General features: G+C 31.7%; 3 protein-coding genes across 4 annotated transcripts; 2 read left to right on the forward strand and 1 right to left on the reverse strand.

The window, feature by feature from the left end:
* The first annotated feature begins 35,786 nt into the window (after positions 1 to 35,786).
* Positions 35,787 to 40,066, forward strand: LOC120086971 (uncharacterized). 2 transcript variants are annotated; one of them, XM_039043802.2, is made up of 7 exons: positions 35,787 to 36,602; positions 36,801 to 37,108; positions 37,212 to 37,937; positions 38,694 to 38,825; positions 38,922 to 39,125; positions 39,349 to 39,549; positions 39,639 to 40,066. In XM_039043802.2, exons 1-7 carry the CDS (start codon positions 36,338 to 36,340, stop codon positions 39,765 to 39,767), a joined length of 1,965 nt encoding a protein of 654 aa, XP_038899730.1. In that variant the 5' UTR covers positions 35,787 to 36,337; the 3' UTR covers positions 39,768 to 40,066. The 2 variants fall into 2 exon arrangements, with proteins under 2 accessions (XP_038899730.1, XP_038899731.1); XM_039043803.2 differs by having other exon boundaries at positions 35,827 to 36,177.
* Positions 40,067 to 40,152: 86 nt separating this feature from the next.
* Positions 40,153 to 45,167, reverse strand: HTA9 (histone H2A protein 9). Its single transcript, XM_039043804.2, has 2 exons — positions 44,769 to 45,167; positions 40,153 to 40,710 (listed from the first exon to the last, which is right to left on the reverse strand). Exons 1-2 carry the CDS (start codon positions 44,874 to 44,876, stop codon positions 40,414 to 40,416), a joined length of 405 nt encoding a protein of 134 aa, XP_038899732.1. The 5' UTR covers positions 44,877 to 45,167; the 3' UTR covers positions 40,153 to 40,413.
* Positions 45,168 to 61,831: 16,664 nt separating this feature from the next.
* On the forward strand, positions 61,832 to 62,456 carry LOC120086132 (uncharacterized). Its single transcript, XM_039042596.2, has one exon. It carries the CDS (start codon positions 61,945 to 61,947, stop codon positions 62,299 to 62,301), a length of 357 nt encoding a protein of 118 aa, XP_038898524.1. The 5' UTR covers positions 61,832 to 61,944; the 3' UTR covers positions 62,302 to 62,456.
* Positions 62,457 to 72,089: the final 9,633 nt, after the last annotated feature.

Here is a 72,089-nt window from a genome sequence, read left to right on the forward strand (position 1 = left end):
AAAATTGCCACCATCACAAGATATTCCAACTAAACACAAATGGGAAAAAAATATATTTAATTTAAAGAATTTTTTTAGGAAGACAAACGATTAATAATTCTTCCGTGATATTATTATTCTCAATAAACCATCGTGAGTTAACCTAGTGGTAAGTAGGGGCATGACCTTGATAAAGGATTAAGAGTAAGAGATTATAGGTTCAATCCATCATGAGTCAGACGGGTTGTCTTGTGAAATTAGTTGAGGTGTGTGTAAATTGACTTGGACGCTCACAAATATTTAAAAATATATATTATTAACATCGATAACAAACAACGAAACAAAAAAAAAAAAAAACCCTTTTTTTGTTCAAAAATCTGCAAGGTGAGATGTTTAAATATCTAATCTTTAGATGAGGATAAATGTTTTATGGTACAAAGTTATGTTGATGCCAAATACAAATATTTAACATATAAAATGCACCATTTGTTATTTAACACCAAATACAAATATTTACCTTACACCATTAGAAGTAAAGATAAATTGAACTCCCTCTTTAAAAGAAGGGGAAAAAAATTGATATCATATGTAAATATAGGGTGATTCCAACTTCTGTTTCTTTTTCAATAATATAATATCTTAAATGGTTCAATTATAATAAAATAAAATACTTAAAATACTATTTTATTCTCTGATTTGTTCAATTTGAATATAGATATTTTTAATGGTTCAACTTTAGTCTCCATACCTTTAATAAATTTTAAATTTAGTTCCCGTTCTTAGTTTATTATTGATTTTTTTTAAAAAAATTGTTATATATTAACATTTTTACTGTAAACTTTAAGAGACTAAAATTAAGATTTATTGATAATACATAAATTAAAATTGAACAATAGTACGAGTGATTAAAATGGAACAAACTTCAAATATAGGAATGAAAATGATATTTTAACCAAATAAAAAAAAATACTTAATTGAACACCATTGTATTCATAGTATTAAATTTCTATTGAAATGTCGATATTTTCATGTATCTATTGATTCGATATCAACATGAGAGGTGAATCAATATTTCCATTTTATCGTAGAAAAATACATAAAATATAATAATTAAGCAGTAAAATATCACTAATGTAAATATAATATAAATAATAGATATGTTAACTTGTTTAAAAATCATAAAATATTTATTTATTAATTTAAATAATATAAATTTTTTGTTTTTATCATTTTTTTGAAATATCCATCGAAATCAAAATTTTATCAATATTTCTATTGAAATTTTGTGAAAGTAAGACTTCGATCTTCTTATCGATATCAATATTTTAAATATTAATTGTATTAGAGTAGGATAATAGTTGGTGATGCATGTCATGTGAAATCAATGAGAATTTATTTATTTTCTTTTAGAAACCATAATATATACGAAGTACTAAAAAGGTAAAAGGTAATTCCTTTATTGGGAATTAAAAAGTAATGATGAGTAATGTAGCGCATGCCATTGCAAAGGACAGAAAGTGAAAAAAAAAAAAATTAAAAAATTTATATAAAAAAATAAACTAAAATATTTACAAATAATAGTAAAATATTAGATAATTCGTGATAGACTACTATCTAAATGGTAGATGGATATAGATAGTAATATATCGTTGTCTATAACGGTCTATCACATATAGATTGTGATATTTTGTTATTATTTATAAATATTTTTAATAATTTTGACGTTTAAATTAATTTTTTTAATTAAAAATTAAAAAAAATATATAAGCTGAGGATTTACAGACTATGGTATATATATATATATAGTATACAAACAGTACATTACATGTTTTAATCTGACAATAGCAAATACCGTACCTGCCCCCATCCCATTTCTTTTCCTTTTCTCTTTTAAATTACCAATTTTGTCCATTTAAATATATTCCAATTTCACTATACCGTTATACTTACTAAAATTAAACATAATTTAGTCAAAATTGATATATATTTCTTTCTATTAACATCACCACTTGTTGTATTAAAAAAATTCATCACTTACCAATTTGAACAAGCAACATGGTAGACATACATCATCTTGTATATTTAATCAATCTCATGACGACAAGTCAAATAGAATATTAAAGACATCAATTACTATTTTAAAGGTCAATGGTTTGATCTCATACTCATGCAAATGTTAAGTTCAAAAGAAAATAAAAATCTCGTAATAATATATTTTTTTTAAAACACATTATATGGAATGAGAGTACGTGTCTTAATCGATTTAGATATGGTTTGGCACAGTTGCAATTTGGTTTTTTATAATTTTAGTTTTGTTTCTATGTGTCAAAGTTTTAATTAAATGTAGTTCACAAATTACATATAAATGAACTTTTACTCATTAAAAAAAAATCGCCTATTTTTGTTTCTGTTTTTACTCAACCATAAACATTAATATGGCCAAATAGAGAAAATACCATCTCTTTGTCAAGTAATGAAAATGTCATTATAGTAATGAAAAGATATTTAATTATTCATTTAAAGCATAAAAATTCAAATATTCATCTTCACATTTGTATATAGTAAAAGAATACGATTTATGAAATTTGATTTAACTGTACAGATCAAATTACGATTTTCTAAATAAACATAAAATTTGAATAAATGGTAAAAATCAAAATTATACCCCATATATGTGTATTTCTTTCTTTGAGGTCAGACATCCAAATCTTCACATTCTCATTTGTACTAAAAAAATCATCGCTTACCAACTTGAACACTTATACTATATATATATAGTAGAGAAATACATCATCTTGCATATTCAATCAATCTCATGATGACAAATCGGTTAGAGTATGATAGACATCAATTATCATTTTAAAGGTCGATGGTTTGATCTTCCATGTGTATAATTGTTGAATTCAAAAGAAAATAAAAATCTTGAAATAATATATTTTTTTAAAACACAATATATTGAATGAGAATATGAAGGTAAAAATAAATATTGTGATGCTAATCAAACTGGAATTTTAAAACCAAAAGGATCAAATTGGTAGTTTACATATTTTTATATATTCTAAACAGTTTGATTAAGTTAAATGACATATTTGGTTATTTATATGGTTTTGGTATAGTTGCAATTTGGTATTTACAGTTTTGAAAAGTTTCAATTTAGTTATTATAATTTGAATTTTATTTTTACGTGGTCTTTTTTTTATTGACAATATGTGGAGTGAACGAATCGAATCTCTAACTTCGAGAGTGATAGTATTAACACTATGCTATTTGAGTTATGCTCATTTTGTTTCTAAATGGTCCTTTAAATTTTGGTTAAACTTCACAAATTACATATAGATGGTCTTTCCTCATTTAAAAAATGATTGCTTTTAAATATACAAAAATAAGCTAACTTATTCACAAATATAACAAAATGTTATTGTTTTTAGTGATAAGCACTGATAAATACCGTCTATCATTGATAGGCATTGACATTTTGTTATATTGAAAAATATTTCCAACCATTTGACCATTTAAAATAATTACCCTTTGAAAAATTTGCCTAATTTCTTTTTATTTTGACTCAACCATAAATATTAATATAACCAAATAGAGAAAATATCATCTTTTTGTCAAGTAATGAAAATGTCACTATGGTAATGTTAGAGATAGTTTGTGAGATTGTCAACAATTTTCATAGTTTTAGCAATTAAAGGCATTGAATTGTTGATTCGAAATTAAAGATTCAAATATTCATCGTGACATTTTTTTATACTAAAAAAGTATCATTTGTAAAATTTGACTTTAATGAGAAAAGGATCAAATATGGTTTTTAAAACTACAAGAGATAGATTAAAACACAAAATTTAAATTATAGGGATGAAACTATATCCAAAATATATTTATAAATGTGTTCGGTTGATGTTGAAAGGCTCCAATAATTAAGTTGATTAATTGACGTTCAACTTTGAAAAAGTTTGGGTCTTTTTATCTTCAAGTCCAATTATATGCAAAAGTATATATGTTTTTCTTTAATATTCTTTCTTCTATCTCTATCCTTCTTTTAGCAAGAAAAAGCCGTTGATGATAATGAAAAATGTGCTTGTTTGGGCTCTTATTTAAATTATAGGTTAAATTACAACAACTATCTTCGAATTTTGTCATTTATTTTTAAAATATATTTATTCTTTCAAAAGTTGTAATGTTGTTATAAAATGATCGTCCAATAAAAATCAATTAGAATGTTGGACGATAATTGGATGTAGAATGTTATGGCGGTTGATTAGAAAAATAAAGCTTATGTCACACCCTTCTCAAATTATCCTCTTATTCCGAGAAGAGATGTGAAGACAACAATTGTCAACTCTCTTATGACAACTACTGCCCAATATACTTCTAAAAACCTGTATACTTAACACCTGTTACACTTGATTAGCAGTTTATAATCCTCTAGAACTTAACACACAATTCAACAACTTTAAACATATAATTTACCTCTAATCAGAATTATCAACATCAACATACATAACATTTTTCATAAATCAAACCCATACACAACATTTGTTCAACACAACTCTACCATTTTCCTCTGACATGGACATAAAACTAAATAACAGAACATGATGAGCTACCTAAATTTTCGCTCCCTGGGGGTCTGAGAAGTGACTGACTGGCATAACTGCTACACCTCAGGACGTCAACCACTACCTGGGGAGGAAAACATTTTTAAAGAGTGAGCTGGAAAGCCCAGTGAGTGATTATCTTAAATAAAACATACTTTAAATCATAAATAACGTGAACTTGCTTATCAAGGAAAATGTTATAAAATCATAATCAGAGTTTTGGAAATAGAATTGAAATCTTAGAAATATATCATATAAAAGAAAACCCTGAAATAAACTCATTAACATCTTTCTGAAAAGCCCCACCACTCCACTGCCTGAACATGTTGGACAACCCTTTTGCTCGATCCCTAATAACCTTAGTTGAGAAAGAGCCATTTTGCTCAATCTCATCAACGTCAATAACATAGTCATACGTGCACGCAGAGCTGAATTGGGTCCTGATCACCTTACCATACTTTCAGTGTCAAGGATCCCTAATATCATTGAAATGTGGGTACCTTACCATACCTTCGGTACCAATATTGGAGTAGGGTTTGTACAAGGCACCAACATTTAAACATATAGAAACATATACATACTACATATTTGAAATAATCATATTTCATGGTTTCGTATCAATGCATAGTGCCTTGTAAACATTGAGTATACTATCATTTGATGATGTTGGGATGTCCTACAACTTGCAGTTCGTAAATATTGGAAACATATTCTATTTATCAATAAAAGTATTATTGAGTTGTTCATTCAATAAAATGTTATTGGTATTGCATTCTATTATAAAACTACAATAAACAAAATCCATGGCTATAATATGAATACTTTAACTTTATGTGGAGACATAAAAGTGGATCAAGTTTTAGTATATAACCAAACTGGTCTATAAGTATATAGATGAGATTTGGTACCTCGTCCTAGTGATACTATTGGATGCGGCCTACTTTGTATACTGATACAAATGATGTGATCCCAAAATCATTCATATAGAGATAAGTGAGCGGGGGTATCCTATGCAAAATAAGTTATACATAAGATCGGACCTCGAAATAGTTATTTTTCTTTATAACGATCGTTTACTGTTAAAACTGACTATTTCAAATTCGAGGACCTAGGGTAACTCGATCTTAATCCTGAGCTACCTATGAACTCCTGTTTATTCGGGATTATCCTTTGATATGCATACGTGAGAGTAGTTCAACAACACTGCTCAATAAGCCTCTCATTTTAGGGGTAAGACCAAATAGATAGCTGGGGACATAGTCCTGCAAGATAGAATTCACTCCTACTCGATTTAGGGTTAGCAGATAGGTTGTTCCCTAAAGTATTGACTCCTGGTTTTGAACAAAGGGGCCTCACCCTCTAATGGTTGAGAGGGATATGGTTTATTAGTTAGACTATGAACCAATTGTTTAATATAGGATCATAAGAGCTTAAGGAGCAAAATGTATTTATAGGGGTAAAGCGGTAATTTTGACCTAGCTGTAAATACAAACGACTTGTGAAGGTTTGACATACTGATTATGGTTAAAGTGGACAAAATATATCTATAGTGGGGAGAGTGCAACTATCGAGCTATAATGGTGTGTCTCGGTAGTTAATGAATATTGATTAATTCAGTCTAAAACATTTAGCCAATTAATATCAAATCGTAGGAGCTCATGATCTGTAGGTCCACAAAGTCCCTCTACTAGCTCATAAAATTATATCTTTAATTAATGAATAAGCAGTTTTGAAACGTTCAAAATCGAAATTAGGGTTTTGAATTTGAAGTGTTCAAATTCAATTTAGGGTTTGGTTAATTATATTTGATATAACTAAACGATTAAAATTATCAAATTTAAACGTTGGAGAATTTAAAATATTTAAATATTAATTACATGAATAGGATTCATATTTAAAGTAGGTGTTTTATTAATTTAATATTTGATATTAAATTAATATTTATTTAATTAAATTAAATTAATAAATCATTTTTCATTTGGAATTCAATTTTTGAATTCAATTCTTTTAAATTTAATTTTAGATGTAAAATTAAATAGATAAAATCCAAGAATTAAAATGGTTTTTTAATTTTGAGTGGAAATATCCAATTTTGTGGTTTTGAGTGGAATTATTCGTAAATTAACACCTAAGTTCACTTCGTTAATGGTTTATGAAGTGTCACCAAGCTGATTAACAAGGTGCTTACGTGAATTTGTTTTTTAAAAACTTCATTTTTCAGAATTTGAAGGATTCGTGCATTTTGAATTTCAAAATTTTGCACTCTCTCAAATCCTTTTCATTCCCTTCACCTAATTAAGCTAATTCAGAGATTCCACCTCTCAATCCAAGTTAGAGGATAGTAAAGAAGATCATTGTGGTGGTTTACTATCAATTTAGAGACCAGATTTGTAGAGAGAAGCAAGAATTGAAGAGTTTTCATCAAAAGTATTATTCATCTTGGAACTTTTTTTCGTAAATAATTTACTTGCTTGCTTTTCAACTCAAATTAAGTGTAATTAGAGTGCTTATTGGTTCTGATTTCTTCCATGTATAATCCATTAGGTAAAACATGGCACGGGTTTATTGGAAAACGCATGTTGAACTCATAAATAATTTCATTATTTAAAAGCATGGATCATGCAGTCAACGTTCATTTTAAGGCATGTGTGGAAGAAAATCATGGTATAAAAACCTCATATAAAATGCCTATGCGTTAAAACCATTCATAAAACTAACATTGGAAAAATATTTATTAAAACTTGTCACTCACTGTCTTAAGTTACTTATCCAAGGGGTTGTACGTCTCTCCTATTTGCATTTTCTCTGAAAATGAAAGCACTCTTGGTCAGTATACTTAGCTCCTTTTTTACCTTAATGCATAACTTAACTTCACCGCATATAATCATCGCATCACAACTAAGCTCGACGCATCAAACTATCTTCAACGCATCGACTATACTTAGCCATCTTACCTTATAACTTGGCTAATAATTGAAAATCCTTCTTCAAGGTTTTTTTTTTTTTTTTTTTTCAATAAGCACTAAAACATCTTCTTACTTTATAACTTGGCTAATAATTGAAAATCTTTAGATGGCAGTAGCACTCCTCACTTAGGCATAAAAAACATTTGGCAAAACAGTCTCCTTCGTTGCTAAGCATATTTATACTTGAGCATGCATGAAGAGTTTCTTAATTAATTGCCACCTGGCATGCTTATCCTTTCATTGACGTTTACAAGGCTACCACCTGGCTTACTTACTCGTTAATTAAGCTAAATTCCTTAGTTTAAACTTTATCACATAGCCTTGCGGTCATCCAAGCCTTCTCTCTTCAACGCATACTCTTCTACTGTATCACTTGTCAGCTTAGCCTCAACATTGATATACAAAGTTGGTTACATAAATCTTTCATACCACTCTGTTGTACTTAGACATTATGCCCCCTTTCTTGGACCTCTGATCGCATGGTGCCTCATAGCTCCAACGTATGAAGTCCTCTACTTCCTCTGAGCATTAACCTCCCTCTATTTCACCCGAGTCTCAATATTCCACACTACCCTTTTCAAACTTGCCATGGTTATTCTCAACTCCCTATGCATCGACTTTGTTCACAACCTAAACGCATATACCCATAACACTTAGAAAATTTTCCTTTTCTCACATTTCAGATATATCATTTAATTAAACATATTTAGTTTACTTTTTCTAATAATGTTAATACACATCTTAAACATTTAATTAAGATAACTTAAACTTAATTAACTAGTAAAACAAGTTCAGAGGTTTGCCTTATGAATACTACTTATGCTTATGAATTTATGTGTTTTGTTATTTTACTTTACAAGAATGTTCTCAACATCCAAGTCAAGGTTTTAAAAACTAAAAAAAAAAAATAGTTTTAGTGTTTTTTTTTTTTTTTGTAATATTATTAAGAATTTAAATGTTTCTTTAAGAGAGGTGAAAACTGAGAAGAAACATCCATCATTTTCAAAAGTAGAAAAAAATAATAATAAACCATTATCAACAAGAGCTTTAATTTTTTTTTTTCTCCACGTAAATTGCATTAACCATTTTTTTAGTTTTACCATTGCAAAGCGAGAGATCAAATCATTGATGTTTAAAATGGTAGTTAATCTGTTTATTCATTTAATTATGTTTGAATTAGCTGTGAAACTATTCTATGCCTATAAAAGGTTAAAAGAAAACAAACTACTAAAATTATTAATTGAAAATATGGAGATTGAATTGAAATTTATATTTTTAAATTTGGAAAGCAATTTTAAAGTTAAAAGTGCTATTTTTTTCTGTTCAATTTTAATCATTGTAATTTTAAATATTTAATTTTTACTTTTTATATTTTCTAATAAATCTTAATTCTATTTTCTATTGTTAGTTTATTTTTATTTTTTAAAAAAAGAAACTTTTTCAATCTATATCATCGATAGCCATGATATAACAGTTCCTCCATATGAGAACAACTAACATGTTTGAGATCTAGTTTTTTGTGGGTCAAATAAATATTCAGAATCTGCATAACCAACTAGATCAAAATTTGACTTATTTGAATAAAGCAAACTCATATTGATCTTTCTTAAGATATTTTATTGTCTTTGAAAACTCTTCAGAAGTTCCAGTTATATTTAAGTCATCAACATATACGGTTATAATAGCAAATCCTGATTGTGATTTCTTTATAACAATACACAGACATGTTGGATTATTTTGATATCTTTTTTCCAACAAATATCCATTCAGGCGATTGTACCACATTCGTCCTGATTGTTTCAATCTATATAGTGATCTCTGTAACTTTATTAAATACAATTCCAAAGAATTTGATCTATATATTTCAGGTATCTTAAATCCTTATGGTATTCTCATATAAATATCATTATCAAGAGATTCATATAAATATGTTGTGACTACATGCATAAGATGCATATCCATACTTTCATACACAGCCAGGCCAATTAAATATCTTAATGTAATTGCATCAACTATTGGAGAATATGTCTCCTCATAATCAATACCAAGTTTTTATGAAAAACCTTGTACAACTAGTCTTGCTTTATATACTTTGATACCTCATTGTTTTCATTTCTTTTTCTCACAAAGACCCATTTGTATCCCATACGTTTGATATGTTTTTGTGTTTGAACTACTGATCCAAAAACCTAACATTTTGAAAGTAAGTTTAATTCTGAATCGATTGTTTCTTTCCACTAAAACCAATATTTTCTATGTTGACAATCTTCAACTCATTTTCAAATATAATATCAAGAGCAACATTATACACAAAAATGTTGTCAATAACTGCACGAGTCCGATGAAGAGATTGGAATTTTTCGTAGCGAAAGCTATTGGATACATCGATCTCTAGATTTCGTTTTATAGAAGGTATGAAATTCAGATTGACAAAAAACGATAAACAATATTAACTTAAGCATGCTATCTACTGTGCAATTAGAGAGGAAGGGATTAAGAAATCACATACCCATTGAAGACTAATCTTCACTTTCCTCGAATTCACGTCATCTTCTCCCGATCTCATGAACACTGCAACCGGACACCACCACAGGGTATTCCCCGTTATTCTCAGGGACGAGAATCGTGTAGAGGTGTGGACTTGCACTTAATTTTGGCATGAGAGAAGGAGAATATTGGGAGAGTTTTCTGTTAGTACCATTCTACAGAAAATTTAGAGCGAAGGTGAATCAAAGAAGAGTTAAGAATCTTTCTCTCTCCTCCTATAATTTGTTATGTGGGAAAGGGAAAGAAATAAGGGGTGGGGGAGTTTTAATTCCCTCCTCTTTAATAATAATTAAATTAAATTAAAATTAAAAAAATTGTATATATATATATATTAACCACTTAATATATATATAAACTATATGTTAGATTTTTAATCCCTGTCCCTGCCCCATTCCCCATTTTTAGGAGTTGAGGTCGAGGTGGAGGAATCCCCATTTGGGGATCGAGTTCTCATGAGGAAAATTTTCCATCTATTATTTTTTATTTTTTAATTATTTTTATTTAAAATCAATAAAATTTTGTATTTATATTGAAATGATACACTTTTTAGGTAACAAAGTTGGTATTATTATTGTTTTATTTATTTAAATTAATAATAAAAAATAACTTAACATTTCTTTATTTTAAAATTTAATAACAAGTTCAATGAAGCTATTGTTTTATACATACATACATACATACACACACACACACACATATATATATATAATATAAAAATTATCTGGAGCAGGGGCCCATTTTGGATCCCCAGTTTGACCCCATCCCCGGTCAAATCGATGGGTACCCACGGGATCCTGACTCCGTAGGGATTTTTGCCAACCCTATATAACATATATAACCTATGGTTAATGTTATATCACATATAACATAAACCATAGTTTATTATTCTCGAAAAATAACATAAACTATTGATATGAATCACATTTATATTAGTTTTAACCTACATTCATATAAATTAATATTTGAATATTAATTTATATTAAGAACCATTCTCAACAAACTATATAAAATTAATATGGATCATATTCATATTAATTATAACATATAGTTTCTATGTGAATCATCTTCACATAATTAATATTTGAATCATATTCAAATATTTATTTCTCTCATAAAACTATATAAATTTAATATGAATCATATTCACATTAAATTTTAACATATTGTTTTTATATGAATCATATTCATATAATTAATATTTGAATCATATTCAAATATTTATTTCTCTCATAAAATTATATAATGTATCAATATACATTATATTATATAATGTATCAATATACAGTATTTACATGCATCTTATACAATTAATTCCTTTTAATTAATTTGAACAATTCAAATTAAACCAAAATTAATTTGATTATCACCAGTCCTTATTGAGCTAACGAGGGGACCTTATGGACCTATAGATTGAAGCTCCAATGATACGAGATTAATTGATTAAACTCTTTTAATCAAATTAATCAACATTCATTAACTGCTGGTTACTCCAATAAAGATCGACAATCGAACTCTTCGCACTATAGATATATTTATGTGTCCATTGGATATAACCGATCAACAGTATGTTGACCCCCTATATTGCTCGTGAGTATAGCTGGGTTAAATTATCGTTTTACCCCTGTAGTTACATCTAACTTCTTAAGTACCACTGATCCCTCTAATGAACAATTAGTCATAGTCCAACTATGACTGAACCTCTCTGGGGCCAGGAGAGGGTGAGATGTCTCATTGTTCAAGCTCCAAAATCAGCCTTTAAAGGAGTAATTTATCTTCTTGCCCTAACTATAGGGAAGGAGTAAATTCCTTCTTGCTTATTTGTATTCTCAACTTCTAAATCAGATGAATCCCCAAAATCGTACGCTTATTGAGTCGAAAAATATGACCACTCTCACTCATACAAATAATAGGATCACCCTCATAGGTAGGAGTTCACGACTCTCATAGGAATAAGGTCAAGTCACTTATGGTCATCCTGATGAAATGCAAGTCTCTTCTAGCAATGACGTTATAAAGAGAGACTTAACATTTCATGGTCCGGTTTTTATACAAACTCTTTTATATAATATACCATTGCTTACATGTCTTTACTATTGGGATTGGTGGATTGGTGTCCTAATTCTCCTGGAGTCTCGTAATTTATAAACTGAACACATTGTTATGAATAAAATAAGAGTTATTTTATTTTACATTTACTCATATCCAATAAGAAAAGCTCCATGGTTATTGTATGTAAACTTAAGCATGTATATGAGATATACAAGTGGACCATGCCTTAAGTGATAACCTAAAAACATCTGTAGTATAAGGATTAAGAAGGGATACCCGATCTTGGTGACACTACGGATACAACCCGCTTTGTAGAGGTTTACAAGTGTTGTGAACTACTACAGATGGTTAATCCTGACCATTCATGTGGAGACATGTGAGCGGAGGTGTCATATACAAAGAGTTTGTATAAGATCGGACCACGAGATGATTCGTCTCTTTATATAACTCCGTTGATACTTGAGACTTACATCTCACCTAAATAACCATAGGTGACATGACCTCAATCCTGAGTGTTTTGGGAACTCCTGTCTTTGAGGGCGGTCCTTTGATTAGTATGAGTGAGAGTGAGCAGATTGCCAACTCAACAAGCCCACCCTTTTGGAGATTTGTCTTATTTGGAAGCTGGGAACTCAATTACACAAGATGGAATTCATTCCTTCCCCGAAGTAGGGGTAAGTAGATAGATTGTTTCCTTAAGGGTTGATTCCGGGTCTTGAACATAGTGGCCATAACTTCTCTTTGGAAGAGAGGACTCGGTCATAGTAGGACTATGACTTATGTTTCTTAAAGGGATCAGTGGTACTTAAAGAGTTAAATGTAACTACAGGAGCATAATGATTAATTGGCCCAGTTGTACTTACGAGTGATCTATGAAGGGTTATCGCACTGTTGATTTGTTGATATGGACAAAAAATATATCTTAGTAAAAAGAGTGCAGCTGTCGGTCTTCAGTGGAGTGTCTGGCAATTAACGGATGGTAGATCTTGTGGCTAAGGAGTTTAGTCAGTTATTCACGTAACGTTGGAGTTTCAAGCTACAGGTCCATAAGGTCCCCTTGGTAGCTCAATGGATTCAAGTTGAGAATCAGTTCGTGGTGTTGATTTGAAATGTTCAAATTGACAAGAGAAAATTCGATTATATATGATATAATCGATATGATGTATGAGATACATCAAGTGGAGGATTAATGTAAATATGATTTACATTAAGTACCATAAAATAGAAAAAGAACTACGGTTTATATGTTTCATGAGATGAAATATTAAAACTATAGGTTATAAATATAATATGGTAAGTTGGTTATCATATATATTTATAATAATATTAATTATCAGATCATTATCTTTTTTCTCTAATAACCAATTGAGTGGGAGGTTATTGGTGGTTTTATGGTAATCGTGAGATAAAAGGAAAAATGTTTCTCCAAATTTAAAAGAGTTGCTAATTTTGGAAAGGAACTCGCGGATTGCTATCAAGTGAGTTTCATTAAACGATAGTTGAAAGAGAGATAAACTAGCGTGGAGTGATACTATACGATAGTTCACTCAGCTGGTCGTAGCTAAATGACGCAGGGCATTGTTATACGATAGGCTGTCTTCTTCTATACGATCGAGTATTCGTCTATATGATAGACACTTTTCATCTCCCACTTGCTTAATCGTTTACACGATTGTTGTTCTTCTAGTCTCGTCCTCTAACCAAGTCCATACAAAGCCCACACTTCTAGATTCTCACACCGAGAATACCAAGGAAACCATTATAGTGGTGTCCTCACTCAACTCGACTGCGTTCGAGGTTTTGAAGGTTATACGTTGTGTGCTTGCATTGTTTGTGTGGTAGTTGTTATTGTTGATCGTGTTGTGTTGTAGTCGTTATGTTCGAGCGTTCGTGTATTGCTGTCTTGGAGACTGAACGAGTGTTCGTGATCAAGGAAGTTTGAAGCATGAGTCTTCAAAGGTATGTATACTTTATCGATTTCATTGTAAAACATACTGTAACTTCGTATTGTGCATGACCTGTAAGTTTCCGTTTCTTAACTGTAATGGTTAGTGTTCATTTTCGAATGGAATTTGGAATGATCATTCCGCTGCTCATTGAAATCCTCATGTTTGATTTCCTTCAATTACAAGAATGATCATGATCAAATCAATTGTAGTATTTTACAACAATTGTAACAACTACAAACTAGGTCGTATCAGTAGTGATACCAAGATAAAACACCCAACTTTATCTATATACTACAGACCATTTAGATTATCACTTAAACATGATTAACCTGTATGTCTCCACATACATGTTTAAGTTACATTAGATAACTTTAGATCTTAGGTTAGTGGATTATTGCACAAGTAATATAAAATTAATCAACCATTGATTCAATTAACATAAAACTATGAGGTTTTAGGGCATACGCCCCAACAATCTCCCACTTGCACTGAAGTCAGGGAAATATGAATCGGTAAGACATGTATTCTAGGGTATACACTATACCCTACATTCGGTTCCATCTTTTTCCTGTCATGACATAGTTTATTGAAATCTCATTATTATCTTTAGGTATCTCACCTTCCTCACTAGTCATGTCAATGATTTCTTTCTGGGTATTTACATCTTCAACCAAGTCTTTTTTACTATTAATTATTTTTCATTTTCAAGGACTTTTATCTTTAGAACTCATTGGTCTACCACGCTTCTGATATGTTCCAAATTCATTAATGACAACTTGCTGTGTTGGGTTAGCAATTTTCGATGGAACATTGGTAGCTAGTATGTGTGATTTAGTTACTTTCTTAGCATCTATAAATGCATATGGTAACTGATTTGCTATATTTTGCAAATGAATTATTTTTTAACTTTAAGTTCACATTGATCTATACGAGGATCTAAATGAGACAATAATGATGCATTCCATGTAATTTCTTTTTTCAACTTCTTAATTCCTCCACTTAATGTTGAAAATTTTGTCTCATTAAAATGACAATTAGCAAATCTAGTAGTAAATACATCACTCGTCAAGTGTTCAAGATATTTAATAATTGATGCGAAATCATATCCAATATATATTCCTAACCTCCTTCGAGGACCACATGCATTGTGGTGGAGCAATTGGAACATATATTGCACATTCAAAAAATCTCATATAAGAAATATTTGGCTCATGACCATAGACTAATTATAATGGTGAGTACTTATGATAAGCCACTGGTCTAATGCGTACAAGTGACACTGCATGCAAAATAGCATGTCCTCATGCAAATGTAAGAAACTTAGCTCTCATAAGTAATGGTCTTGCATTAATTGCAAACGTTTTAAATGATTTTGTTAAACGATTTTGTATTTAAACATGAGCTATATGATGTTCAACGCTCATCCCAATTGACATACAATAATTATCAAAAGCTTGGGATGAAAATTCACTAGCATTATAAAAAAGAATGGTCTAAATTGTATAATCAAGAAATTGTGCTCTTAACTTAATTATTTGAGCAAGTAATCTTGAAAATGTAAGATTTTGACTTGACAATAACCACACGTGTGACCATCTACTGGATGCATCTATTAATATCATAAATATCTAAATGGTCCACTTGGTGGATTAATAGGTCCACATATATCACCATGAATTCGTTCTAAAAACGCAGGTGATTCAGTTCTCACTTTAACTGGTGATGGTCTAATAATTAATTTGCCTTGAGAGCAAGCATCACATGATAATTCATTACATTGAAGAAGTTTTTAGCTCTTCAATGGATGTTCATTTGAATTCTCAATAATTCTCTTCATCATTATAGACTTTGAATGACCCAATCTATTAATGCCAAATAGAAAATATATCTGGATTTATAAACTTCGAGTTCTTTGTTGCATATGTTTGAGTATTATACAATTCAGATGATAGAGCAAACAACTTTTCCAGTATACATTTTTTATTTGAGATAGTAGACTTAATGTATAGATATTTCACATTCTTCTTACTATCAGTCTCAGTATGTGATGCTTTATTTTATGATGTGGAATTATGAATGAAATGCGATGATGGAATTGCATTGAGCAATCAAGTTTTCTCAGTGGAATCCAAGTGTAAACCCCATTGAGTTTCCGGGTAAGTCTAGGGTCGAACTTAGGGACTTGAAAAATAATATGCGGTGGTAATTTTTAGGAAAATCTTGCAGTAACCGGTAACTCAAATAGTTGTTAGTTTTGTTTGATTGCGGTAATAAAAAATAAACAAATGCGGCGGATTTGAGAAAAGTTTGATTGTGTGATAGATGCATTGAGTATGCGGATGAACGGGTTGAGAAGGCCTTTAGTTAGCGTTACTAGGAAATGTATCAGACCATGCGATCATGCTACATCCATGCACAGAAAGTCATTTTCCAATGCAAATGTTGTGCTCCTAAGTCTAGGACGCATGTGTTGAATGCAAAAATGTCCATAGAGCTTGTCCCTAAGTCTCTACTCTTTTCCTATGCGATGATGCAAGATGCACGAAGGCAAGGTGACCGCACACAATCATATCCTATCTCTATGATGCATGTGATGCATTAATAACAAACAGTGTTTATTCCTAAGCTCCTATATCTTGATTATGCGTTCTAATCTGACTCTCCCGAGCCTAGATTCTAACCTGACTTTTTCAAGCCTAGATCCTGTCCTTAGACTACCCTCCCGAGTATCTCTAATGGATGAATGAAGTGTACATAATACAAGATAATCGCATAGAATGAAGATCCCCAATTGTGCTAGCTAATTGCTTTTTAACCCATTCAACATATTTAGCTACTCATGCGTAAATAACAGAGAGTGAACAGATATAGAGAAGTAAATTCCATTTCTATAAATGAGTTTGAATACAAAATAACAATGGAAGGTAAAGGTAGAGAGCCTGGTAGCAATCCATTGTTGATCGAGGCTTTTATACTGGCAATCTCTATTTGGTTCAAAAGATATTCCTGCTACCGCAGGAACTGGCCCTCTCTCTGATCTTGAAGCTTCTGACGCTCTCCCAAGCTTACCGGAACGATCTGTCAGCACAACCTTCTTCTCTCGCTTCCGCCTTAAAATAAAGGAAAATCTAAAAACAAGGCTAAACTATCTAAGGAAAAATTCTCTAACTCTGGACTGTTTTTCTGAAGGCTACCTTCGGTATTTATAGAGCTTCTCGGGTGAAAGGCGGCTTCCCTCTTATGATTGCACAAATGGGATGGCTTTAATTCTCTGACTGATGCGCCAAATATTTGTCATCGAAAAGCTGAGTGTACTTGTTATCGTTAGCGGCTGTCAACTTAATTTGGATTCGACCATCATCAGCTTTCTGTCCCATCGTGATTAATTATGCCTTTCACCCAAATGCGCCCACCAAGTTACGCCGCTCTATGCGAAAATCCTTATTGAGCAGATGTTTGCGAACATAAATCACCGCAAAGCCTTGTGATAATGCTACGTTCGTCCATTGATTTCTTGTGATCGCTCTTTCCGCCTTGCGTCAATGTATATTCTACATAAAAATACAAAAATCAACTATTTCTATGCGATAAATGCATGCGACCACAATGTTATAAACTTAATGCTTTTTGGACGCAATCTAACATATTTCATCAACGCAAACCCTCATTGTTTAATAACTTAGTAATGTAATAACGTGCATTTCTGCCCGTTATTAATATGATAACCATTGCAACATATATCTTTAAAACTTAGAAGAGTTCTATTTGATTGACTAGAGAATAATGCATTGTCAATGGTGAATTTTGTTCCTCTAGGCAAAATAATATTTACTTTTCCAAATCTTTCAATTAGGTTTGCAGAACCTGATATTGTTATTGACTTTTGCTTCCAGCATTGTCAATTTAAAAAATTATTTTTTATTTGTAAGTATTGTGTGTGTAGTTGCACTATCTGCCAGACATATATCTTCTTTGTTCATTTTTTAATCACCCCACGTATGAAAACGATCCATGTTTTTTCATTAAAAGAAAATAATTACAATGAGAAAAACAACCCTTGAAATATACAAAAGTTAACATTTACTTTTTTTATTAAAGAAAATGAAGATAGATAAAAGAAAACAACAACATTAAGTCTAGATATTCTCAAAGTCAAAAGAAATACTTGATGTTCCATCAACCGTGTCAATATTCTCTTCAGAAGATTCAAAAAAATATGCCACATCCAAATTTGTAATATGGGACGGGTCAAATATGTCATTATCCTGGTATGCAAAAATTGTTTCTACATTTTTCCTTTTTTCCTTTAGGGAGACTTGATAGAGGTCAACTGAGTGTTTTGACATACAACAGGTATGTGACTGATGCTCAATCATTCCACATTGAAAGCATTTATTTTCAACACTATTTGAACTCTTATATTATGGAGTTTTTTCTTTGTGATCATCATTTTGTGTGGTTATTTTGAAATTTGAATGATTAGAATGACCACCACAAAAATAATTATTATTTCTTCCTCTGCCATGGTCCCAACCTCGACCATGATTATTAACATTCAAAGCATTCATTTCAAGGAATGGTGTTGTTCCAGTTAGTCGAGATTTGTGGTTATTCATCAATAACTCGTTATTTTGTTCGGCCATGATAAAACATGAAATTAGTTTAAAATATTGTTTAAAACTTTTCTCTCGATATTGCTGCTGCGGGAGCATATTTAAGACACGAAATGTAGAAAATGTGTTTTCTAACATATCGGTATCAGTAATTTTCTCTCCGCATAACAACAATTTTAAGTTGATTTTAAATAATGTAGATTTGTAATCACTTACTGATTTAAAATCTTATAGCCTCAAATGCATCCACTTATAACGAGCTTTAGGAAGAATAACTGTTTTTTTTTTTTGTGATCATATCCTTCTTTCAAAATTTTCCACAAGGTACGGGGTTCTTTTATTGTAAAATACTTCATTTTCAATCCCTCGTGGAGATGATGACGAAGGAAAGTCATAGCTTTTATTTTGTCATAAATAGATGTTGTATTTCATTCTTTAATTGTTTCTCATCAATATGTTTGCTTTTTCAAGATCCACAAAATGTCACTATTTATAGGCAAAGTGACAAGTATGATGTAGTCTTACATGAACACCAACCATGAATAACTACAACACACGTAGATAACATGAAGAATGACACATAACTTTTAAGACGTTAAATATTAGACATCGGTTTTTGTAATAAAGATTTAAAGGGAAGGTTGAGAGATTTTATTTAAATATTTTTATTTATAATATTTGGTATTGTCTGTATATGAAAAAGAAAAAGAAGAAAAAGGGGGGGCTAGCTGGCAAAGAGGTTAATTGGGAGAATGGGAGGCGAGAATGAGATAGGGAAAATCCTTATGGCAGAAAGGGGGAAGAAAAAGGGGATAATAAGCATGACACGGTGGCCCCCACAAGTGACAGGCTGTACATGAATTTCCACGTGGTACCCAAATTACAAAAATTAACCCAACCACCATTTTCTGGGCCCCACCTCCTGACTCTCTGTCTCTGCCTTCTGTCCCTCACACTCTGATGTGACCATACTCACTACGGTATCTTTCTTTTTCTTTTTTCTTTTTTTTTTTTTTGAAAAAATGCGCAATGCAAATGCAATGACAGGTTCAATTTTTAAAAACTAAAAACTAAAATAATTATGAAATAATTAATGAAAATTGAATTTGTTTTTTAAATTAAAAAATTTTCCCGACAATAATCTCCGAATCAACCCTTCATCGTTTAACGGTCGTCTTCTCGGGGATCTCGCTCGCCTGCTTCCCCGCTTCCCTTTCTCCGCCCCCACCTTTTTTTTAAGCCTTTTAATTTATAATTAATATATCTTATTTTCATTCTCATATATTTCCCACACTTGTCTATTTATTATGTCCTTATATTTTTCTATTTTGTCTATTTTAATTATGTTTTTTTCCCTCCTTACTTATCGGTGGATATTATAGGAACTAAATTATGCTTCCATTTGAATTAACTAAAGAAAAAATATATATTTTTTAAAAAATTCATTTTTATTTAAACACTTTTTATAAAGTGGATTAAAATACATATAAAAAACTATTTTGAGTAATTGTCAACACTTCAATTTCTTCCAAAAATGATTTATTTTTTAAATTAAAACCTAAAAATATATTCCAAATACACCTCATACTTGTTAAAATTTATGTTATAAAAAAAATTTGATTGTTTTAGCCTAATATTTTCGATCATAATTTTCAAATATATTAATTAAAAACTCCTAAAATAAGAATTATATCAATTTAAACTTAAATTTTTTGTAAGTGTATCAGTTTGTGCCTCTCTCAAATTTTATTAAAAATATATAAAACTTATAACTATTTCAATTAAATTTTCTGATTTTCAAGAGTGAATTAAATTAGACCTTTTATTAGTATCGACTTTGAAAATCATCAATGCATCAATTATTATACGTGTGTTAACTTCTTCAAACATTGGATTAATAAAAAAATGAACAATTTTCAAAGGAAATTCTAACCCATAGTCTAAATTGATTTGCCTACGAAAATTTGAGGGATTTAATTGATAAAATTATAAGTCTCAAATAATTTTTATTCAAACAAAGATTGAAAGTGTAAATTGGATTCATTTACCAAAAAAGGTTTAAATTGATATTATTAATAGTTTAGAATTTTAACTTATGCAACTCCCAAGTTTAGGTATGCATTGATATTTTACCAAATTTTTAAATACATCATTATATCTAATAATTTTTATTTTTTTTTTTTTTTGTAGATTTGTATGAATGAAATTGAATTTTTATTATATTTAGAATTTTGTAAATATGACTAATTTGAGTGATCACAACTAAAATAGACCGTACGAAAAAAATATAAAAACTAAATTGATATTTGCACAACGGAAAAGATTGAATTGTCTCCCAAAAAAAAAGTGTAATTATGCATGGCTTGAATTGTCTTCCAGTTTTATATAATCTAATATTTAAATATAGATGTTCAAAGATATTTATTTTATTCAGAAAAAAAAATAATAAAAAGAAAATTGTTTTAAATGTCAAAATGCTATAAATATTTTTTAATATAGCAAAATATCACCTATCATTGTCTATATATGATAGATGATAATAGTCTATCAGTATCTATTATTGATAGACAATAATATCTTGATGTATTTATAAATATTTTGATTTATTTTTCTATATTTGAAAATAGTTCAAAGAAAAATTCTCAATACACTCTTTTTAATCGAAGACAAAGTATCTATTTTTTTTCCTACTGTGTCACTGATGTTGTGAATTGCTTTCAAAAATGAAAATTTTATTACATACGAAAAAATTATTCAGTATAACCACTTAATCTAAATTCAAATATCAATGCTCCTAACGACTAGATATAAAATAAGAGACTTGTACAAAAAAAAAAAATCAAGATACTCTTATTGTTTCTCTTTTATGAATCTAATGATTAGTATTATTAAGAGGCAACAAAATTAGCATGACCTTCTTTACTAGAAATCGAAGGTTTGATCGTTTATCCTCACAATTCTTATACTAAAAAAGACATTCTGGCAACCTCGTCCGATAATTTCTCTCAAATTTTATTCTTTCATTTGGATTTTATAAAATCTTTTACCCACATATGTTGTTGGAGCAAAAACTTTTTAAGCGACCAACATGGAATTGCTCGAAGACAAATGTGCTTCAACCATATATATGACATTGAAATAGAAAATGCATTTGAGTTGGCATTATATAATAGTCATCAATTCTTTTAAAATTCATTTCAATTTTTTTGTTTTTAAACTTTCCTTTTTTATGCTTGTATATTTTCAAAATTGGCCACTTGCAAATATGAAAATTTCGTCTAAATTAATTGCACATATATAAAAATATATATATATATATTAAAAATTTGCAAATGTGGAACCATTTGATTTCAGCCCACGGTAAAAGACTAAAAATCCCACTATTAGTGTTTTCTTGAAGCACAATCAGTCCCACTATTAGTTTTTTTTTATCAATGATCCTTTCTTAAAAACTTTTCTACTACTGACATTTTATCCATGCGAAATACTAAAATTATCTTCAGTTTTTAAAAATCCTCAAACCGCACCACATTTCTTCTTCCTTCAACAATTTCTTCAGCCCTTCGTTCAATGTGCATTCAATACAATACCAACATTCCACCAAAACATTTATTCCCAACTAGTATTCTACCAATAGCATTGAATAACATTGTTAGGAAGAGAATGGAAGGTCAGTCTCAGTATTCATTTTCTGTCGAACTCCCCATGAAATTCTCTCATTGTTCTCTCGTAGCTTTCTCTCAGAGTTTCAGTTCAACATCTTCGTTGATCGCTTTGATCGTCAGATTTAGAAAAGAAGAGAATGTAAGTGATATTCTATGATTTCTTGTCCCAGATCACTTTCATAATAAGTGTCATTTAACATTAAATAAATGATCGTGTAGTAATATATACATGATCGTTCATTACAATATAAATGATCGTTTATAAATTACTAGATGATTGTTTGTTACAATATAGACGATCGTTCATAAATTACAATACAATCGTATAGTACGTTATAAAAGATCATATAGTAAGTTATATAAACGATCATGTAGTAATTTATTAACAATCGTATAATAATTTATAAACGATTGTGTAAACATTTATAAATGATCGCATAGTAATGTATAAACGACCGTTCAGTAATCAATGATTTGTTTCTCCCATTATAGATCAACGATGCTACTTCGCATCTTTGTACGATTTGGTGGAGATCGGGATGAGTTCAGAAGAAATTATATTAGTGGTCATGTGAAAAGTCTAAAAGTCAGAAATGATATAATAGTCAGTGAATTAGAGAGTATGATGCACCAACAACTGAATATCGATCCGGATATGTTTGATATACACATCAAATGTTGTTACAATTTATTGGTCCCAACTCGATGATGAAGACCTTAGCTTTTTTTTTAGAAAGCAGTGATGCATCCCAGATGCCGTTATTTGTATCAGTTACACCTTGAGAAAGTCATGGAATACACACGGAAAATATGTACCAACATTGCAATCCAACCGATCAACCCATTTCAAACAGTCAAAATTGTGGGTTTGCAACCATTCTGACACGCAACAACCATTCTGACATGCAATATTCATACTTGTATAGAGTTTAATTGCAGCGAGATCTCGTGCTCCCATGCAATATCTATAGCGACCCTGAGAAATATTAATGTTCAAACATTATGTGCAAAATGGTTTATAGTTGAGTTTGTGCTTGCTGCTTATGCCAAACCAATCTTCCTAGCTGGAAACAAACAAGAATGGCGTCGAAGACCAAATTTTAAAGATTTTGAACCAATTCTACCACCGCGAAAGAGTTTGTATATTCTTAAATTTTATAGATTTTCTAGACGATCGTTTACATATTCTTAAACAATCTTGCAGATAATCTTAAATGACCCTTTACTTAGTTTTGGGTGATTGTTTAGTTATTTATTTGCTTAGTTAAATGTAAAACACCAATTATATTCTACAAATTTTGCACAAATTTATCACAAAAATATTACCATAAATATTTATTTGTCCACAACTGGGTAACATATTATTTCCTATACAATTCCATATTCACCTGGGTTAAATCAGCCCTATCAGCTCTAGTTACACACTTTTCTATAAATTTAGCACAAAATAATCCACAATCCAGAGACTTTGCCTCTTGGAGGATCGTATTCGATCCCCTAACTTCCTATTGCCTGTACTTAAACTTCTTATGTTGTTTGTCGAATCCGAGAGAAATCAATACGGACGGTATTGCTCTGGCCACAAGCATCAGATGACACTCAACTATGTCGCCACTAATGTAGTTCGTCATGGAATCAAATACAAAGATTGTGCACTCATGTAGATCGATGGCAAGCATGAGCCAGTGTTGTTTGATGTTGATTGGCTCAAATACGTAGTCAACGTTCGTCCATGCTGGTTTGTATTCTTCATATTATCCGAGTATACAGTCAAGGAAGAAGTGAAAGTCTGCCCAAAACCTTATGTGTGCTTCTTGATCCAACCAGCCTGCCACTTTGCCATCCTCTATTTCAACACCGTCTGGCCGGATCTTAGAAGCAACACCCTCTGACTCCATCAAGGCATCTTGGGAAAGGCAAGATATAAATACATGCTTAAGTCTGAAGGAAATCAAACACAAGGATTTTTATGAGCAGCAGAAAGATCATTCCAAATTACAATCATGTATGAACATTATAATTATAGTTATAAAATGAAACAAACGGTTATGCATTCATTATAGAAATTACAGCATGATAGAACAAGAAATCAAGCAGAAATCTTTGTACACATTTATAGACTCATCTCCACGCTCCTTGGTCACGAACACTCGACCACAGCAACCTCGAACGCTCGAACAACACGACCGCTACACAACACGAATACCGCGCACTCGAACTCAGCGATCGCCTTAGTCACGAACACCCCAACAGTATGAACGGCCTCCACTGAATCTCGACAGTATTGAGTTGAGTATGACACCACCAAGACGGCTACCTTAGTATTCTCGATGTGAGAATTCAGAGGGTGGGCTCTGTGTGGACTTGGTTTGAGGCAGAAAAAGAAGGAAACAACAATCGTGTAAACGATTGAGCAAGTGGGAAAAGACAGAACCTATCGTATAGGTCGATGCCTAATCGTTTAACAAAAGTTAAGCGATCGTCTAGCAAAAGTTAAGCGATCGTCTAGCAAAAGCTAAGCGATTGTTTAGCTCATCGCTTAATTACGTATCTGTCGCCTACAAACACTATACGATCGTTTAGCTTTGTCAAGCTGTCGCTTAGTAAATCTTATTTACTTGACAACTTCCGTGAGATTCTTTTTCTGAGAGAGAAATCTCAAAATCAATTTTTTCAACATTACTAAAATTAGGAAAATAATTTTCCTTTTATCTCACGGTTACCATGAAACCATCAATAACCTCCCACTCAATTGGTTATTAGAGAAAAATATTTAATTATCCAATAATTAATATTATTATAAATATAAATGATAACCAACTTATCATACTATATTTATAACCTATAGTTTCAATATTTCATCTCATGAAACATATAAATCATAGCTCTTTTTCTATTCTATGGTACTTAATGTAAATCTCATTTATATTAATCCTCCATTAGATGTATCTCATACATCATACCGATCATATCATATATAATCAAATTACCTCCTATCAATTTGAACATTTCAAATCAACACCAAGAACTAATCCTCAACTGAATCCATTGAGCTACCAAGGGGACCTTAAGGACCTGTAGCTTGAAGCTCCAACAGCACGTGAATAACTGACTAAACTCCTTAGTCACGGGATCCACCATCCGTTAACTGCCAGGCACTCCACTAAATACCGATAGTTAAACTCTCTTTACCACAGATATATTACGTGTCCATCTTAACCAATCAGCAGTGCGGCAACCCTTCACAGATCACTTGTAAGTACAGCTGGGTCAATAACCGTTATGCCCCTGTAGTTACATCTATCTCCTTAAGTACCACTAATCCCTCTAATGGACATAAGTCATGGTCCTACTTTGACTGAGTCTTCTCCTCCAAAGAAAAACTGAGCCACTATGTTCAAGCCTCGGAATCAGCCCTTAAGGGAGCAATCTCTCAATTTATCTCTGCTTCGGGAAAAGAGTGAATTCCATCTTGTAGATTGAGTTCCCAGCTCCCAAATAAGGCAAATTCCCAAAAAGGTAGGCATGTTGAGTTGGTAATCTAACCACTCTCACCCATACTAATCAAAGGACCGCCCTCAAAGGTAGGAGTTCCCAAAACACTTAGAATTTAGATCGTGTCACCTATGGTCGTTTAGGTGAAATGTAAGTCTCTAGTATCAACGACGTTATATATAAAGTCTAGTCGTCTCGTGGTATGGTCTTATACAAACTCTTTGTATAGGATACCTCCGCTCGCACGTCTTCATATGATTGGTCAGGATCTAACATCTATAGTAGTTTACAACACTTGTACAAAGGAGATCGTATCCGTAGTGTCACCAAGATCAGGTATCCCACCTTAATCCTTATACTACAGATCTATTTAGGTTATCACTTAAGGCATGATCCACTTGTATATCACATATACATGCTTAAGTTCACATAAGATAACCATGGAGCTTTGTTTATTGGATATGAGTAAATGCTAGAATGAAATAACAATTATTTTATTCATCAAACAATGTGTATCACTACAAACAACAAGACTCCGGGAGAATTAGGACACCAATCCCAACAAAGTTAATAGTAGTTTCAACAAATATGTGAAATTTCCATACCGTGAAGCTCGAATCAATTACCATGAATCAAATCATACAAAGGTCAGGTTTCGAGTGCAAATGTTTATGCACGTGCATCAAGGAGATCCATAGTCTGGTACAACAAAGAAAAGTATAAGTTGAGCTTAAAAGTTCATAAAAGAAAATTATAACCGATCGTTTAGAAACTTCTAATCGATCGCTTAAAATTTTCTAAACGATTGTTTAGAAGTTTCTAAGTGATCGTTTAGAAAAATCTAAACGATCGTATAAAATTTTTTGAAAAATCGATCTTGGTTAATGAATTAACAGAAATACTCACGTCTCCAAGCACCTATATATTTTGCTCAAACGTTTTGAAGAAATCCTTTGTTCTGAATATATATACTACCATCCACTCCTCGTTTTTGTTTTATGATGTATTTTCCATTTATTGTATGCATTCCATAAAACATCAGGGACTAGGAAGCATGAGTCATAGGAATGAACGGTCCTTATGGGGAACTCAGGTACAGAAACCAAAGGGTTGATATTGTTAACACTAATGACCGATTTCAGTGCCACTATAGGTGGTCCACCTTCTTCAGATTCGGGTTGCGGAGACCTTGGAGGTGAATGAGGTTGAATTGTTTCTGAATGTGGTTAAGAATGGGGCTAAGAAGATTGGGGCTAAGTTTTAAACTTCTTCCCCTTTTTGAAACACTCAGGTGTGAACTTGGCTGGTTTTTTCCTTTTTCGATGTTCTCGATCATTTATTTCTTATATGTAAATTATAAATTAATGGCAGTACAATTTTAAGAATAATAATTCATGCAATAGTCGTACCTCGACTTTAGTGGCATCATTTTCAGTTGACGTCCCCGAATTGAAATGGACCCTAACACTGAATGCTTCAGTTGACATCCCTATAACTGGCTCCAATGTTTCATCAGCGGGTTTGAGAAACTGGCTTTTCATTGAGAGTCGTTTAATTGATGGAGGTGTTCATCAATTCAGATATTGGATCCTGATCGTTGATAGTTTTGGACTACTCATTGATCATCCCAGCTGGCTATTCACTGTGGGTTTCTTGGTGGGTCTGAGGGGGATCTTGTGCATCCGTCTGTGGGGGATCATCATCATTACGAGGTTCTTGATTATTGTTACCATCATCATTATTATCATCACGAGGTTCTTCATCATGATGAGTCCTTATATTATTATTGTTACCATCATCGTTATTATCATCAAGACGACGTGGTCATCGGCAATCTCAAATATATTGCTATCAAACTGGGTTTTCTTTTCGTTTCCAATCATCACCGTTTCAATGAACAGTGTCAATGCAACCTTGACAGCATCTTTGTCATTAATAAAATGCTCTTGAAGGCAATCTCTACATCCTTGCAAGAACTATCCTTTCCATTTGGGTCCTTGAGTCCATGAATGAGTTCTCGCAACCTTTCATTACTTGTTTCTCTTTCCACCGTTTCCTTGGTTGGCCACAACCTAGTTATCAAGTTAAAATCCTCTTGGGAGAATGTTACCTTCTTCCCTAGAATGTTGAATGAAATAATGTCTGGATTCGCATCTGCTACATTCCTTAACAGAAAGTAGTGCAAAAGTTGTCCATTGAAAACAAGATCTATATCCATTAGAGGACCAAAGGTCGTTTGCCTATACAGTCTCATCTGTTCTTCTGTCAAATTTTTCTCAATGACAGGAGCAATTTTGTGGACTTGGCAAGCGACTGTAACAGGAAAATATTTCTCAGTAGAGACGACCATCTTACCAATCTGAAAATCGTGTACATTACAAGAATTAGTAAGCAATCGCATAACAAAAACTAAGCAATCACATAACAAAAATTAAACAATCGCATAACAAAACCCAAATGATCATATAACAAAAACTAAACAATCGCATAACAAAAACTATCACATAACAATTAACTAAACGATCGTGTAACAGTTAGCTAAATGATCGCACGATATGAACCTAAACAATTTGATCGCTTAGTAATCTCTATTCGATCGCTTAGTAATATCTAAATGCTCGCTTAATATTCTTTAAACACTCGCTTAGTATTCTCTATATGATCGGTTAGTATTCTCTCAATGATTGATTCCGAATGAACACACGATTAAACCCTAAAAGATAGTCAAACCTAAAATATCAACATTCATTCTTTAAGGAAAAGAGTCTCGTGTCTTTCAGATCACGACGACGGTGACAATAGCGTAGAGACGACCGACGAGAAACCTGCGAGGAATGCTCGGCTTCGAAGAGAAAATGGGAGCAAAATCGAGAGAAAACGCTTCGAAGAGAAATGCTTTGAGCAGGAAATGAATGAAATGGAGGGAGACCCTATCGTTGTAAAGTATTCATAGAAACCTGCGTTCATCAAACGGTCTGAAGGTTTTTTTAAAACTGTGGGTAATTTTGGAATTTCACATAGGCAAAAGGTCAGTGGTAGAAAAGTTTTTAGGAAGAAGTCATTGATAGAAAAGTTTTTGGGGTTTTGGTCATTTGTGAAATTTTCCTTCCCTTTTAGTTTTCCGATTTTTTTTTTTTTTTAAAAAAAACCCTAAAAAAACAACGATCAGCCGCTTCCCTTCTAGTCTTCCGGTTTCAATTATTATTCTTCCTATTTCATTGTCTTCCATTTGGTCTTCTAGTTTGGAAAATTTAGGCTGTGAGAAAGCAATCAATCAAGGAAATCTTGAAATCGATCATTAGAAGTGATCGCATTTCAATAATTGTTCTTTTGGTTTCAACAATTCGACTGTGAGATACCCTTTTTTCCTTTTATTCTTTCGATTTTGATGATTCATTTTAACGAAAACAGAAAAAGTGAAATCGGCCATGAGAAAGCAATCGTGTGAGGGAGAATCAATCAATTTTTGGTAAAATCTCTATTCAATAGTGTTGAAATCAGTCATGAAAACACAAAGTAAGAAAAGTAAGTAAATGTATAGTTTCATTGCTATTTTTTATGTCGTTAGAATATATTGTTGTTGATTAGAATCAAATATTGTTTTTAGTGTTTTTTTGTTGTTGTTGATTAGAGTCTATCAGTGATAGATTTCTATCCTTGCTAGACTTAAAGAATGGTGAATTTCTTTCCTTTGAAATGTAAGTAAATGCTTCGTTACATTGTTGGTTTTTTTTATAAAAAAAAATAGAATTCATCAATGATAGGTAGATTCAAAGGATATTTAATTTGTTTTCGTTATAATGTGAGTAAATGTTTAGTTGTACTATTTTTTTTCTTTTTTGGAATCTATCAGTGATAGGCTTCTATCACGGATAGACTTGAAGGATGTTGAATTTGTTTTCATTTGAATATGAGTAACTGCTTAATTACACTAATGTTTCTTTCTTTCTTTCTTTCTTTTTTTTAAGTAGCATCTATCAGTGATAGGTTTCTACTGATATATTTGAAGTATGTTGAATTTGTTTTCATTGAAATGTAAGTAAATGCTTAGTGCACTACTTTTTTTTTTTTTTTTTTAGTCTGTCATTGATAGGTCTTACTCACTGATAGACTTGAAGGATGTTAAATTTGTTTTCATTGGAATGTGAGTAAATGCTTAGTTGCACTACTTTTTTTTTTTAGTGTTGTTGATTAGAATTTATCAAGGATAAAAACCTATATTATTTGCTATATTATTTTATGACGGATAAACTCAATATATATTTATTAACTTCTAAATTAATGTTAACATTTTAGGTTGTTTAAGCAAAGGCAAAAATTAAAACTATAAAAATAGCAAATAATGCTAAAAATGTTCAATCTAAACCAATGTTGGGGTATGCAAAAGACCAGAAGAAAACTTCTCCAAAACAAACATGTCATTTTTCTAGAACAAAGGATTATGCACCTGAAAATCTTTCAATAATGATGTAGTACGATAGTTTGGTGGAAATTGTAGTATATTAAGTTTGTGGATATTCTAGAACCTTAGTTTTGTGGACATTTGTAGTATCTCAGTGATAGAATAGATTGATGGTAAACTTCACAATGACATTACCTTCACATGTACTTGGTTTTGTCATATGAATATAGAAAAGTGTTGGATCACATTTTAAATCCTTGCAAGTTTATGTGATTTTATGTTTCTATTGAGTAAACTTATAAGATTAAAAAGTTGTGACTCTTTAATGGATGCTAAAATCTATTAATAATAGACTATATCAATGATAGACTTGACATTACCTTAATATATAATTGATTGATCATACTAATATAGACAAATATTGGATCATAAGTTGAATCTTTGCAAATTATGTGCATTTTTTTTATTGAGAAAATTACATATTAAACAACTATTATTCATAATGGGTGCTAAAGTCTATCATTGACAGTGATAGACTTCAAAATGTTGGATCACAACTTGAATCACTGCAAGTTATGTGCGTTTGTGCTGTTTATTGAGAAAAAAATATGTTAATCTTAACACATGTTGAAGTCTATCGTTGATAGAGACTATCAGCAATAGACTTCACAGTGATGTTACTTCATATTATAACTACTTGCTTCATAGCAACAACTCCGATCATTTATATACTTCAAAATATATTGATAAAAATTGTAGGTTATCATCGAAAGACTTAAGTCACAAACAAATTGAATGTATTTACTACTAACAAAAATGAAAAAATGAATGTTCTTTTTTCCTCAAGCAAAATGATTCTTATCAACATTGTAATGTCACATCATTGTAAAAATGGTAGAAAATTACACTTTCTACGGTTGTGACCAACACGGCGATAATGACTGCATTTTTAGCAACTTTTCTCTTCGCCAATTGATAATATTATTAGTTTTCAAGGTCATCCTGCTCGACACTTGAAAACTAAAGGTAGTACATTCATGTCAATTCATATAGACTTTCAATCACTTCCATCAATCATTGAAATTCAACTTCATTAATAGCATTAACATGAAGAAAATGACAAACATAGTCAACAAATTAATTAAGATCCAGCTCTCAAAGTTTATCAGTGATAGACTATATCACTGATATATGTGTATTATTGATAGATTTCTATCAGTGATATAAACAATCACTAATAGGAGTCTATTAATAATTGGGTCTATCACTAATAGATTTTTCTATATTACCCACTAATTAAATAAATTAATATCAACACACATAAATAAGTTACTCTTATTGTGAAGCTTCTTGAATTTTGATAACATTCTACCATTACACTCATAACATTGATAGAAGATAGAGTCTATCGGTAATAGACTAATATCATTAATAAATTAGAATACAAGTCTATCTCTGGTATATAAATAGACTCATACATAGAAGTACATCACTGTTTGCAAAAGAAAAATAAAGCCTCAACCTAAAAACCAAAGTTAACTCATGAAGTCTCAAAAGAAGAATATTTGTGGATGAAGTGATAGACTAATATACCTCATATCACATGAAGCCCTAGATTTCATCTCAGAATGAAACAAATTTCAATTAAACAACAAAATCATCAAATTAAATTAAACAACAATCATCAAATTGACTAGTAGAGTCAACATACTTCATTGAATGGTAATGAAATCTACAAAAGCACTAATTAAATAAAAATTTAAAAATTAAATGAAGTTGAATGGAAAAATTGAAGAAAGAACACACCTAAAAACAAAGATGAAATCTAATAGAATGAGGGGGGAAAACTGTAAACAAATCCAAAGAGTTAGAAAATTTGATCATATTAACAAATTCAATAATAAAATTGATTCAAAAATCTTATCGCTAGCCTTGTGAATCAGGAGCGAGAGAGGACTGTTATGGTTAGGGGTGTTCGTGGGTTGGATTGGATTAGGTAGAAGGACTTTTTGGATCCAACCTAGTTGTTCAGGTTGTTAATTTCTTCGACCTAAATAACCCCGATGAACCCAACCCAACCCAACCCAAATATTTCATGGTTGGGTTAGTTCGAGTTGATCGGGTTATTTTTGTTCTAAAAGAAAGTAAGTTGTTAATATGTAAAAATTTGATTTAATTATTTTGATATATTGAATTAACATTAACAACTCAAATTCAATTTATATAATGAATAATTTCTTTCCAAAGTGCTAAAAGACTATTTTTATGAGTTGTTGGAGAATAAATTATCCAAAAAATAATAAAACTTAAATAAATAAATAAATAAATAAATATATATATATATATATATATATATATATATATATGGTTGTATCATAAGTAAAAAATATACATTATAAAATTAATAATAAGTTCGGGTCGGCTTGGGTCTGAATCCATGAACCAACCCAACCTATAAAAATTTCATTTATTTAAACCCAACACAACCCAAATCGCATGAGTTAAATTGGATTGATCGATTTTTTCGAATCATCAGGGTTTTTAAACACCCCTACTTATGGCATTGACGATTGAAAAGGAGAAGAGAATGTTGGGAAGAGGAAGGGAAAATCGCACATAGGTATGATGCTTGTTATGCATTTGAGAGAATGGGAAGAGAAAATCGCGTGAAGAGAATAGGAAAATATTTCCATTTGGAATCAAGGTTATTTTAGGAATATAAAAAATGTAGTAGGATATTGAGAAAAATGGTTATATTTGCAAATTGTTTTAAAAGATTCTATATTATTAGTTAGTTTCCATGAAAAGGATACCCATTACAATTTCCCACCATAATATATCATGCGAGTTTATTCATGTCTTCTAAGTTTGTCACAAATATTTGATGTCAAATCATACTTTAAATATATTTGGAAGTGATCAACAAAGTCAATATTTTAAAAGTGTGCCACCAATTATCTTTATTTTTTTTAATTTGAAATTTATGATAATTTGTTATTTTCTGTTTTGTATTGACCTTAATAATTATATTAATTTTAAAACTTAAAAATAAATTAGACAAATATCAATTTATATTCTCGAACTTTGAATATTATATCAATTTAAACTCTAAACTAAGAATTGTATCGATCTAAACTTAAACTTTAGGGATTGTATCAATTTAAACTCTAAGCTTTGGGATTTATATCAATTTAAATCTCAAACTAATAAGTATATCAATTTAAATCATAAATTTTCATAAGTGCTATCAATTCAAACTCTGAACTTTCATAAATATATCAATTTAAATTCTGAACATTCATATGTGTATCCAAATAAAATATAGTGGAGGATTTAGTTGATACAATTATAAAAGTTAAGAGTTTAAATTGATATAATTATCAATTTAGGGTTTAAATTGATACAGACATATAAATTGATATTTGCTTAAATAAATTTCTAAAAGCTTAATTTTGCTCATTCAAATTGATTCAAAAATTGAAACCTAATCATCTAAAAATGAAAAATCTTCCCAAAAAGAGGCATAAGTATTTAATATATAAAGCTTCCATTTTTACGGAAGCCATTGTTTTTTTTAATTATTATTATTATTTTTTTGTCTATCATCAAATCATTATTTCCTAAAAAAAGGACTATTTATTGAGCGTTATAAAATCAATTAGATTATTAATATTAAAGGGCCCACTTCCAATTTGTCCAAAAACGAAAAAGGTATTTTAGTAAAATGGAAAAATTGTGCCAGCTTTGCAACAGAGTGGGCCGTGGATTTATTAATTAACATTATTTTTACAGTTTTTTTTTTCTGGGTACCGTCCTATGGGCTATGACTCATATAATATATTAATTAATTAATTAATTAATTAAATAAAATAATTAGGTTAAACTTTGATAGAAGTATTTATGGGTAACTATTTTGTTGTTTATTTTTAGTTTTTTAAAAATTAAGCTCCTTTACTCCTTATCTCTTAGTATGATTTGCATTTAATATAATAGTTGGATTTTTAGCTAAATTTAAAAATAAAAATAAATTTTTAAAAGCTGTTTTTTTTTCTTTCTAATTTTCAAATTTTCAGTTGATTTATTAAATCATTTGTAAAAAGTAAATAACGATGAAAGAAATTTGAAGGTGGAAATAGTGTCTATAGACTTAATTTTTTAAAATAAAAAATCAGATTATTACAAAACAGGGTCTTAGTCATTTGAATCTAGGCCACGTTTACCCCACTAAAAACGTAATAGATCAATAAAAATAAAAAATGAGTCTCATTTGATTACTTTTTGTGTTGTTTACTTGTGTTATGCATTTGTACTGACACATGGGCTTTACATTCAAATTTGTGCTAAAATAATGCAATCTGATTGGTGAATAAAGAATACTCAATCCGATTGCACTTGAGAATTATGTCCTATCACTATCGTTAACGCTGTAGTTTACAGCTACCATTATTGTCACTATTAGAGCTGAAAAATTATCAATTTTGACATCTTTATTGCTACTGTTACTGTTACTATTTAGGTAAAGGTAGGTAGAGGTAATGGTAACAGTATATTTGACAAAATTCATAATATTAAGTAAATGTAATCAAAACCAATCCAATTGTGTTTTCGATTCAAGCTCATTACAATTGATCAATCAATCAAATTTCATTACAATCGCACCAATTTTCGTTACGGTTTGATAAATGTGGTCTTAGTAGGTAACAATTTAATCCCTATACTTTTAAATTTAAATTTGTAATATTTAATTCATATACTTTAAAATTCGAAACAATTTAGTCCACATTATGAAAATTTTTGTCAAATTTAATTTTCAATTTTGTTAGTACAATGATTGCGATGATGGGTCTCGAGACTTTAACCTTATAAGAAGAATGATCATGTCAGTTACGAGCTAAACACACTTTAGCTTGATTTTCAAATTTGATTACATAACGACTCAATCTTTTCATAAACCAATATTTTCTATGAAGATAATTTATAAACGTGTAAATCTATAATTTATAAATAGGTTTGGCTCTTAATTAATTTATCAATTTACAAGGGTAAGAAATTTTAAAAAAAAATGTTAAATAAAATTTTTTACAATAAAGACATTATTAAAAAAATTAAAATATAAAATTTAAATTGATATTTACACTTTATAAATAGAAAAATCCAAAAAAAATATTTATACATTTAATTCATATACTTTCATAATATTTATGTTGTGTACTTTTGATTTTTTTTTTTTTTTTTTTTTTTTGCGTGTAAATATTTTTTAATATTTTTTTATATTTAAAAAACCCATTTTTTAGCTTTTGAGATTAAATTATTATGAATTAAAATACATGGAATAATATTACAAATATGCAAACTTGGGGGTTAAACTAAATCAACCAATAATAATAACAATAATAATAAAAGGGGGAAAAAAAAAACCGCCCTATGATCCCTCACGATGCTTACGAAGATTCGTAATTTTCAAAATGTTATTTTTTTGAAGAAAAATATTATTTTAACATTTTTATGAAAATATATAATATTATTATTTGCTTTGTAAGTGCAGAGCTAAAAAAGATATAAAGAAACGAGAAACAGAAACAGAGAGAGAGAGAGAGAGAGAGTTGGAATTCAAAATCGAACATCATTCTGGAAACGTTCACAGAGAAAAGGAAAAGTTTTTTATTTGAAAGCTCCATTAATCCATTGATCTTCTCTGTAAACAGAGAACAACTGATTTGAAGCCCTAGCCATTGTCCATCTATGGCGTTCTTATTGGCTTTCCCCCAATTTTTCCGGCTTCTTTAAGATTCTAATCTTTACCCCTTTAAGTCGCCGCCGGGAAATGGCCGATAAGCCGCCGCCCGCAGATGGGTTCTTAATTCCGCCGCCGCCGGCTAGGGTTTCACTGTGTTCTCGGAGTCCCACATAGGTTTGTTGTTGTTGTTGTTGTTGTTGTTGTTGTTGTTGTTGAGTTTTTCTTCTGAGGAGATTTGTCCGATCAATCGGAGGCATTTTTGAAGGATTTTAGGTTTGTTGGGTTTGTTTTGTTTTGTCTTTTTTCCTTTTTTGGAGGGGGCTCAATCGAATTGATGGCGAAGGGTGGGTTTTTTGTCGATAAGATTCGGAGATTTTTAAGGACGTTGTTCTTTATGGTGGCTATGTTGGCGTCACTACTCGTGTCGTCGTTGCCTGTTCTCGTGGCCATTGGAGACATGTTGGTGCCTTGTATTTTGATCTCCAGTTTTACATGTGTTAGATGCTATGGCTTCAAAGAGCATTTGCATCGATACGCTTTCAAAAGCTCTTTGACTGATATCCCTTTCGTTTCGATGATCAGATCTCTGATTATTATCTGTATGATCCTGCTTCTCTATCATTTTGCTATTTCTGTCAATTTTACACCTGTATCTCTCATTTTCCATTCAGTTTACATTCTGGGTCGTTGAGAAATTAGAAAAAATAGAGATAATTGTGCGTTAATTCGATTATCATCATCAGGGTTTCGGTTTTTTGCCCCCCTTTGTGGTTAATGTTTCTGATGTTTGATCGCAGGTGTTTATTCAATGTGTGATGGCCCTGCGCTTTCAAATGGTCCTTACCTTGGAACAGTGACTTTATGTTCCTTCATCTCCATTCTTGTTCTTTCTATCAAGGTTTGTGTCTTTACTGTAAACTCCCAGTTGGAGGCTGAAGCTTCATCTTCACCCTCAAGGCAGAGGCTTCACTTAAAGAAATCATGGGGCATGCCAGTTTTGTTTCTATCTTCAGTAGCCTTTGCCCTCGGCCATACGGTGGTAGCTTACAGAACAAGCTGCAGAGCACGTAGAAAGCTTCTATTGCATCGAGTTGACCCAGAAGCTGTAAGTTTAAGTCTTTAACTACATAAAGAAAAGGCATGTTCATGCCTGTTTCATAAACTTCTTGTTGAACCTGCTCTTATAATCATCCCATATGACTTGACAGGCCCTTTCTTGCAAAAATGTTTTCTCTGGCTATCAGAAGATCCCTCGATCTCCAACTCCTTCTGGGTCAAAAACCCCAAAAAGTGACAGTGAAATCAAGTGGAAAGTTTCAGGTAATGCCCGGGATGAGAGTGAACTGCCGGTTAGATTACTTGCTGATATAGATAGTTTGTTCATCATATGTCAAGGCCTTACCATTCATTACAAGATCAGCTTGCCCGGGTCGCCACCGCGGTCGCTATCCTCTGCTGCATTTCTTGAACCCGGTTTTAGTTGCAACTCTCCAAAGAAGGCCATGGGGAGGCCAGTAGTTGATAGGCATCCATTTACCGTCTTATCAAAAAACCAACACAACATCCATAGGAGCTATAGCAATCAGTTTCACAGTTCGTCTCTCTATGACCCACTATTAGATGGCTCTGCATCGAATTCTCCTGTTCTTTGTGATGAGATTCCTGTGATAAGTCTAGATGATGTTGAAGAAGAGGAATTTGGCAAATGTAGCTTAGATGGAAACTTAGAGAATAACGGGCAATTTGGTATCATATTGGTGCACGGTTTCGGAGGAGGAGTGTTCTCATGGAGACATGTGATGGGGGTGCTTGCAAGGCAGACCGGTTGCAGAGTGGCTGCTTATGATCGGCCTGGTTGGGGATTAACCTCTAGGCTCCGTGCTGAAGACTGGGAAGAAAAAGAATTGCCTAATCCCTACAAGCTTGAAAGTCAGGTAACTAGGATCATGCATTCGTTTTTTTTTTTTCCCTCCTTTTTTTGGTTAGAGCTGTTGCTTGTTTGTGATTGATTTGGTACTCTGCATTTTTCTTTCTGGTAGAGCAGTAGAGCTACTGCTTGTGATTTGGCACTTTTCATCTTGTTTTCTGACCTTTTACTGTCTTCAACAGTGGAAGAAAAAGGTCTACCATTGAAGTATAGATCTCACTTTGCTGTAACGTTGTTTTCCTGTTATTTCTGTCATCATCATTTAACCCATTTTGATTTTAGTTTTCTGTTTCAAAAAGTTGGGCTTGTTATTTCACCATTTCTTTAATATGATTCACTTTTTTCAGAAAGGTATTTGAATATTCAGCCAAATCCGGAAAACAAAAGCAAAATTTTTTGAAGAAAAACTACATTATTTTGTAGATTTCAAGATTTGGATTAAGTTATGAAAATATTTTCAAGTAGACTGCAAAACGAAGAAACCACATATAGAAGTAGTGTTCGTAAGTTAATTTTAAAAAACAAATGGCCGTTAATATTAAACTTAAATCTCATTTTAATCTATGAGCTTCCATTCTATATCCTCAATATTAATGATTCATTAATCATATTAAGCAAGAACCCAATTCATTTGGAAATCCAACACATTATTACACGAGTAAATGAACAAAAGATGGTGCTAGTATCAGCTTTTTATGGAGTGAAGTCATTTGAAAGTATCTTTTGTTGGCTTGATTGGAATAGTAATGGATGGTTTTTTCAGGTGGAGCTACTGCTCGCATTTTGCTCAGAAATGGGGTTTACTTCAGTGGTGGTAGTGGGCCATGATGATGGAGGACTGCTTGCTCTCAAGGCTGCGCAAAGGCTTCAAGAATCACCAATAAACTCATTCAATGTAAGATTTCTTTGGTGGGGTTTCGATGAAAGAAGTAAATTAAGTGTTGGAGTGGACTATTGCTTAGTTCTTCTTGGCTTTTTGTGAATTGTGCAGGTTTCCATTAAAGGGGTTGTATTGCTGAGCGTGAGCTTATCAAGAGAAGTGGTTCCTGGGTTTGCAAGGATTTTGCTAAGAACATCACTGGGGAAGAAGCACCTGGTTCGGCCTCTGCTTCGCACAGAGATAACTCAAGTTGTGAACCGACGTGCTTGGTATGATGCTACCAAGCTAACAACTGAGGTCTTAAATCTCTATAAGGTAACATCACTACAGAACCTTTGCACCTTCATTTTGCTTTCCGTTAGTGGTTTTAGATTTCCTTTTTTCTTACCCTTTCATTGCTTTACCTTTATTATGAACCAAATTCTTAGAATCTACGTCTTTCCTTATCCTCTTATTTCTTTTTTAATATTTAAAATTTTATAAAATACTTCAACATAAACCGCTAATATGGTATGTTTCTGTTTCTGAATGGAAGCAGAAGGCGTTGTGTGTGGAAGGGTGGGATGAAGCACTGCATGAGATAGCAAGATTATCGCACGAGACGGTACTTTCTCCTCAAAATGCCGAAGCTTTGGTGAAGTCTCTTGAAGAGATGCCTGTGCTGGTGGTCGGTGGTGTCGAAGATGCTCTCGTCTCCCTCAAATCTTCTCAAGTTATGGCTTCCAAACTCCCGAATTCGGTATGTCTCTCAATTTTCTGTACTCTCTTTTGTTTTTGTTTCATTGAATCGATAAAGTTAACGAGGATGGGATTGTTATTACAATGCAGAGATTGATAACGATATCTGGATGCGGACATCTTCCACACGAGGAATGCCCCAGCGCCTTACTTGCTGCACTCTCACCCTTCATCACTAGAATTCTTTTGCAAAAGCCTCAGTCCCACACCCCTCAATAGGAACACCAATATCCACCATCCCTTTTAGGTTTAACAAAAAAGAAAAGGATAGACAAACACCCTTTCTTCTTCCCCCTTATTTAAGAATATCACTCACCCACAAGAAAACTGGCAAAAAGGTCATTTCTTTGGGTGACAGTTTTTGAGGTCCCTTTCCAAAAAGCCCAAAAAGGCTTTGTTGTATGTAGAAGAAGACTGTTATTTCCCACTCCGTGTTGTGGAGATAACCTTATATTTGTACATCTTTTTTCTTAGATTAGATTTTCCAAAACTCAATCAAGAAAGGAAACTTATCCAAACTGTTTTCCCTTTAATTCTTTTTCAGCAATGAATGTGGGAGATGTTAAATATACATATAAATAAATGGCAAAAAGGAGAATAAGAATAATGCAAAGTCATCAATTACATTGGCGGTAAGTAAATTGGAATTGGACAGTGTCAAAGCAACCCAGAAAAATGAAAAAGATTAAACTTACAAAACGAGCAATATCTTCTTATCTCCTCCCCCTACTACTAAATGGATAAGTAATCATCACAAAAGTAGAATTTGATAATATGACACTACTAGATTAGACCAGACAATAACATGACTGAGCATTATGACAACCGCTCAACTAAACTGTAAGATGAAGATAAAACAGACAGCCTATTCCTTGGAGGATTTGTTAATAAGTGACTTGTGGATGTGGGGGATCACTCCTCCACCAGCAATGGTTCCTTTAATCAGTGTGTCCAGCTCTTCATCTCCTCTGATTGCAAGCTGCAAATGCCTTGGTGTTATACGTTTCACCTTCAGATCCTTGCTTGCGTTCCCGGCCAGCTCCAACACTTCTGCAGTCAGGTACTCCAAGATTGCTGCTGTGTATACGGCTGCTGTAGCCCCGACCCGTCCATTTGCAGCAACCCTTGACTTTAGTTGCCTGTGGACCCTTCCCACTGGAAACTGCATCATCCAGCCATTCAACAACATACCCAACAATGAGAAAAATGTGAATTAAAATAACAGCCCAAATTCCAGATTCCACATTCTAATTATCTCCTTATACTTCACATAAAAATGCTGCTAAGTCATCTCAAAGAAATTACCGGCAATTATGCTTGTGATTCGCTATAGAAACACAGGTGAAATTCTAAACATACCACAATCCGCGGCAAAAAAATTTGTAGTACACTAAAAAGAGCATATACCAATGAAGAAACTATGCACAACATTGAAAAGAAAGCATTAAAACAAAAATGTACATGGAGGAAAATGAGAAGCTAGTAGTTAAGAAGATATACAACAAGAAGGGCTGGAGCACCAGATTCTAATTCAAAAAATTTAAAAACACCACTCTTCTTTACCAGTGACATTTTATCCACCCAGTCCAGTCCATCAAAAGTTGTGAACTGATCTCTAATAAAAGAACAAGAGGAAAACATGGAAAAATGGGCGACAAAATTCATTTAAGGCATAACAAAATAGATATTATATATGTAATATGTAACACTATCTCCTTCCTCATTGGAATGTGACATTACCAGAGAGGCTCAACAGGAATGAAGAAAGAGACACCTCTCATTGATGATGTTAAAAACATACAAGAATCTGATATTCCCTCACAAAGAATTTTGAATATACAAAAATGCTATATTCTATAAACAGGTTCCTGGTTTTCACTTTACCGACTGATAATCATACAACACAAGGCATGAAGTAGACCATTGTCAGGATTCCTTATTTACATAAACTTAATTGATGATTTTCTGACGGTGTAGACAAAAAAAAGAGTTCAGGGAAGAAAGGGGTTGTACATACTCAAAAACCATTCAAAAGGCACTTGATTATCAACTGAACTTACCAAAAGAAAGTCAAAATTCCCAGACTTCCACAATCTGCAAAATTTTTACGTCTGAGTTATGCTACAGGGGAAACCCTATGGGTGAAGAAAGGATGGAGAGGTCATCAATTATAAAATTCCATATCAGCTAAAGTTATATAATCATCACCTAAAGTTATATAATCTCAGTCCAACACCCAAATCCTCATCATCCAACACCTCGTCAATTCTTGGTATGACTATCGTGAATGTTGTGTCATGTACAGTTTTTGAACTTTACAAATGTTGTCTCATCGTTTGATCCAATTGTCTATACAGAACTTAAGACTCATCAATCATCTCCACTGGCATTCTAGGCTGGCGTGAATGATTAGTTGTTTTTTTTTTTTCTTTCTTGACTGATGACTGACCAACAACTTCTAGTACAACCCTGTTGTCAGTTGTTAATAAACTACCCAAAAGATTTCTAGCCATATTCATCAACAATGATCTTATGCCACAATTAGAGAGTTATTCTACCAAATATTTTAACAGCCTTTACAAATCAAAGCCATATTTTTTAGCTCAAAATTCCAATACCAAGGCCACCAAAGTCCATAGGAGAATTTTCTCCATCCAGAAATAGACCTTCCCCTTAAAATTTCCAGATAACTTTTTAAATTAACATTGTGGTGGTAGAGAATTTATAAAAGGAGGCAGTGTACAAGAATATCGGTTAAAATTGCCTATATATCCATTTCTATTTTGAAAGATACAAATCCTAATTACCATAACTTTCCACAACTTCGTCAGTCACCAGGTTCACACAAATCTGCTACCCCCACCCAAGAAGTCATTTAATGTAAACATATGCGAAGAAAAAACTTTATATGAAAGATTTAGACTGTGTTCCAGACAAAATACCAGCAAGTATTGTCTAAGAAAAAGTAGCCCCATCCCCTAATCTAATAAAGTTCGTGCAAAATATTTAACATACTCTGAAATCCTCTTAATGCTTGTCTTCATTATCAAAACAATATAGAAGTGTCTTGCAATATTTCAACTGGGGCACTCTATTTAGACCTTGTTCTGCAGTGAATAAAACCCACCACATTTTTTTGTACCATGACATACGCCTCCATACAATCTGTTTTCCACTCTTACCTTAAAATTTCTTGTCTTTGGAGGTTAGGGCAAGATAGTCCACAAGATGGCCAAAGATGCCACCTACCAGAAAAATCACTAATAGGGTAATAATATCTTGATCAAATAAAATTCAAGATAAATTTTTCCTTTTAATAAATAATAATAAAATCCACCTCCATATGAAAGAGTTCAAAGACCACACACACCAAGCAAAAAAAAAAAACACAGATTCCTACCATCTTGATCTAGCAACAATCAGTGAGGCAAGATGGGAGGAGTGGCAAGGAATGGATGTCCAATCAAGCACATGTGGTGGGAATTACCTAGAAGCAAGACAAATGGTTGATGATAATGAGAAAGATCTAAAGGAGGTCAACACCAGTGACATAAAGCATGATCGGAACCAGAATCATTAAGGAAGAGAGATCAAAGAAACCCTTCCTTTGATTGAACTGCACATGTAACTTGCAAGTTCCAGAGAGGAATATATTAGAGCAATGGCGGGAGAAAAAAACAAGTGAATAGGCAGACAACTAGCGGAAACATCATTGATGCTGTAGCAAGGGCAAGAGCTAATGGTAGCTTTTTAGTTGGGTCTTGACTTGAGTTATTCAGGACCCAACCATCTCTCCACAGGTCGAAAAATTTAACAGGATTGTTGAGACTCATTTTCCACCAATAGAAGTAAATAATTCAAGCATCACGGTTGTGATGAGTTCTAGAGTCGTGTTATACAGATTAAACTATGGACTGAGCTTTTTGTTACAGGTTATTTGCAACAGCTAACAAGGTTCAATCTCTAGGAGGAGAGTACCTATGGTTTGAGGAGTGTACCCATGGACTTGAGGAGTGACTTGAATTTCATTACAGAAATAAAGAGTGGAAAGGCAAGAGATGGGAGAAAAACTTATTGCCACTTTTGATTTTGCTCCATATACGTTTTTAAAAGTTTTCAACATGAGAAACTATTGGTCAAACCCACATTGAGTACAATGTTTATTTCTATCCCACTAAGATAAACGTTGTGTATACCTACTGGTATATGGTGGTTAAGCATTGTCCTTAGTTTCTTGAATTACTTAGGATGATGCAGATACTTGATGTTTTCAAGTTTTCAATACAACTTTTAGATCAATGTCCTAGTTTCTATCACTCTAACGGTAGGAAAGACTAAACAGGTTATGCAACATGTACACGAATAAGTTGTCTAAAAGCCTCGAGAACTGGGAACCATTGAATTTATGATAGCGACATATCTAAACATAAAAAATGGTCAAATCCAAATCCACCTTCAATATATTGATCTGTAACGTCTTTTGACAGACAACTTCAACAGCATGAAGAAAAGATCTAAGCTTCATGCTTCACACTTGGGCCTATCCTATTTGGGAATACTTCTATCAACAATGAACAACCAACGTCAAAAACTTACAAGTTATCAGCCTAAGTCTAAGTCTAAGTCTAACAGGTTCCCATTTTTTTTCCACCCAATACATTATCTCAACAAAAGAACCTGGGCCGTAGGACAATTTCTCCAACCACGACGAACATTAACAAACCGAGATTACACGGGCTTAAAGGGAATCAAAGCAACACATTCAAAATAGAGCAGACTCAAAGGCATGCATCTACTTCTAACATCAAAGAGAATGACTTGGACGCACCCCTCTAGAGATTCTCAAACGAACACCTCCTAAACATTCATCAACACTCGATCTCATACTGTTTCTACTCCACTAAGCAAAACCCATAACAAAACAAACTTAGAAGTCGCCATACTCTTCAAGAGAGACGAAAAAACAAGAAACAAGGGAACAAAAGGAGGACCCATCTGCAATAAACAAATATAAAACATTCAAACACATAATTAAATTACCCCCACCTCCCCACGCCCCAATGTCCAAACACAAAAACGCATCTAAATTGGAAAATTTGTGGCTTTGTTGTAGAAAAAGAGGCATAAACCTAAAACAAGCAGCAGAAACACAGATCCAGAGAAAACCCACAAAGGGAAGGTAGAAAAACAAGTGATGAAAGTGTAAAGAAAGAGGAAGACCTGGAGACCAGCGCGGGAAGAGCGAGAGACGGGTTTCTTTTTATCTTTGTCCTTGTTGTTGGAGGCAGATTTGCCCATTATCAGACCCTTGGCTCCCTTCCCCGACATTTTGCAGCCAAAAAATTAGGGTTCTTCTCTCTTTCAGTGGAAGGAGTAATGGAAGAGAAGATTTTTTTTTTTTTTTTGGAAGAGAAAGAAAAAGAACCGATAAGGCACGACGGCAAGCGAGGTAGATAAAAAGTAATGCCTCTCAAACCCCAACCCTCTCTTTCGATAACTCGACGAAGACTTCGAGATTCAGTTTCTCTGACCCTATTTGACCAAAATACCCTTCTTCTTTTCCAATATTATCTTCTAAGTCCCGTTTTCGCCTTCTCCTCCACTTTCCCTTTTTCCCTCAGCTTCATTTTTTGGATTAAATTATAAAAAGATGTCTGAAATTTATATTTTGTGGCAAAAATGTCCTTCAAATTTCAAAAATTTCAAACATACCCTTAATTTTTTTAAAAAATTCAAAAATTACCTTTACTGTTAGTTTTAGATGAATATCATTACAATTTTATTTAAAAAATATCCCTAAACTTTCAAAACGTTTCAAAAATACACAACTTAATAAAAGTTCAAAAATACTTTCACGGTTAGTATTTGAATAAAAACCGTTAGTTCCTTGTTGCAATAATTATTTTAAAAATTAAAAACTCTACTGATCAATTCATTTAAAGTTTTTTTATATTAGAAAATAGCTAATTTTAAAATAAATTATATAGATATCCTCCCTTTTTTTCTTCATATAGCTACTCTCATGTTTCTCTCAAGTTCGAAAATTAAGAGAAATATGAAAATATCTATATGTACGATAAATAGTCAAATACTTTTTTTTATTTGAATATTTATCATTTTGATGTGTTCCAAGAGAAGATTTTGATTTTGAAATTTTGTAAATTTTGTGGTATATTATGTTTTAACTTAAAATCTTCATTTTGTTTATTTTGGTTGTTGAGAACATTGGTGTAAGCTATGAAAAGTTTAGAGAAATATGAGAATATCTATGTGAAAAGACGAGGATTTCTATATAATCTATTTTAAAATTGGTTTTTTTTGAACTTAAGAGAATTCAAACAAATTGATTGTTAAAAGTTTTTTTTTTAATTTCTTTAATTTTTAAAGTCATTTTTGTGATGAAGAATTAACGATTTTTTTACAATAGTAACGGTGAAGGTATTTTTGAACTTTTATTAAGTTAAGAGTATTTTTTATATGTTTTGAAAGTTCATGGGTATTTTTTAAACAAAACTTTAACGATTTCCATCTGAAACTAACGACAAGGGTATTGTTTGAACTCATTTTGAAAGTTTAAAGATATTTTTAAAACTTTTGAAAGTTCAGAGGTATTTTTAAAACAAACCTTTAACGATTTCCATCCAAAACTGTATTGTTTGAACTCTTTTTGAAAGTTTAATGGTATTTTTTAAACTTCTAAAACTTCATAGGTATTTTTGACAGAAAGTGTAAAGTTCATAATTTAACCTTGTTTTTTAATTTTGAAAAATATTTTTTTGGCAAATTGTAAAAGTCACCCCTAAAATATGATGGTAGTTGCAATTACATTTTTAAACTTTTAATTGTCAAAATTAGGTCTTTAAACTTCTACAAGTGTTAAAATCAGACCCTCGTATTTACAATAGTTGTAGAAATTGGACCAACATATAATAAAAATTGAACTCTTAAAATTATACAAATGTTACAATTTGTACAATTATGTAAATTTGAATATATGTCCAATTTGACTCAATTACATTTATATAATATTGAGGGTTCAATTTTTAAAATTGAAAGTTTAAAGGTATAATTGCAACTACCACCATACTTGAGGACGATTTTTGTAATTTGCACTATATATATATATATATTTTAACTTTTTGTCTATATAAATAAATAGTAATTATGTCGTTTATTTCTTTTATATATAAGGGGTACTATTGAAATTTTTGAAAGTTTGATATTTTTTTATATATAAAATAGAAAATTTAAAGGTATCTATAAATCAAAATACAAAGTTTAAGGGTTTTCTTCTATAATTTAGCCTCAAATATTCGGTATTTAGTGTATATGGATGATATATTTCTTTTGGATAATATATGTCTAAACAAGTTTGCACACGACTTGGAAAATTTAATGAAACAGTCCGTCAAATCTTATAGTATTTGAGGGTTGAGAAAAAATATGTTATTAAAACGTAGATAGAAAAATTTAAATATTTGATCGTGTAGTTAATATAAATAATGTGTTTAATCCGTTGAGCTATCTACCATATAAGTTGGAAAAAAAGGGTTAAATTATACAAAATTAATTATACTTCAAGACTTTTAAAAGGTTTGATTTTAACCTCATGGTTTTACATGGTTTCGAGTTAAAAAAAAAAAAAAAAAAAAAAAAAAAAAAAACATTTTCATTTTTTATATATAAAATGAAATATAAAAAAGTTTGAGATTGATAAAAGGTTAAAAATTACTTTTAGTCTCTAAACTTTTATATAAGTAATAATTTAGTCATTGAACTTTGATTTGTAACGATTTAGTCCCTATACTTTCAATTTTGTAACAATTTAATCCATAAACTTTACTATTTAACAATTCAATCCTTGAACTTTAAAATTTGTAACAATTTAGTCCCTGTTGTAAAAATTAATGTTAAGGTTTAATGAGATTTCACGTATTGTAAATCCTGAACCCTAATTTCCCTATTTGTGTATGTTCACTACTGAGACCAGTATGGTGAGTAGGTTAAAGTGATAATTAATGTTTAATTGTAGGGAAAAGGGTGAAGAGTTGGAGGAAATGTTTAAGTTTGGAAGCTTGACTCTCAGGTGAAGCTAGAAATTGGCTAAGTGTTGCCCATCTGTTGGCTTTGTGTTAGGCATGGGAGTTGAGCCATGCGTTGGCCTTACTTATTTGTTGAGGTTAGTTGGGCTCTTAAGGAAGCCAAGTGTGACCGAGGGAGGTGAAGCCATGCATTGGTTGTGCACGCCAAGAGGAGCGTGTTGAGAGCAAGCAACCCTATGTGTGGACAAGGCATACGACAGGATCGGGTGTGTGCAAGCATGGGCGTTGGGTATTGGAGTGTTGCGCATGGACAATCGCATAGCTACTTGTGGCTCTAGATGACGAGCTAGGCGATGTGCTACACGATAAGCGTAAGTACTAAACAATGGGCGTGATGTGCTAGACGATGGGCGTAGGCGCTACACGATGAGCGATAGCGTGAGCATAAGACTATGAGCGACAACGAGAACTATGCAATGGGCGCAAAGCTAGACGATTGAGGCATTGTGTGTGAGAGGACCAGTCTGGGCGTTGAGCGCAAGGTGTTGGCTACTTAGTGTGTGTTTGAGTTGTACACTAAGTAAGGCTGACTATGCGTTGATCAAGCTTGACATGCGATGAGTAGAGCTTGCGTTGGCCAGGCTTTGCAAAGATGAAAGGGCTAGAGTTACGATGATTGAAGTCGAAAGGAGGCCAAGGCATAAAACACATGCGTTGGAATAAGTTTGCGTGATAACCATGGTGTGCGTTGAACCTAATTGAAAGCATGCATTGATAGTAGGTGAAGTAATCAATCTTAACCACCGATTAAGAGGCACCAGTTATCCTAAGCTCCGGAATTAACTCCACTTGAAATAGAGGTGTCATGCTAAGCATTTATGATCAAGGGTGGGAGGTAGTATAAAATGAAGGACAAACTTCAAAAACTCAGTTTGAATAATTCCTCCATACAAGTTGAGAGATTTTGGTGTCTCTGAAAAGCTCTGAGAGTCTAGTTTTAGAGGTAGTGTTGTTGGAAGAAGATGTCACCAAAATAAGGCTGGAGAAAGAAGAAAGTGACAAGAGGTTCATTTCACGGGTGAATATGGGCCGTTGATGAAGATTTGAGGCTCCAGGATGAACAACAAAGAGTTTGAAGCTGAAAGTTTAAGGTAAGCTTTCTAAGACAATTATAAACAAGTTTGTAGAAGGAAATTTCTTAAGATGAGCTTTATAATTCGAGTTATTAATGAAGTAAGAAGAATCTGGAATTTTATGAACAAGCAGGTAGCTGATTGGGTTGTGTAAGTTGGCAGCTCACAATAGACGCTCGGGCAAACTAAGGGCTAAGCACTACCATGCGTTTGACCTGCTATTTAGGTTGAGGAGGCTTGCTTGAAGTCTTGGATGCATAGAGGCCTTTGTGAATTACCATGTGTGACTGAAGGAACACTTAGAGCAAGTGTTGATTGCTTAGTGGGAATGTGTTTGTGAGGTGTGTTGCCCGCATAGCAAGAGCCAAAATCTCAAGGAAATTTCTAAATACTTGACCTATAGCCAGGTATGCGTTTGAGTGAAGGTCTTCTAGAGGAAGGATAAACACAAGTTTAATTAAGAATTAGTCTAAAAAAGGAGACCATTGCTAGTAGCTAAATATATGTTGTTGTGTCTACAAGATTGACACCATTGCTAGAAGCATATCAACCTTTAAGAAGTAGCCCTAAAGTTATGAGTGACTAAGTATTTATAATGTTTTTAAAGAAACCGTGATTTTAAGAAATATTATTCTCATTAGCTATTTTACAAAGTAGTTTTCCAAACAAACTATGAGTTTATGTTTCAAACACATGCCATGTGTGAAAGTATGTTGTAAAACTATTTATGTGTGCTCATATGCACAAAACATGCATTAGTACATTTAAAGATATATTCCTATGTGTTTAGCTTCACATGCTTTAAAGAATAAGTCTTAGTATGACTAATATTACTTCAAGCTCGATACTAAAGGACATTGAGAAGGTATCCAAGTAACTCGATACCGAAGGACACTGAGAAGATATCTCGGCAATAGTACCTAAGGTATGATGGTATTTAGTTATAACCACGTGCACGTAGGTAGTTTGACGTCAGAGATTGAGCAAAAAGGTTCTCTATCGACTAAGGCTTGACGTTGGGACTTAACCAGAGTAGGGTTACTCTCAACTAAGGATCAATTTAATGTTTTATGATGAAAACAACTTTAATGTTTAATACTTGTAAAGTTTATATGTTCAGTACAAGGTAACTGTAAAGTTTATATTTTAGTACAAGGTTACTGTAAAGTTTATATTTCAGTACAAGGTTATTGTAAAGACTTATGTTTCAGTATGATCTCTTTATTGAGATTTATGCATGAGAACTCGTTTTTTTCTTAAGTCACTCACCGGGCTAGTAGCTTACTCCATTTTTTAAATGTTTTCTTTCCCCCAGGTAGCAGTCAAATCCTCCGAAGATAGCTCTACATCTGCTTTGCCACTTAAAGTCAGAAGTTCTAGTAACCCGTCAGCTAGGTGGTCACTGTAAATGTCTGTACATATTTTGTAGTCGTTTCATGTAGGGACTAAGTTTGGGAGTTGGAACTTATGATACTTGTGTTGTAATTCTGTAAATGTTTTGTGTTACTGGTTAATGTTTCTTTTGTTGGGGATGATGCTCTAAACTCTCGTTCCCTATAGTTTGTAAACACATTTTTGTACGAACACTTGTGATGTATAATATATGATTTTTTTTCTTCACTACTTGTCTATAGACCATTGGATATTTTATTTGCTTTACCACAAACCAATAAACTAAAATCCTTGGTTGTCATTATGTAATTAAGCATGTATGTGGTGACATACAACTAAATCATGTCTTAAGTGATAACCAAAATGGTCTGTAGTATATGGATATAGGAGGGAAACCTTATGCTGGTAACGATACGGATGCGGCCCGCTTTGTAGAATAGTTACAAGTGTTGTGACTTGCTATAGATGGTCTGATCCTGATCATTCGCATGGGAACATGCGAGCGGGGGCGTTCTTGTTTGTATAAGACTTGACCACGAAGTGTTAACGTCTCGTTATATAACGTCGTTTATGACAAAGACTTCACTTCACTAGGATGACCATAGGTAACATGACCTCAATCTTAAGTGAGTTGGGAACTCTTGCCTTTGAGGGCGGTCCTTTGATTTACATGGGTATGAGTGGTCGCCGACTCAAACCTACCACTTTGGGGATTCGTCTGATTTGAGAGTTGGGAACTCTACACAAGATGGAATTCACTCTTTCCCCAAAGCGGAGGTAAGCAGATAGATTGCTCCCTTAACGGCTGATCCCGGGACTTGAACGATGTAGCGCCATACACCTTCTCATGGTCCGAGAGGTATCCATACATAGTATGACTATGTTGTATTATTCATTAGAGGGGTCAGTGGTACTTAAGAAGTTAAATGTAACTTCCAGGGCAAAATGGTAGATTAGCCCAGTTGTACTTACGAGCATCTATGAAGGGTTATTGTACTGTTGATTGGTTATATCCGATGGACACAGAAATAAATCTGTGGTAAGGAGAGTTCATCTTTCGATCTTTAGTGAAATGTCTGGCAGTTAACGGATGGTAGATCTCGTGGGTAAAGAGTTTAGTCAGCTATTCACGTACCATTGGAGCTTCAAGCCATAGGTTGGTAGCTCAATGGATTCAAGTTGAGAATCAGCTTTTTGGTCAGTTTGAAATGTTCAAATTGACAAGAGGGAGTTCGATTATATATGATATGATTGAATTTATTAATTATATTTGATATTATTAACTTTATGTATGAGATATATTAATTGGAGGAAATTAGATATAAATATGATTTATATCTAGTGGAGAAGAAAACACTATGGTTAATATGTGATATTAAACTATAGGTTAATAAATATAATATGATTATATTTAATATATTTAATTAGACAATTATGTGATAATTGGTCACCGTTTTCTCCGTAACCGTGTGATAGTGGGAGGTTTCTTTCAGTTTTCGTAACTGAAGAATAAAATGAAAATTGTTTTCATTTTGCAAAATAATCGAGAAATCATGGAATTCGCTCAACTAAAGTGTATGCTACCTATCGCTTAGTCAATTAAGAGACTATATGATAGCTCAAATTTACTACATGATCACTTACATGCGCGCGCATCTTCTAAAGGATCGCTTACGTTTTTCTAAAGGATCGTCTAGCGCCAAGCATTTTTCAAACGATCGTTTACACGATCGTGGCCTGTTTTCTAAACGATCGTATACCTTCGTCTAAACGATCAAATACGGTCTATGCGATCGACCTACCTTCTCTCACTTGCTTGGTCATGTTGTACGATCTTCATATCCTCCTCCCCTCTATCAAACTCCAACAGAGCCCACTCCTTGGATTCTCACACTGAGATTATCGAGGGTTCTAAGTGGTGGTGTCGTCTCAATTTGTTATGTTCGTGTGGAGACCGTTCGTGAGTAGACGACCGGGTGTTGGTGAACGATTGCTTGACGTTCCAGCAAGAGCAAGAGCACCAGTTCGCTTGGAGAGAATGAGATTTGTTGTGGAGAATTTTTTTTCAACTGGTACGTATTTCTTGTTCTCTTAATTTTGGTTTGAAAGCATGCCGGTAATTTGTAGTTTAATGCATATCTGTCTGTTTGAATGTAAATGTGGTAATTCTGTCACAATGTCTTTGGAAAGATCCGCTTCCGCTCATAGGTACTCTTGTATAAGAGTTCCTTCATTGTTGGCCTTAGTGGTAGCCGCTGAATTTGAGATTGCTTGTTATTATCAAATTATTTAAAAGAGAGTTAGTAGGCAGTAAGTGTCAGAAAAAGGATTGATAACTAATGTAGTCATGTTCTTGCCTGGGCTAAGAGAGTAGTCAGGGAGGGGGTGTGTCATGTATAAATAAACCGTTAAACTAATCAGAGACTTAATATTACAAAGTACAAAGTTTACATCATAAAGTATTAAAAATTGACATCTAATTTTGATAATTTTTTTACGTTAGGAACTAAATTGTTACAATGTCGAAAGTACAATGACTAAAATTCAGGAACTAGATTGTTACAAAATTAAAAGTGTATGAACTAAATCGTTACAAACTAAAATTCATAGACTAAATTGTTATTTTCATGAAAGTCTAGGAATCAAAAGTATTTTTTAACCTCGATAAAATGGCATTCAAAACTTTAGTGCAAATCTGTCATAAAATTCTAAGGGTTTTTTTTTTTTTTTTTTATGATTCAACCATTATTTGAACTTTTTTTTTTTTACAATTTAAAAGTTCAACAATTTTTTTTTTTTTTACAAGTTTCAAAATTTTAAAGTAAAATATTTACATGATTTGTACTTTAAAAATAAATCATGTAAGTAATATGAAAATATCTTTTTAACTTATAAACTATAATCTAATGTTAGCGGATATTTTTAGGTGCCACGACGTTTGATGGAGCCATAGATCCAACATATACTGAGGTCTGGTTGGACTTGATTGAGAAATGCTTTAGTGTTATGAGATGCCCTGAGGATCGTAAGGTCGAGTTAACGACGTTCCTGCTGCAGAAAGAGACTGAGAAATGGTGGAAAGTGATGGAGACCAGGATGAGTAGTTCAGGAGCTATGTCTTGGCCTGAGTTTAGAAAAGTATTTAATGATAAATATTACCCTAGTTCTTTCAGGGGAGTAAAGAGGGATGAGTTTCTTAGGTTGAACCAAGGATCGATTACGATCGTTGAGTACGAGCAGATATTTATAGAGTTATCTCAGTATGCCCTTCCGATCATTGCGGAAGAGAAAGAGAGATGTAAGAGATTTGAGAATGGCCTAAGGAGAAAGATACGTACTCTCGTTATCTCTACAATTAATTAGGTGGATTTCACTCAGTTAGTAGAGACAACTATCAAAGTTGAGCGAAGTGTAGTGGAGGTAGACCAACTTCAGAAAGGTGCGGGGCAGCACAGAACTTTAGTAGAGACGAGATGTAAGAGTTTTAGATCCCCGTTCTCTGGACAGTTAGATATGAGGAGTCATGGAGGCGCGAGTCGGCAGGGTTCAAGTTGGAAGAGGTCATGACCTGCAGCTGAACCGAGTAGTAGGTCAGTAACAGGTTGTGCTAGCAAGTCAGTAGCTAGTACAGGGAGGAGGTCACTATGTGCAAACTGTGGTAAGCACCGTACAGTGATATGTTATGGCGACAGAAACGTTTGTTACCAGTACGGATAGGCGGGGCACTTCAAGAAAGATTGTCACCAACTAGTTCGTGAAGCACCGGGTGAATAAAGAGTAGTTACCCAGGTTGTAGACCAACCTAGAGCGACCAAAGCCAGAAGTAAGGGATCCGGCGGTAGTTTTTAATCAGTTTGGTTTTTAGGTTTGACCATAATGTCTACTATGAAAATTTCATATCAATTAATTAGGGCATATATCAATTTACACCTCTAAACTTCGGAGATTGTATCAATTTAAACCCTGAACATTTATAAGTGTATCCAAATAAAACATAATAAAGGGTTTAAGTCGATACAATTATGAAAGTTCAAGGTTTAAATTGATACACTTATGATACTTCATGGTTTAAATTGATACAATTATTAGTTTGGGTTTTAAATTGATACGATCCTTAAAGTTGATTGTTTAAATTGATACAATTTTAGTTTAGAGTTTAAATTGATACAACACCCAAAGTTCATAGGTATAAATTTATATTTATCCAGATTATTTCAACCACAATATGTACTATGTTAATAACAAATAAATTATTGTACAAGAAAAAAACAACAAATAAATTGGTTAATAAGGAAAATTATTTCAAATGGTAAAACTATTGAAAACTTTACAAGATATAGCAAGATTTTAGAATTACCAATGATAGATGTTGATAGACACTGATAGACATCTATCAGTGTCTATCAATGTTGATAAAAGTCTATCAGCATCTATCATTGATAGTTCTAAAATTTTGCTATATTTTGTAAATAGTTCTGGTTCATTTTTCTATATTTAAAAACAACCTCTTTTATAATGTCATTATTTATATAATTGGTATTGCATAATTCACCTACGCCCTATGTAAAAATTTATAAATTGGCACTTCATAATTTGTGTAAGGTGCTTAAAAATTTGATATATTTTCGAAAATAATTAGAGAAAAAATTTGGTCTGTAATAAAAATGAGAGCAAGACGGCACACCACGACAATACGAATGTCGAGAAAATATAATATAATATATTAAAATGAAATAAAATAATAAAATAATATCATATACAAAATTAAAATTGTTTGAAATTTTTCTCCAAGCTTTTTGGATTTCTCACCAATATGCATACCGTATTGTCATATGACGAAAAAGAAGACTCAAGCAAAGAATAGCAAGACGAAAGTTGCAAAAGAAAAATATTTCCATTGCAATGAGGATGAGCATTGGAAAAGAAATTATCCTAAATATCTTACTGAAAATAAGGTTGAAAATGCAAACCAAGGTTAATTTAATTTACTTATAATTGAAACATGTTTAGTGGAAAGTTCTCATTTGACCTGGATACTAGATTCAGGCGCCGCTAACCATATTGCACTTTCTTTCAGAAAACTAGTTTTTGGAGGCACCTGACAAAAAACGAGATGACTTTCAAGGTGGGAACAGGTGAAGTCATCTCGGCTGAAGCAATGGGAGATCTCATGTTATTTTTTGGAGAAGCATACATTTTGTTAGAAAATGTGCATTATGTACCAGACATGAAAAGAAATTTAATTTCAATCTCCTGTTTATTAGAACATGTGTATAAAGTTATTTTTGATATCAATGAAGTATTCATTAGTTCAAGAGGTGTTCAAATATGTTCTGCTAAACTTGAAAATAACTTATATATGTTGAAATCAACTAAGGTAAAAATTATTTTAAAAATTGAGATGTTTAAAATAACTAAAACTCAAAATAAGAATCGAAAAATTTCTCCTAACGCCTATATTTAGCACTTAAGACTTGGACACATAAATCTCAATAGGATTGAGAGATTAGTAAAAAGTAGATTTCTAAACCAATTAGAAGGCAATTCTCTACCTCCGTGTGAATCATGTCTTGAAGGTAAAATGACCAAAAGATCTTCTATAGGAAAAGGTCTAAGAGCCAAAGAACCTTTAGAGCTTGTGCACTCAGATCTCTATGGTCCGACGAATATTAGAGCTCGAGAAGGATCTGAATATTTCATCAGTTTTATTGATGACTATTCGAGATATGGTTATGTTTACCTGATGCGTCATAAGTCTAAAACTCTTGAAAAATTCAAAGAGTACAAGACAGAGGTTGAGAACTTATTAGATAAAAAGATTAAGGCATTTCGATCAGATTGAGGTGGTGAGTATATGGATTTAGAATTCCAGAATCATTTGATAGAACATGAAATTCAATCCCGACTTACTACATATAGTACAACATAACAAAATGGTGTAGTATAAAGGAGAAATAGAACCCTGTTAGACATGGTTCGTTCGATGGTGAGTTATGCCTAGTTACCTCAATCTTTTTAGGGATATGCAGTACAAACTATGGTATTTATTTTGAACATGTTTCTCTCGAAAAGTGTTTCAAAAATACTATATGAGTTATAGAGAGGGCGTAAAGGTAGCTTACGTCACTTCAGGATTTGGGGATGTCCAACACATGTGATGGTGCAAAATCCAAAGAAATTGAAATGACGTTCTAAAGTATGCCTATTTATAGGATACCCCAAAGAAACAAAAGGTGGTTTGTTTTATGATCCTCAAGATAATAAAGTGCTTGTATCGACAAACGCTACATTCTTAGAGGAAGACCACATAAGAAATCATAAACCTTGCAGTAAACTAGTATTGAATGAGATGTCTAGAGAAACAGAAGACAAATTAACAAAAGTTGTTGATCAAGCTGGTAAACTGGTCCGTCACATCTTTCTTAAGAATTGAGAATACTTCGACATAGTGGGAGGGTTGTTCAACAGCCTGACCGATATATGAATTTAACAGAAACTTAGGTTGTCGTATCTGATGATGGCTTAGAGGATCTATTGACCTTTAAACAAGCAATGGAGGATGTAGATAAAGACAATGTATAAAAGCCATGGACCTTGAAATGGAGTATATGTACTTCAATTCAGTCTAGGAACTTATAGATCAACTATATGGGGTGAAACCTATTGGTTGTAAATGGATCTACGAGAGAAAACGAGACCAAGCTGGTAAGGTACATACCTACAAAGCTAGACTCGTGGCAAAATAATTTATCCGGAAAGGGGGCAGACTATGAAGAAACCTTTTCTCTTATTGTCATGATCAAGTCTATTATAATACTTTTATCCATCACCTTTTATGATTATGAAATATGACAAATGGATGTCAAGACAACCCTTCTAAATGGCTATTTTGAAGAAAGTATCTACATGTCTCAACCAGAAGGGTTCATTGAACAGGGTCAAAAGCAAATAGTTTGCAATTTAAAAGATCCATTTATGGGTTAAAACAAGCATCTCCATCTTGAAATATAAGATTTGACACTGTGATCAAATCTTATGGCTTTGAATAGAATATTGGAGAACCCTGTGTTTATAAGAAAATTGTCAACAAAACTGTAGCTTTTCTGGTTCTATATGTTGATGATATCCTACTCATTAGGAATGAGGTAGAATTCCCTGATGATGTCAAGAGGTGGCTAGCATCGCAATTTCAAATGAAAGATTTAGGAGATGCACAATATGTTATTAGAATCCAAATAGTTTGGAATCGCAAGAACAGAACGTTAGCACTATCTCAAGCATCTTATATAGACAAGATGTTTTTTAGATATAAAATGCAAAATTCCAAAAGAGGTTTATTACCTTATAGACATGGAATTCACCTGTCTAAGGAATGGTGTCCTATGACACTTCAAAAAGTTGAGAATATGAAAAGAATTTCTTATGCATCAGCAGTCAGAAATTTAATGTATGCCATGTTGTACACACGCCTAGACATATGTTTTGCAGTCGAAATACTGAGTAGATTTCAGTCCAATCCTGGATATAGTCATTGGACTGCTGTTAAGAACATCCTAAAATATTTTTGGAGAACGAGAGATTATATGCTCATGTATGGCTCTAAGGATTTTATCCTTATTGGATACACTGATTTTGATTTTCAGACCAATGTGGATTCCAGGAAATCTACTTCAGGATCAGTATTCACTCTAAATGGAGGAGCTATATTCAGGAGAAGTATAAAGCAAAGTTATATTGCTAACTCTACATGGAAATGGAATATGTAACTACATGTGAAACAACCAAAAAAACAGTATGGCTTAGAAAGTTCTTGACTGATTTGGAAGTGGTTCTAAATATGCATCTGCCAATCACCCTCTATTACGAGAATAGTGGAGCAGTTTCCAACTCAAATGAACCAAGAAGCCATAAGCGTGAAAAGCACATCGAGCGCAAGTACCATCTCATTCGTGAGATAGTACATCAAGGAGACGGGATCATCATGCAAATAGCCTTAAAAGACAATTTCGTTGATCCGTTTATGAAGGCCCTCATGGCTAAAGTGTTCGAGGGTCACCTAGTCGGACTAGGACTACAAGCTTCATAAATCTAGGGCAAGTGGGATAATATATAGGTATATAGATGCCCTAGTTTATCATATTTATTCTACTATACTCAACATAGTATATTTGTATATTTGAAACCCATTGAAGTTCTAGTCTGAGAGGGAGTTTGTTGGATTATATGTCCTAAAATTCGTAGTTTGTAACTTTTAAACATATTACTATTTACAATAAAGATGTTATTGAGAGTATTTCAATAAGGTTGGTATTGAATATATAAATTGCATTAATTGATTTTCAAATCTAATAAACTAATAAACCCAAGGTTACAACGTGAATGCTTCAACTTTATGTAGAGACATAAATAATGATCAAGTTTGAGTATATAGCCAAAATGGTATGTAAATATATGGATAGCTGTGGATGCATTATCCTGAGGACACTATAGATGCGGCCCGCTTTGTATATTGATACACACGATGTGATTTCAAAGTCGTTCATGTGGAAACATATGTGTAGGAGCATCTTATGAAAAATATGTTTGCATAAAACTGAACCATGAAATAGTCACTTTTCGACCGTTTACTGTTAAAACTAACTATTTCAATTCGATGACCTAAGATAACTCGATCTCAATCCTGAGCTAGCTATGAAGTCCTATTTATTCGATATTATCCCTTAATCTGCATGGGTGAGAGTGACTTAATATTGTTATGGGTAACTATTTTGAATTATAAAAATCTAAAAATAGGAAAAAAAAACTATAACTATTTTGTTTCTAAAATTAACTTTAGGAACATTATTCATCTTGAATTTATTTATTTGGTTATTTACTTTTTATTAATATTGTTATGGGTAATGCTAATGTGGGTTTAGTTCAACAGTAATTGACATAACCTTTTCAATTATTGTTGGGCTAAGTTCAATTTAGATTTTTTTTTTTCATTTTAAAGAAAGTATACATAGTTTCATAATACGAGAAAGAAAAAAGCATAAATGGTTATTATTATTTTTTTAAAATCAGATTATTATTATTATTATTAAACTTTAATTTTTAATCACACGCCATCTTACTTATATTTATGGTTAAAAAATACTTTTGGTCTCTATACTTTTATGAAAGTAATAATTTGGTCCCTAAAATTTAGTTTGTAATGATCCAAATTCCGTAACAATTTAGTTTATGAATATGTAACAACTTAGTCCTCGTACTTTATCGTAACTAGGGGTGTTCATAGGTTGGGTTGAAAGACTTTTTAGACCCAACCCACAGCTTATAAATTTCTTCAACCCAATTGTTCAGATTATAAATTTCTGTAACCTAAATAACCCTTATTAAAAAATGAACCCAACCCAACCACGAAATATTTATGTTGGATTGGTTAAGGTTAATCGGATCATTTGTTTAATTTTTTGTTATAAAAAGAAGCACGACGTAGATATGTAAAAATCTTATATAATTATTTATATATATTAAATTAAGATTAACAACTCAATTTCAATTTAAATAGTGATTTTTTTCGAAAGTGCAAAGAAACTACTTTTAAGAGTTGTCAAAGTATAAATTATTCAAAAAAATATTGGAATTAAATAAAATTAAAATCAATATATGTATAAAAAAATTGTGTTATAAGTAATAAAAAAACATATTTTAAAGGTAATAATAAATTTGGGTTAGTTCGGGTTGGTTTGGATTATATTAGGTGAACCCATGAACCAACCAAACCCGTCAAATTTTCATTTATTTGACCTAACCCAACCCAAATGAGTTGATAACTTAACCCAAATTGCACGGGTTGGGTTGGGTTGATCGGTTTTTTCGGGTTATCGAGTTTTATGAACACCCATAATTATAACAATTTAGTCTCTAACGTAAAGGAAATCAACAAAATTAGATGTTAATGTTTATTAGTTTATGTATTTTATAAAAATATCGAGTCTCTAATTAGTTTATTGATTATTTATACAAAAAATTTTAGTAAAATTTAACCATAATTTTTACTATATGAACTAAATCATTACAAACTTTAAAGTAAAATGACTAAATTATTATATAATAAAATTAAAAAATTAAATTATTATAAAAATAAAAGTATATGGACTAAATTGTCATACATCAAAATTGAAAAACTAAATGGTTAGTGGTATAAAAGTTTGATCTTTAACCCAATGAATTTATTATTACTATTATTTGGACAAAACCAAAACAGCCTTACTTGTATTTTTTCGTTATTTAAAAAAAGAAAAAAAAATGGGGGTGGGGCCCAACATGTAATGGTCAAATAAAAGTTCGAAAAAGGAGCTGAAAAATCTTAAAAAAGCACACAACTCTCGTGAAACAGTCCAGCGGGACCACTCGCCACGTCATCCACGCATCCCAAACCTTATCCATTTTTATTTACTCTTTTACCCTTTTCCCGCTCCCTCATTTTTCCATTCCCTTTATACCCTTCCCGGTCAACTCTCACACTGCGACCGTACAAGTCACTATTAGATGTTTAAGGTTAATTACAACTTTACATTCTTAATCCCTCTTTGATGGTTCATTAGTAAGGATGTCCTACAAAATCGCTCCATAAATGACGCTTTTATAATTATGAATAATAGGGAATTGTGAATTTCTAAGATCATAGTCTAAAAAGTTGATAAGATATAAAAATATTTTTTAGTAATAAGATCCACAAACCCTTTTAACTAAACAATAAGAATAAGTGCAGTTCACAACTCGTACGCCTCAACTTTTTGAGGCAAACATAACTTTAATATTTTTATCGTCGTTGTTTTTACTCTCGCTTCTTGTTTAATTATACTTTTCTTACTTTTTTTGGGTTTAATAAATCTTTCAATTTTAAAAGATATCTATTAAATTTCTAAATTCTTGATTTTGTATTAGTTAAATCTTAAATTTTTATCTAAATTTAAAAATTTATTAAACAAATAATTGAAGGTATAAAGACTTGTGTGATATTGTAAAGTTCAATAACCTAATAAAAAATTGAAACATTAGAAAGATAGGAATTGCTTTTAAAATTAAAGTTAAACAGGTTAGACATTAGAATTTTAGTCTTATTTTAAATGTCAAGTTAATAAATATCCCCTAAACAATGAGGTTGGTTCAATTATATCTTTAAATTTTTTAAAAAATTTATTTAAAATCTTAAAGTTTGAAGTTTGAAGTTTGTTTCAAAACAACCATTATATGCTTTTGCCATTAAATTCATATATGGCAAAGTTTGTATATGCTTATGCGTATATATATATATATATAAAAAAGATAATAATAATAAAGACACATAGTACATCTATGAAACATATCTCTTATTATTTTCTTTCGTTCAATATAACACTTCTAATTTTATGTCATTTCATTCCAGATTTTTTTTTAAATTAATTTTAACCCTCAAATTTACTTATGATAGGTATATGTTTAGATTTATTCATTTAAATAATATAAACATAAACCGTCTTTTTTGTCCATGAATTTGAATGACAAAAAAAACTTTTAAGGTGTTTTGAAGGGAAGAAAATTCAAACTTTATCTACTTAAATGAAAAAATTAAAAGTTTGGGATGTAATTGAAATTAATCAATAGTTTAGGGGTATGTTTGATAAATGAACCTATTTTATAATTGAAAAGACCCGAACCGGACACGGTCAGCCGATTTCATATGGTTTTAAAGCACCTGATTACAACCCACCTCCCTCTTCGCTTAAATACCGTCCTCTCCCGGTAACTTTATCAATTTATCTTTCTTTTTCCAATCCCTACCTTTTTTTTGCTTCTCTCATGGCGACCAATCTTGCCGTTTTCCATCCCGCTCCGATCAGAGCTTCTTCTTCTGGAAAATCCGAACCTAATCGCCGGAAGGCCACCGCGCCAAAGTGGTGGTCCCCGATCTTCGGCTGGTCTTCCGAACCGGATTACGTCCTTTCTTCCGCCGCGGAACAGTCGGTTCTGAATGCCGAACCGGAGCTCGAAGGTGGAAGAACCAGATCCAGATTTGCACCTGGATGCTTCACGGAGGAGAAGGCGAAACTTCTCCGAATGAAAACGCTGGAGAGCTCCACTTTCCATGACATTATGTACCATTCGGCGATCGCGTCGCGTCTCGCTTCCGATTTGTCGGACCGAAGCAAGAAATAGATCTACGAAGTTTGGCGCAGTGAGGTATTGTATTGTGTTTTTGGAAATCTGTATCTGTACTGCCTTTTTTCTGTAAATCATCGTAATAACGAAAAATTTGGGGAAGGACGTAATTCTTCATTTCCTAATAAATTTACCTCTTCTCTTGCCTTTTAGAACGTTTAGATTACGGAAACTTCATACCTACTGCAACTATTTTCCGTCTGATTATTGATCGACGACGATTGATTTTACATTGTTTTCTCATTATAATCAGTCTATTTGCATCATTGAAATGGCTGTAGATGAATCATACATCTTGATGTTGACGGCCTAGAAATCTACGCCGGCTGTTGTTAATTTTACAACTAAATAGTGATTAGTGAAGTGATTATCTAAATCTTTCCTTATCGATTCTTCTTGGTGTCAATGGAGTTGAGAAAGAATTTGATGAGATGTTTGAGTAATCATCTCGAGTGGATAATTTACATAATTTTTAAATGGATCTTCACTGTTTAAGTTGGATTATCTATAATTGAATCCAGACGAATTTTCTGTACGGTGAATGATCTAGTTTTTGGATCGAACAATTTATTTGTTTAATTGAGGAGGAATTATTACAATGGTTGTTCTTTTATGGAGAGCTAAAAAATCCCCATCGGTTTTCATTTAATTTGTTACAAAATCTGATGGATTTGAAGACTTTCATGAATTTAATTGGAATGGATTTTGTTAATACATTCAGTTAATCGGATTACAATTCAATTGATCTTAAAAAAATCGTCGTGACATTTATTAATTATTATTTTGGATAAGGTTATTTAATTTAATATTTATTTCGTTAGTTGGGCTTAATTTTCACAATTATATTCGATGTAGTTGAAAAGAAAAAAGTTGAATTAAACAAAATATTATTCTTTTTATTTCTGAAATAAATGTTCTATAAATGAAAAAATTTTAAATAGTCTAACTCAAATATTGAAATTGCCGTCACTTTAATTTGAATATTAAAAAAAAAAATTATGAGAGTTTGTGTTTTGATAAAGCATAAACTATTTAACTAAAATACATTTTATTTTCTTGAAATGTAAGGCGGAAATTTCGGTCTATTATTTTAATCTGCATATTAATTCTGGAAAATAGAAAAAAGTATTTAAAAGAATGACGAATGTCTTTAATTATGTCAAGGGGAGGGTGCTGTTCTATCTAATATATATATATATTTTACTTTCAATAACAAAAATCATGATTATTTAGATTAATTAATTCGAGCAGTTGTTTTCGAATTAGGTCACGAAGTGTAATAAATAAATAATCACAAAGAAGGGAATCTCGATGACTCACGAACACGAGTGATGATAAAATAAGCAAAAATTCTTTCTTTTAGCTATGACTAAATGTTAAGTTAAGAAATGTATTATTATTATTATTATTATTATTTCGTGAAAATATCAGCTACATACAAGTTAAATCACCAACATTACGACGACATTAAATCCTCCTTTAAAATAAGAAGGGGGAATTACTCAATAAATTGAGAAAAACCATCCTAACTTATTATTAATTTTTTTAAAAAATATGTTGTTTTTAGAAAAAGTATTTCAAATGATAAAAATATTTATAAATATAGCAAAATTTTAAAATCTATGACATTGTTACACCCCTGTTACACACCAGGATCTATCCTTGATAAATTTTAAAATTTTGTTATAGTTTTAATATTTTGGTTCATTTTACTATATTTGGAAACAATCCTCGTTTTTATTTATGATACAATTATTTTTCATATATTTATATTTATTTTATATTCATAATTTTTTTTGGTTAATTCATTCTCCAACAACTCCTAAAAATAAATTTTAAGCACTTTAGAAAAAAGATTATGATATAAATTGAAATTAAGCTATTAATCTTAATTTAAGTATATGAAAATAATTAAATGAAAATTTGACATATTAACATTTTATTTAATTTTAAAATAAAAAATTGAAAAAATGACCCAACTAATCCAAATCAACCCAATCTAAATGTTTTATGATTTTGTTGGATTGGGTTCATTATTTAATAAGAATTATTTGAATTGAAGAAATTTATAATCGAACAATTGAATTGGTCTAAACAGTGTTTCAACCCAACCTAACCTAATCCAACCTACGAACACTCCTAATTTAAATAATCTTTGCATAATTGGATTCAACGATCATGGGATGGCTAGAGTTAGAAAACAGAATACGAATTTTTCCTCTGCTGTATATTTGCTGTACATTTGATAAAACCAATACAAGGCTTTAAATAGCCGTTGGAGAGAAAGAATAAAGAGATGAATGGAATAATTTAAATACAGGTGTATACTTTTGATTGGTTGAGTGTAAATATTCTTTCTAATCAATTACTCTTCTAGAAGGAAGGTGACTTGGCAGTGGTGCAATTGACTTGGAGGTGCCTTTTATGTATGTGTATTACTTACTAGACTGCTGACATGGCTTTCTTTAACAGCTAGATGGATGGTAGAACCTCCAAACTTCTCAAAGTTAGCAAGTAAACCCTCTATCCAATTATTTTTGGGTTGTAAACATTTTCAATTTAATTAATTCAACCTAGCAAATTGCAACATAACTCAATGGATAACCTATCAATCACCCAAATAATTATTAAGCTAAAAAATATAGTTAATTCAATCTATGTGATAATTTGAATAATTTAGCTTATTTGAGTCAATAAAATCCCAGTTTAAAGTCATGTTTGATTACTATTTGATTATTGACAATTATACATGTTTTCTCAATCTTCGTTTACAATTATTTTCATCTTCTCTATTAAAGATTTCAATGCAAAATCAAAATCTAAAAACATAAATAGGTTTTGAAAATATGACTTGAATTTTATAAGCATTCCTTAAAGCATTTCTAATAAGTAGAAAACAAACTAAAATTACCTACTGGTGAAAAAAATATTTATAAACTTAATTTTTAAAAATAAAAAAATCAATAACCATAGACATTTATAATCAATTTTTCACACATCTAGTCCAAAATAAAACTAGTAGATAGAACTGACGAGATGATGTTGTTCACATGTTTATTTCAATGAGAGTTTCACAAATAACCAATATTGAATTGAAGAAAAAAAAACAATCAAACCGACTGAAATTAACAAATTCTAATATGAAATCCCTAGTACTTTGTAATATTTAGGAATTATTTTTGGGTTGAGAATTCCTAATTTTAAATTACTACAACACACAAAATCAATTAGCATTACTCCAATAGGAAGAGTTGGAGAAGATTACCGTAATGACCCGACCTCTTGAGTACTCTGACAAAGGCCGTTACGACTAAATACATATTTAAAACTCAAATATTTTGTTCAAAAAAAAATTCATTAAAACAATAAGGATAGTTAAACTCGAAAACAAATAAATAATAAATAAATAAAACTTTTATTCATAGTTTTTCCAAAATAAACTCGAAAACAAATAAATAATAAATAAATAAAACTTTTATTCGGGGTTCCCTAAATAATATTCATAAAGAAAACATTCAAAACGTTAAAATTTGCTGTCTCACATTAAATTCTAGTTTCAAAACATTCAAATGACAAAAACATAGACTATGCAGAAGCGATTTCTCTTGTCCTCTGTCACTTGCCAGCTTATTCCTATCATTCCCTGAAAACATAAAGGAATAAAGGACATATAACAATACCTAGTAAGTGATCCCTTTACCGAGATCATGTTGTACATTCACATGCAATGAATGGTTGTGATTAGTGGAACTTTCATGGTGAAGTTATTCCTGAATAGCTAACTAAGGGGATAATCTGACTCGCCTTAACTTACATGTCTAGTGGCCTAGTAGCACATCGTCAATCATGGGAAAAGAAACATAATCGTGTACCTGTCGGTTCACGCATGTCTAGAGCCTAAAGACACACCGTCAATCATGGGAAAAGAAACATAAACATGAACTTGTCGATTCATGCATGTCTAGCAGCGTGAAGGGGGATTAGACTATGCATCCACACGCAGTGAATGTTGGGCTTGTGGCTCAAACAACTACAATTGTTTCAAATAATGAAAAGAAATAAAATAACGTTCTGTCTTGCCTTGACTTGCATGTTTAGTGGCCTGATGGCACACTGTCAAACATGGAAAAGTAACATGAACGTGAACCTGCTGATTCACGCATGTTTAACGGCCCAAAGGTTCACCATCAAACATGAAAAAGTAACATGAACGTGAACCTAAAGATTCATGCATGTCTAGCGGCTCGAAGGCACACCGTCAAACATGGAAAAGTAACATAAACGTGAACCTCTCGATTCACGCATGTCTAGCAGCCCGAAGGCACACCGTCAAACATGGAAAAGTAACATGAACGTGAATCTATCGATTTAGGCATGTCTAGCGGCCCCAAGACACATCATCAAACATGAAATTAGACCCGTAGGTCCTCTGAAATAAAACATGCATTAAGGCGAGACGGTAAACTGTCATATTGGTCTAATCACGCATCACAAACATAATTTCATGAGTAACCTCACAGTTCAGATCATAGCATAGCATGAAAGTACAAACATGCACATAATACTTATAAGTGTCATGCAACAAGTATATCATAAAGACAAAATCATGCTTCTAAAGTCCATTAATTAATTTTATAAATCTAATCTAGGCCGCCTGACACGAAGGCACCGATAATAGTACCACTTACCTCAAATTAAGTCAAGGACAGTTATCTCGACAACCAACTCCAACAATTCACTTGAACTAAAACCAACGAAAGAACCGAACGATCGTAAATCCTGCTAGAAAGCACGCCACTGAACTCCAAACTTCGAATAGTAAATGTTCAAAAACTCGTTTCCCTTGTTGGACATGACCAGAAATGCTCTCAAACTTCAATCTAAAAGCGAAACGTAAAGGATATCAATCAATTTGGGCCAAAAGCTAATGGGTGGTCAAGAACCTCCAAGAATTCTAAAACTTACCCAAAATATCAATTTCGGTGACAATGGCATCAGCGGTGATGGCAACCATAGATAGACAACGGGTGTTGCTTTTGGATGACATAAATTGTTTAGGCTAGCGGCTGGTAGTGAGGGTCTTGCATGAGGAGGGTTTGCGAGAGTGGAAGGGAAGGGGAATTTCTAGTTTTGTAGATTTTATTCAGTAGCAATTACGAACAAACCAGAGCTTCAAACAACAATCCAACCGTTCAAAATAAAACTCTATATGTCTCAAACAGACTGACCAAATTTGAGCACGATCCAACGGTTCAAAATCCGAAAATCGACAATTTTAGGGAAGTTATCGCTGAAAAATCGAATTGCTTTCTTCTTGATTTCTAGCCTCTTTTCACTCTCATTTAATTCTGAAAAAGCTCAATTCTTTTATTTTTTCAAATTTTGAAAAGAGAAATAAAATATTTTATCACATTATCTCCAAAATCTCCAAAGAATCTATTAAATAAATAAATCGATTAACTTTTTAAATGATCTTAATTTAGGCTTCAAAAACCAAAATTAAATGGTATAAGATCTGCAAATGATCCAATAACCACCCTTCCTTTTTTTTTTAGTAATTTTAAAATACTATGGTGGTTCCGTTGCTTTATTATTTCGTTTGTTATTCAACAATCCCAAAGTTTCTTTTTTTAAAAAAAATAAAAAATAAATATTTTGTAGTCTTTCATAATAGAAATATTGTTAAGAGTCTTTTGTCGTAAAAACAAAAAAGTTTGTGACGCTGAAAGAGGCCTCCGATAACTTAGCTAAAATCGGAAATGCCTTTTATCTCATACTACTCTTTTGATACATAACCTAATGGTTTAGAAAAAATGACAAGAAAAAAAAATTCTCATATCGAATTCAAATTAAATCATTCCAAATATTTAAATCAATTCAAAACCACATGAAATTAATTAACTCCTTAATTTTTTTTAAGTTGGTTTTAAAATCCAAAATCAAAGGGAAACAAAATTCAATATTGTCAAGATAATTAGTTCGAATATCTAATCAATTAAATTCAATTTAACCAATAAAAGTTTTTCAATTATTTCAATTTAATCCCAATTTTTCAAATGAAAGGTAAATTTAAACTCAATAATTTTAGATAATTAACTTAAATTTCCCTAAAATTCGAGATGTTACAATTACGTTATAATTGAAGACAATGAGAAGAAACGCTCTACAGGTAAGTTGATCGATCTTGCTGAATGCTGAAACATGCAAACAAATCATGAACTACAAAGGTTGGAATTGAAATTTAATTATTGACACATAGAAAATCTAATTCCAAAATTCAAAATCAGACGTAAAGTGTTACATCCAAACTCAACCTATTAACCAATTAGCTAAACGATGGTTCTACACCTACCTAAAAAGAACATAGTAAAATAACAATCTAATTAAGTCATAACAAGGACCCAAAAGTCAAAGCATACACTAAAAATAAAGTATGTACTTGTAAAAGTTACATTAATGAATGTTCTAACCAAGTTGAATCAATATCATCTTGTAATAAATTTAAAACCAATTATAAAGTTTTTTTTTAATCCATTTTTTGTTTGTTGAATCATCTCTTTTGAGTCCACCTTTGTTTACATGTGAGAATTAAGAGCTAATTTAGCTTATTGGCCTTTGAACACGTGATGTGTCTTAGAGGTACAACAAAGACATATTGAAATTTGTTTAGATCAAACTACAACTTTTTTTTTTTTTTTTTGTCAATATGAACGTAATTCAATTGGTATAGTGCATACTATCAACCTTGAGGTTAGAGGTTTAAATCCCCACCCCACACTTTAATTACAATACATTTGAAAAAAAAATCTTACAACTTTTTGTTTATCGTTTTTGAGTTTGATGCTTTAAAAAACCAAATTGATTGAAAAGTGTGGTCCAATCCACCCGTTTTGTTGTGTGTTGCTTGGTCAATTTCAGCTTGCAATCTTTTCAGAAGAAAATGAAGGTTATCTACTGCACGCCAGATATTGTTAAGAACAATGTTACAACATTCCTCAAAACATTAGATAGTAACAAACATAAATAATAGAGATACCGAAGTTTGATAACCTAGCTCGGTGAAATATTGCCTATGTTTCGGCAAGCAGTGTGTCCAGGAAAGATAACTTTATTAATATAAATGTTAAGCAATTACAATGTTGTACTTATTTGTGACAACAACATGATTATAGTGACATCCGTAAAGCTTAATCACTCAAATGTTCTCCTTAAGTTTGAGGTTCCCTCTCGAAGTGACTTAAGCTCCCCTTAAATTGTGAGCCTCCCTCTTACAAGAACTTTTATCTTTTCATTTCAAATCAAGAGCACTCTACTTAAGCCTAAGCTTGAGAATCCCTTCTCAAGACGTTGAGAAACAAATCTATACGGTTCAAAGTAAATCTCCAAACTTATAGCAACACGACTTTAGTCTTTTAAAAAATTGACTCACACACTTATGAAAACTTCTCACCAAACAATGACGCACCTAATTCTCATGAAAATGGCCAACGTATAGAACACCAATCACGATTCTTTTATATATGCAAAGCGTAAAGTTAAGAAAGTAACCCTAGTTACCAAAACAGTTGTGTCAAAAAAGGCAAGAAATCTGCAAGAAGACTATTGACAAAAATTTTCAAATAAAGAAAAATATATTCCATAGGATCAACCTTTCCAAAAACAATCCTTTTGTCAGATAGAACATAGACAGAAACAAAAACACCTCGAATAACATCTACCAGACTTAAACAAATATTACGAATACAACTCTAATATTTTCCAGTAGGAATACATTAGCTAAGAAAGCATAGTAGTAATGTCATTTTAGGGAATTTAAATTGATGATGTATAGACTAAATTAGAACTTATTCAAATTCAATCAAAGCATATAATATAATCCACAATTTTCTTAAAAAATAAAACTGGATAAGGATGTTGAAGCGGAAATACTTAACAGCACACAGGTAGTTTAGAATAATCATAATAATAGCCCACAAAATAGCCCACAGAACCTCCACACCGTTTTTTCAACTCACAAATTTAAGGGGCTATGACTCATAATCTTAATGCAATAATAAATATTTGAAAAAGAAAGAAAAAAAAAACTATGCCAAAACTTTCAAACCTTCTCTCTTTATTTGCAAAGTACAATAGTTTTATTTTTTTAAAAAAAAAAATCAATAAATAAAATAATCCTCATACTTTGTAGGTTAAAAACTATTTTTTTTTGGCGGTTTGGTTTAAAGTTTTATAAATATCTAGAAATAAAGGATGCCAATAAGATGTCTGGGAATGGGAATAGAATGTTTGAGAATAAAAAATAACTGTATTTAGTTGTGCATGAAAATGTTATTAGAATCTTATGAACGAAAATTGTGTTGCATTTAATTTATGAAATTAAACATGAAAATCTTATTATAACGATAACAGATTAATAAATTAAAGAATAAATAACATCAGGATAAAAAAATTAATTATAAATCAATAATAATTTTAATTATAAATATTTGAAGATTGAGTAATTTATAATTAAAATTAATTAATGAATGTATTTAATGATCGTCTTACTGATTGCAATGCTTAATCAAGTTCATCTTTCTTGATTTTTTTTTTTTTTTTTTAAGTTAATTACAAAACAAGTTAACTTCATTCCTCAGAATCTAATACTTAATCAACTTCATTTCTTGATTTTTCTAAAGTTATTTTTTTAAAAGTTAATTACAATCTAAATAGTGTTTTGTAATATGATATGCTAATAAAGAATGAAGTAATAAAAAATAATCAAAATAAATAATTAATAATGATTATATGTTCATAATGAACGATCAAATTAAAATTAATCTAAAAAATAATTACTTGATTATTCACAAAAAAAATAAAATATTCAATATTATTATTGAAAAAATGAAATCTTATACTAATTAAATTTAACTAATCCGAGTTTACTAATTAAATATATTTAAGATATTGTTAGCTAATAAATTAATAATTTATGTAAAAAAATAATTCCATTCATTTAATAAATTTTTATTATAAAAATAAGTTAAATAAATATTTTAATAGATTATTATTCATTTATTAAAATAAATATTTATATTATTTTTGTTAAATTAATATTAATTAATTTATTAATTATATTCAAAGTGAAATTATATAAAATGAAAAATATATGGCAAAGGGTAAGAGAACCCACAATTTTGGAAGGGAATAGAAAACTCTTAGTGCATATTCCCAGGCAAAGAGTTAAAAACTGTAAAACAAACCTGGGATTTGGATATTTTTGTCAATTTCGTGGTAACAATTTTGTTCTTGTACTTTTAATTTTGTAACCATTTTATCATTGGACTTTTGTGTATAACAATTTAGTCCTTGTATTTTCAAAATTATTAACAATTGTTACTATAGTCTTAAGTTATTATAGTTGAGTTATAATAGTTTGTGCTTGAGGTATAGATCATTTTAGTTTGGGTTATAATAGTATGTGTTTGAGGTGGAAATTATTTTAGTTTTAGAAGGAAATATACACTGTAGTAAAGAATAAAAAAATGATAAATGTAAAATAGTAAAAAAAAATATAGCAAATAATAAATAATACAACAAATCGAGATTTTGAAATAGTGTTGATTGTACTTAATTGGAGACTATAAAATAATATTTATCGTAGCAAAATGTGGTTATAATAGTCTAAGGATAGTCCTCACCCCATTAGTCTCTAAAGTAAAAAAAATTCATCAAAATTTGATGTCAACTTTTATCATTTTATGATGTAGACTTCGTATTTTATAAAAATATTGAGTCTTTAATTT

The sequence above is a fragment of the Benincasa hispida genome, chromosome 9 (genome assembly GCF_027475165.1).
Source record: "Benincasa hispida cultivar pf3 chromosome 9, pf3_genome.v1.1, whole genome shotgun sequence".
Taxonomy (NCBI): Eukaryota; Viridiplantae; Streptophyta; class Magnoliopsida; order Cucurbitales; family Cucurbitaceae; genus Benincasa; species Benincasa hispida.

Coding starts and splice junctions, on each gene's coding strand:
- LOC120086132 (XM_039042596.2), top strand. CDS start 61,945: ATGGCGACCAATCTTGCCGTTTTCCATCCCGCTCCGATCAGAGCTTCT.
- LOC120086971 (XM_039043802.2), top strand. CDS start 36,338: ATGGCGAAGGGTGGGTTTTTTGTCGATAAGATTCGGAGATTTTTAAGG. Junction 37,109..37,211: donor ATCGAGTTGACCCAGAAGCT/GTAAGTTTAAGT, acceptor ATGACTTGACAG/GCCCTTTCTTGCAAAAATGT. Junction 38,826..38,921: donor CACCAATAAACTCATTCAAT/GTAAGATTTCTT, acceptor TGAATTGTGCAG/GTTTCCATTAAAGGGGTTGT.
- HTA9 (XM_039043804.2), bottom strand. CDS start 44,876: ATGTCGGGGAAGGGAGCCAAGGGTCTGATAATGGGCAAATCTGCCTCC. Junction 40,711..44,768: donor CTTCCCGCGCTGGTCTCCAG/GTCTTCCTCTTT, acceptor TGGATGATGCAG/TTTCCAGTGGGAAGGGTCCA.